At 41.9% G+C, this 72089-nt stretch overlaps 4 protein-coding genes across 4 annotated transcripts in view; 3 read left to right on the forward strand and 1 right to left on the reverse strand.

The window, feature by feature from the left end:
- Positions 1-2651: 2651 nt before the first annotated feature.
- LOC308301008 (homeobox protein Nkx-2.4-like) lies at positions 2652-8295 on the forward strand (the record flags this gene model as incomplete). The annotated part of the gene is made up of 5 exons (XM_080744904.1): positions 2652-2783; positions 3244-3633; positions 5983-6195; positions 6848-7126; positions 7931-8295. Exons 1-5 carry the CDS (start codon positions 2690-2692, stop codon positions 8293-8295), a joined length of 1341 nt encoding a protein of 446 aa, XP_080601030.1. The 5' UTR covers positions 2652-2689.
- Positions 8296-10200: 1905 nt separating this feature from the next.
- On the reverse strand, positions 10201-47971 carry xrn2 (5'-3' exoribonuclease 2). The gene is made up of 31 exons (XM_080744905.1): positions 47760-47971; positions 46777-46904; positions 46516-46627; positions 46053-46164; positions 45725-45783; positions 45389-45478; positions 44972-45044; positions 44619-44669; positions 44369-44526; positions 43758-43832; positions 42990-43123; positions 42415-42472; positions 41978-42085; positions 41391-41435; positions 40646-40789; positions 39758-39802; positions 37354-37427; positions 36127-36262; positions 30747-30854; positions 30350-30439; positions 29961-30033; positions 27639-27722; positions 26711-26811; positions 26435-26514; positions 25802-25858; positions 25482-25550; positions 24580-24720; positions 23084-23220; positions 15259-15337; positions 12341-12578; positions 10201-10846 (listed from the first exon to the last, which is right to left on the reverse strand). The coding sequence occupies exons 1-31, from the start codon at positions 47832-47834 to the stop codon at positions 10784-10786; spliced, it is 2997 nt and encodes a 998-aa protein (XP_080601031.1). The 5' UTR covers positions 47835-47971; the 3' UTR covers positions 10201-10783.
- Positions 47972-49689: 1718 nt separating this feature from the next.
- LOC308301010 (disintegrin and metalloproteinase domain-containing protein 10-like) lies at positions 49690-51897 on the forward strand (the record flags this gene model as incomplete). Its single annotated transcript, XM_080744906.1, has 1 exon — positions 49690-51897. One exon carries the CDS (start codon positions 49690-49692, stop codon positions 51895-51897), a length of 2208 nt encoding a protein of 735 aa, XP_080601032.1.
- A 12111-nt stretch (positions 51898-64008) lies between these two features.
- Positions 64009-72089, forward strand: part of LOC308301011 (paired box protein Pax-1-like) — a gene marked incomplete at both ends in the record, with an annotated part of 8942 nt that continues 861 nt past the window's right edge. The window contains 3 exons of the mRNA XM_080744907.1: positions 64009-64687; positions 66382-66509; positions 71446-71659. Coding sequence (XP_080601033.1) covers positions 64009-64687; positions 66382-66509; positions 71446-71659 — 1021 coding nt within the window. The remainder of the gene's footprint in view (positions 64688-66381; positions 66510-71445; positions 71660-72089) is intronic.

The raw sequence follows: 72089 nt of genomic DNA on the forward strand, positions 1-72089 counted from the left end.
GCGGAAAATCTATCATGGCGCAAATGGGCGTGGCCTATATGGGGAGATGCGTCATGACCCAAGGAATCCAGGGAAAAAATATTTTTAATTTTCCGACCTACGGTTCAAGAGTTACAGGCCAAAACGTAAAGTGGGGTGTTATGGCGCCACCATGCGGCCAAATGACACAATTATTTTTTATTTAATCCTTGAAATCATTATGAACCTCCTCTCCAAGTCTTGAAACTCTAGCCCCTATGGTTTGCGAGAGACAAATAATTGAATGTGAGTTTTTGCGATTCCCATTATAAGTCAATGGGGAAAATTAATTCACTAATAAATTAATATCAATTAAACTATTGAACCTTTCTCTTAGCAAGTTACTAGCCCACGATTCCCGAGTAAGCCGGTCGATTTGACATATGGCGCGAGTGTGTGGTGGCAAAACTGTGGGACTAGTAGCGTGCCGAAGTTTAGGAAGTTCAGGCTACATACACACACACAGACACACAGACAGACAGACAGACAGACAGACAGACACACAGACCCACACAGCCACGTATAGGGAGCCTGTGCTTCACACAGCTCCAAAAAATGAACATAACCAGGCAGCAGCAACAGAAACGTCTTCATCAGCTCTGACCAGGCTATTGTTGCAGACATGGTCCATATTTATGTTGTGCGTTAAAGCTGGATGCTGCTTCTCCATGTGTAGGCCTAATTCTGATTCTGGACTCAGATCCAGACCAAGAGGTCTGGATAGTTATCGACATCAGAAAGGTAGCCTATCATTTAGGCCTTAATCTTTCAGTGCTTTATAAACCAAGCTAATATAGCCTAGTTTGAAATTAATTCTTTGAGAGCCTAAAGATTAGGGAGATGGTTCTCAAACTTTTCCATGCATGTCAAGGACCCTCAATTAAATGATATTAATATGGCACCCCAGCTCAAAAAGATTTTGCGCAATATATATATTGTTTTCCATCCCATGTAGACGTAGCTCTACAAATAGAAAATAGCTATCCGTTTTCCATTATTAGGATATTTAAAAACACACACATTTGCAATTATTATACGATTACATATAAATAGATATTATTTATTTTAAAAATATAAAATAACTACAGTATTTTCTGGACTATAAGGCGCACCTGACTATAAGGCGCACTGTCAATGAATGGTCTATTTTCAAACTGTTTTCATATAAGGCGCACCTGACTATAAGGCGCACATAATAGACGCCGTTGCGTTATGCATCGAACAGATGGAGCTGTGCTAAAGGGAATGTCAATGTCAATGAATGATCCATATATAAGGCGCACTGGACTATAAGGCGCACTGTAGTTTTTTGAGAAAATTAAAGGCTTTTAAGTGCGCCTTATAGTCCGGAAAATACGGTATATGAACGACCCAAACCACAGGGCGAAATACCAGTGTTAATTTATCAGTTTGTAACTCTGAGGGGCAAATGTTAAATTATAATTACATTATTATAACACTTTTACTATATGTGATTTACTCGGACAGTGGCGTCAGGTATGGCAACATGACTGGTGTCTTGCACGTGCGCATGATGAATTTATTTTAACAAGTAGGCTACATTTAATTCCCCCCCCCCCCCCCCCCCCCCTGTAGTCAAGGTATGGCAGCTGCCATAATTGGCATACCCAATTGACGCCTCTGGCCAGGACTCCAAGGGGTCTGTCCGCAACAACCTGGTGAAACGGAAACCATCTGATATGCTCTCAATTCAAAACGCCATCTATTCCATCTCTCTTTTCTCCTAAAAGGGAGACATGTTCTCCTGGAATGTAGGCCTGAATCGTTATCATTGTTGAGGGGCGGAGGGGGGGGGGGGGGGTCTCTCGCCGTTGCTCCGCCCACCCGGTGAGTGTCGCAAACCAGCTGTCGAGCAGCGAAGAAAGAAGATTTGGACGTTTCAAACTCCATCTCTCCGGCTTCTCAGTCCCCCCCAAAAAGCCGATCAATTTGGAATGGATTTTATGGATACCTCTTCTTCTCCTCGCAACAAGTACCGACTCTCACCCTCTGAACGTCTAACCTAGAAATGAATGAAAACAAGCAAAAACAAACAAATGTCCGCAGACTCCGCACGGTATAGGCTATAGGAAAAGACCTTTGACTCTTTGGAGCTATTTATGTGGACCAGATACATCAGACAATACCTTCACATTTGAGGACATTTTAACATTGCAACAAAATCCTGGCTTTTGGAAAAAGTTCCAGTGGGACTTACTTAGGTAATGTATATTTTTAAAATGTTAAAGTGTTTTATTAAGTGCTGTTTATTTAAATCTATTTTTTCGTTGCTGCCATATGCAGACAGAAAACTCAACTCAGAAACCGTTTCTTTTCCTGGAAAGTTAGGGGGAAAAAATAGCATTCGTTCCCAATTGACCAATAGTAGTTATTATTTAGTCACAAGCTCCTTTTAATACTTTTATTGGTCAAATAATTACAAAACCCACAAACTAACCATTTTTAGTTTTAGTTAAAAATTGCAACAAATATCTGATCTAAATGAAGCTCGCATGCGCTGTGAGTTTCTATATCAGATATGTAGGCCTATATGTATGACGAATTACATAATTATTATGGAGATATGAGGTTTCTTGCCCGACAGTGATTATTTGTTATAATAAGTAGGCCTAGTTATTATTGGTATTGCTTTTGAAATAAACCAAAGTAAATGAAACTCCGTTGTGTTCCGTGCAGAGTGGGTGTTTGTGGCGGTGTCAGCATGTCTCTGAGCCCGAAGCACTCCACTCCCTTCTCCGTTCAAGGTTAGTTAGGCCCTGTTTATTACTTTACTGACTTTTGCTATTTGCTTTATTCATTTTAAATCATTTTTTCGTTTCGACTTGTGTTTTCAATGTCAGTTTAGTTTTCATTATCCCCCTCCCCTTAAAATTATAAAAAAAATAGGTGTGCTATATTCTTTCTTTCTTGTTTTTTATCACTTATAGTTTTAGTTTATGTATTTAACTAGGGGGGTTGTCAGGGCGAGATCCAAAAACTTCAGAGTAATTGCAAACATTTTTGCATTTTTGACAAAGAAAACTAAGGCCATTTCTCTATATGATTTAAATTTATTTTAGTTCGTTTTGTAAACACACAAAGCAGTTTCAGTCAGTTACCTAGTTTTTTTAAAAGCCTAAATGATTTGATTTCTGATTTCTGTTACACTAAAGTGTGCTTACATGCTTATAATAAACCATAATAATAACCCGGTCTTCTTTGCAGACATCCTGAGTCCCATAGAGGAGAGCTACAACAGGATCAAGTTCGGAGGAGGATCGATGGACGGCGGCGGCGGGTCGACCCCGGTGGTCTACCGGCAGAGCCAGGGCTCTCCGCCGGCCATGCAGCAGCAGCACGGCCTGCCGCCGGGGCCGGGCTCCTCTGGCTCTTACCACCACCATCACCACCATCACCATCAGTTCTCCTCCGCCGCGGGGACCATGGGTGGCCCCTACTGTAACGGAGGGGTCAGTAACTGTAACGGAGGCATAAGCAGCTGTAACGGAGGGATCGGTAACATAGGCGAGCTGCCGTCGTACCAGGAGACGGTGAGAACGGGAGGAGGCCCGGCCGCCGCCTGGTACAGCAACCCAGAACCCCGCTATCCCACAAGTAAGCTCTAGTCTAGACTGTTCACCATTCACCAATTAAGTCAAGGCCTATAAAATAGTGTTTCTCAAACATGTAGGCCTACAAATGGACCCATATTAGTTTGCATGTGTACACTGTCAGACACAGTCAGAGTTACACAGACCTGTATTGGTCATTTTAGACTAGAGAGTCCCTGGAATACACTTTGCGAACAATGTTGTAAAAAGTCTTCTATTAAATTCCTAATTGTTTTCGAGGGAAATGTTGCTAAATATCAGTGGTTGTTAAACTTTTTTTATGTCAAGGTCCGTCAAAATTATACGTAGCCTATTTGGCCGGCTGTTTTGAAGTTACCTTTGCTTTGGGACACATATTATTCATTATTCTATTATTAATGTCATGTCATTCAAACCTTACTTTTCACAGGAAATGGGGAAAATAACCCGTTTTTACTATGTTTTTATTATTTACTTTTGTTAATATAGGCTATTCTTTTCATTGGTTCAATATTTTTAAAAGCATTCACTTTCAGACTGTACGTTTCAGTTATTTCCTTTCATCAAAAATTGCAAAATAATTGCAGATCTACAAGCTCACCTTGAGCTATAAGATCTGCAATTTTTGCTCTACTTTTGTGACACTGTAGTATAAAGTAGGGCTGTAGGGCATTCATTTATAGATGATAGTGATAGCAACATATTAGGCTATTATTTATGTCATAATAATAGACTATTGTGATCAGTTCAAAAACCAAATTTATCTGAAATTAAAATCCTTTACGTTAACGGTGGATTGATAAAGAAAAATAATAATCTTACATGTACAGAATGAGAGATACATATAGCTAATAATTATTAAACAACTATCTTAAAAAAATCAATTAAATATCACAGGCCTACCCAAGGACGACTTGAGACCAATTCCAATCTAAAGTGCTAAAAGGTGTGCACCTGTCCCACCAGCGATTTTATTTATACACAGCCTAAAGGCCCATTCCCACTGGGCCAGATAACAGATATCTGGAGATATTTCTCCAGATATTTTTCCATTCAAAGTGGATGGTAGATACAGATAAAAAATATATATACCACAGATATTTGCCACAGATACTTTTATCTGTGGCAAAACATTTTTTATCTGTATCTACCATCCACTTTGCATGGAGAAATATCTGGATAAATATCTCCAGATATCTGTTATCTGGCCCAGTGGGAATGGGCCTTTACTCACTATTATTTAACAATTAGCATTTTTAATTGTTTTCAACGAAATTATGAGAATGGGATGAGCCACTTTTTTTACATTTGCATTATCACAGCCAGAAAAATGCAACATTCTCTACAATGATGAAACACTGAAGAATAAATAAATGATGAAAATATGAATAATAATAATAATTTAGCACAACCAGTTGATTAGGCTATGCAAAGAAATCCCATCATACTCACAATTTATAATGAGACTAACATTTTTCTCTATTTTGATAAACTATTTGTATTATTATTAAGAATGCCATGACTGTGTTGTGCATTAAGAAATACAGTGCACAATCCTCATTGATCTAGGCTTTTTTCTTTCTTTCTTTTTTTCAGTTTGTGGCAAAAGATTAAGTTGCCACTATAACAAAAATAAATGTATTGGAGTAGGCCTAGGCCTATATAGAGTTGTTTTGATTGATTATTGAATACTTTATTAACAGTTTGAAAATCGTCAACTTGTCGGGTGGAAACCTTGCATGTCGTTTTGTATTTATCATTTAAAAAGGATTTAAACTATAGCAGATCTATCCTCGCATGGCGGTTGTGTGCTTGTAGATCTATATTGTTTTGTACGACAGTCTTGTTACTGCATTGTATGATGATAAAAAAATACAAATTTTAAACTCTGCGATGTTTCTGTCCGACAGTCGCGAAATGGTTGTAGCCTACGAGTGCTTATTATGTTAAATAACTACAAATGCAACATTTTACAAAAAGCACTTTAACAAGGTATTATAATAATATTCTCCACACTTTTATTCTCCCCATCTTGGTATATTCCCAGGACAGCTGCACAGGTGCAATGCATTATTGTTAATTGTGGCACGTAACGTTTACTAACATTCCAAGTTTAGCTGCACCATATCCAGCCCAATAAACCGTAGAAACGGGGGGAAACATAGAATGTACTTCTTAAAATAAATGTATTATGCCTGTTGCTAAAGGTATGGCAACATGACTGGTGTCTTGCACGCGCGCCAAGACCAGTCATGTTGCCATATGTTAGCCTTTTCTGAACTTACGCCACTGACACCAACGCCTTGTTTTGTTTCCACTGGTCCTGTGTGCATTCAATTCAATTCAATTCATGGTGTGTGTGTTCTCGGTAAAGTTTCCAGGTTCATGGGGGCGTCGGGCGGCATGAACATGAACATGAACATGGCCAGCATGTCGGCGCTGGCGGCGGGCATGGACCACCACGCCAAGTCCATGGTGTGCGCGTCCACGCTGCACCACGCGAACCCGTGCCGGAGGAAGCGCCGCGTGCTCTTCTCCCAGGCGCAGGTGTTCGAGCTGGAGCGCCGCTTCAAGCAGCAGAAGTACCGTAAGTATTGTAGAGCATGCGCGCCAGGGGGTCCTCAGAGTTACTATACAGGGGGGGGCGCCGGCAAATCTTTGTGCGATAGGATTGTTATTATTATTTTACATGAATCACTTGCACCCTAGCATCCCTATACGTATAGGGGAATAGCTGAAAATAGCAGATCTACAAGCTCACAACGCCTTGCAGTGCAAGGCGTTCTGAGCTTGTAGATCCCTGCCTGTAGATCCCTGCTGCTTCATCTCTCTCTCATCTATTGGGGTCCTTGGCCTGAAAAACGTTGAAGACCCCTGTTGTAGAGCAATGCACTTGAACTGTGTAGGGCAGGCTAAGCAGACATTCCTCCATTTATTACATGCACCAGCAGAGCGCGCAATTACTGCATTTGTCTTAGTATGTAGTAGTATAGCTGTGTGTTTAAGCCCGTAGCGCAATGGGACCAGCATTTCTGGCATGTCATCATTAACAGCCAATGAGGGACCAGCATTCCTGGTGATGCCAGTGGTGATGTCACTGGCATCGCCAGTGCACACCTCGTGGCGCACTCTGCTGGCGCACAGGTTGTGCACAAGGCACAAGTTGGCACCTCAACAGAGTGCAGTTCTAGTTATTATTATTCAATCCTTTAAAAAAAACAATATCAATATATTTGCAGTGTCTGCGCCAGAGCGAGAGCACCTGGCCGGCATGATCCACCTGACCCCCACGCAGGTGAAGATCTGGTTCCAGAACCACCGCTACAAGATGAAGCGGCAGCTAAAGGACAAGGCGGCCCAGCAGCAGCTACAGGACACCGCAGGAGGAGGATCCTCGTCCTCGTGCGTTGGCCGCGGCTCTCCCAACCCGCTGGTGGTGAAGGGCGACCCGGGCAGCAGCTTACCACCCGGCCCCGGGTCGCCCTTCACCACTACCAGCAGCAGACCCGGCGACGGCGGTAATAAGAACTGCAGTGGTGGAAAAAGTAGGCCTACTCACATTTTTTACGTTTTTTAAGTTGAAGTATCAATACTGCAGTGTAGAAGTAGGCCTCTGTTAACAAGCCAAAGTCTGGAATTTAGAATGTACTTGAGTAAAAGTACAAAAGTATTGGCATAAAAACGTACTTAAAGTACCAAAAGTAAAAGTACTCATTAGGCATGTCACATTTCAAGTTTTCAAATGTATACATTTATGCAAATATCTTTTGAAAATAGCAGATCTACAAGCTCACAAAGTGGTTAATTTTGGTATATTTTGTAATAATAATCAAAATCTACAAAGTAACTAGTAACCGAAGTTTTCAAATAAATGTAGTGGAGTAAAAGTAGGCCTACAATATTTGGATCTAGCTCTGCAGCATTGTTTGTAGGAGTTAAGGAGAACTCCTACTAACACTATGAGATGTAGATGTAGTGGAGTAGAAGTAAAAGCATTGGAAATGGGAACAAATACCTCAAAATTGTACTCACTTAAAGGTATGGATTACTCACCCCAGTGAAAACTTGAATTCATGGATATCTTTTAGTTTTTGTCGCATTCCTAAGCCAACAATTTGATGACCAGCAGTGGTTCCCTATATGGAGACACAAAGAGCCTGCTTTGTTCCCTATGGCGACACAAAGAGTCTCCTCAAATTACTGGGTTAGGAATGTGACAAAAACGAAAAACTATCCATGAATTCAAGACTCCATGGGGTGAGTAAAAAGGCATTTTGGGGCTGAACTATTCCTTTAAGTAAATGTGCTTTGTTACTTTACAGCACTGAAGAACTGTCAGCAGAACCCACAGCCACCAGCGGACATCACGTCGCATTCCACCGCTCACCATCCACGGCAGAACAGCACAGTTGGCCAACCGCAGCATCAGCACCAGCACCAGAACCACCACCACATGCTGCACGTTGTCAACACAGTGTCTTTGACAGCCGCAGCCAACACCGAGGAGCTCGAGGGGGAGGAGGAGGAGGGCATCATGTCTGTGTCCCCGAGCCCGCCACGGCAAATCCCCTCCATGGGGGGGCTGTCACTGCACGCGCAGATAAACGCCAGCCACAACACGGACGTGGGGCTGATTGATCATTACAGCATGATCAATACCAACTTACTGTACGGACGGACCTGGTAGCACCACGTGACGAAAAGGACACCCCCATCCCATGTGACATTAAATTAAACTTTTTATTCTTTGCTCCTGGACGCAATTGTCAAGTTGGATCTGTACTTGAGAACGTTGAGGGAATCAATTAAAAACTGATTCTCAACTTTTTTCCCACAGTTTGATATGCATTAGTAGGCCATGGACTTGATTTGATGCCATTTTGTATTTTCATTTCACTCTGAGTGTACAAATGGACCAATTTTGTACACTCCCAAGTTACAGACGTCGAAGGGTCCATTTGGATCCATCGGGGGTTCCCGGAACCAATGATGAGAACCAGTTAATTAAAATACATTTAAAGGCACTGGAAAACATACTCTGAGAAAATGGATTCATGCAACCATTTCAAATGACCTTCCACTCTTCATTCAAAACAAAGCTGGGGTTCGGGTTGTTCTGAGAAAGATCATTAAAAATGGATTCTGCCAATATGTTTACTGTAGAGCAACGAACTTGAACTGTACATTGCAGACATTCCATGGTGACTGTATTTTCTATGTTCTAAAACATACATTTGCAGTTTCTTTTGTTAAAGGACATTGTGATTGCTGCTGCATTTAAAACCACAAAGACAAATCAACAAGGTTGAGTCTAGGACGGTTATGGACAGCTACAGCACTTATCGCAGCTTTATGTGAATTAAACCGGAGGTGCACAAAGTCTCTATTAATTTGATTGTGTGGATAAAGCGCAAAGAAAGTAACAACCCTAGTAATTTCAATGTAAAGCATGGATTAAAGTTCTTAGTCGCCAGTCGACTGATTAGTCATTTTCACAAGATTAAAGAATAATAGAGGGTCAAACTATACAGAATACATGTTCAGAAGAATTTTCTGTAAACATTAATGGTCTGGGATATTTCATAAGGTTTAAGCCTCAATCTGCTATGTCTTCAGCTGGTTGGCTGCATGTACTGTATGTGCAACAGCAAGAACCCAGTTTTAGAATGATAAAGATCACACTACTACATATTGTGCTAAATATTTAGGAAACAAACGGCACGTGTGGAGGACTCCTTTCAAACCACCTTCACAAATCACTGGGTCTTGGCCTATATTTAAAGTACACATTTTCAGTCGTGAGACTTTTTTCTTTAATCCCTGATAAAGTCCAGAGTGGAACATAACTTAAGGACACCTCAAACCAGGACAAAAATATGATTTCCTTCCCTCACTGAATTAAAAATGAACGAACGCTGTATTTTGGACAGAGCAGTGGTTCTCACACTCACAATCAATGGAGGTAAATTTACTCGAATCAAATTTTTGTCTTAGCAATGTGACAAAAACCAAAAAATATTATTGAACTCTATACTCTCCATGGCATGAGTAATCAATAGAAAAAAAGTCATTTTGGGGGTGAACTACTCCTTTAAAACTTTCCAAACATTTGATATTTCTTAAAATAAATAGCACATGTACAAGCTCATAGATCTTCTATTTTGAATAGCCAACGCATAAATGGATAAAAACAAATGATTGCGATGCTATATTAGCTACCTTTTCTGGGGCCCTCCTGGCTGGAACCCTCTCAAGGACCCGTGGGGGTCCCAGGACCCCACTTTGAGAAACAATGATTTGGAGTAACTGGAGTAAAATGTGTCACATGTCAAAATAAGTGTTTTCTATGACCCAGCATATTATCTGCATTACATAGGTTGGAAGAGTGATTTTATGCTTGGAAAATGCAACACAATGGTTGATTTCACTTTATTGTTCAGTAGGTAAACATTGATAGTAAATTAGACTGGTCAAGTGGTCAATACAGGACGAGAGAATGCAACAAAACGGCCATAGGATTAACTCTTCCTGCTGACAAAATGTGACAAATCACAAATAATATCAACATTAACGTAAAGCAGTCTTTAAAATGCTTACATTAAACAAATAGGCTACTGCAAACTGATATGATTTTGAAACCCCAAACAGACATTGCAACTGTTGAACTTCAGAATTATTAGTTTATGTATTGGACTTGTATTGGATTTTTATCGATTTATAGCTGCAGTAAAATACCAAATATTTCAAATAAATATGAGAAATCAATTCAGAATTTTGTGAGAATAAAATAAAATAAAAGTAATAAAAAATTAATCACTTTGATTTGGAAGAGAATGACCAATCACAAGTTAAGATTTTAAACTCATGTTTATTACATGATGTAACAAATTTAAAACATCGTGTTTGGAGAAATCTCTCAAAATCTCAAAGGAAGGGGGAAAAAAACTAAACAAAACAATTGTCAAAAACTGTCAATAACAGTTGTCGTCAATAACTAGAACTTGTAGCCCATTTCACATGACGTCCATAAAGTAAACGAAAAAATACATTTTTACTTTTAGCACTGAGCGAGCAAAAAAACAAATGTTTCACAAATAAGCAATGAGGGAAAAACAGACAGACATGAAAGAGCTTCATGTACAAAATCCTGGCCACACGAGTCCATTTGTATCATTTTAGTTCCAGTTGTATCTCCTAGAAGGTGGAGGGGCGGCATAGCCTCCCCTGGAGCCATAACCCTGCAAAACAAAAACATTGATACGTCATGTAACACAGTGGGTCCTCAAAACCTTTAATTTCAAGAACCCCCATAACTCAAAATGCAATTTGAGGTCACAATGTACGCCTGTATGTATGCTTTAGTTTTCTGTGTAAAGGTTTGTGTATGCCTGTGTGGTTGGTGTGTGTGTGTCTGTGAGAGTGATGGGTTGCAGGCCCGTCTGGCTGATTGAAAGAGTTACAGACTTGGTTAAGTCCATTCAATGAAAAGGGTAATTGAAAAATCACGGCCCCCCTCACACATTACAATGTCCTTTTAATGCGTGAAATATCCCTTTATTAACACATTCATTTACAGAATGGTTTCTTTAGCAGAACAAAAAAAAAGGGAATTGACCAACATCTACACAGTGATATTGATCTGGCCATGCCACACTATGGGTTCTTTGGTTCAGGACTAATCTAAAGCAGTGATTTTAATTTCAAGGACCCCCAGTTTTATTATGCATGAGGCCAGAGCAGACCCCTGCCAAAATCTCTTTATCTCTGAAACCCCAGTCTGTACACTGTAAAATCCTCAATATTTATGCAACTCTACAAGGAGCCATTGAGGCCTTCTATAACTCAAGTGGATGACGAGGTCAGACCACAGATATAATGACTTTTCATTTCAAGGACCCCAGTTTGATATGCATTATTAGACCACAGACCCCCATTTGATACGATATGTTTTCATCTCTACACTGCAAAATCCTTCGTGTTAACTCATACCCTGCCAAAAAAGACGTTTTCTATAATAAAAACGTCTTTTTAACTATGGACCTCCCTGCCAGACGTCTTCTGGACGTCTTTTAAAAAAAATAAAAAAATAAATAAAGATTTGGACCTCCAACAGTGTACTAGCCATGATCGCGATCGCGAAATTGCATGTTTAACCCCCATACCAACCCCATCTTTCAAACATGGCAGCCATGTTTGTTTACATTTGAAGAAAACATAAGGGCTGCCTTCTCCTGAATGCCTGAACGGATTTCCAAGCGGATTTTTTTGTTTGAAAGCTGTGAAAAGCATGCACATGCATAGTGCATGATCTGTGCACGAATGTGTGCACCAGCGTGCACACTATTTTTTAAACCCTTTGTTGGCGAACTGGCAATATAAGAGGTCCCACATTAAATATGGCACTGAAGAAGTTAATGTAGGTGTGGCTTCTAGGGGTCCCCAGCAATAGAAAAGTTAAATATAACATCACAATAGTTTTAAATCACTTTAACCATATATATGTTGGCTATTCAAAAATAGCAGATAACATCTGCTATGTTTTAAATTATTTGAAAAATATCGAAAATGTTCGGAAAATGTTTTGCCCAAGGGTCCCTGGCACAAAACATTTTTCAGAAGGGGGTCCGGTCAAATACATATACATTTGGGTGGTCCTTGGCACAAAAAAGGTTTGAGAACCACTGCCTTTTAAAGTGACAATGTGGTGACACAGCATCAGGACTGTGTCTCACCTGCTGCTGCTGCTGCTGCTGGTGTCCTCCCCCTCGGTCGTCTCTGCGTTGGTGCTGCTGCTGCTGGTCATAGCGCTGGTGGTAGTTCCCTGCTCCACCTCCTCCACCTCCTCCACGGGACTGGTTCTGGTTGTAGGCTCCCTGCTGGGACTGCATGGCCCGGTCCCAGCCTCCGTGACCCCCACCTCCTCCACCTCCTCCTCCTCCTCCTCCTCCTCCACCTCCTCCGTACGGTGGTCTGTGAGGGGTTGCAATACAATAACAGTGGTTGTCAAAACTTTGAATGCTTTTTATGTCCTATGTATTTGTATTTAGGTTCATAAAGTTAACATGAGTATATAACTGAATGCGTTTGAAATTAAATCAAAATGTTACATTTCAGGATTCCAATACAAAAAAATACCGTCAGGCAATATTCCAACTTTCTTTTGTAAACCAATGCCCTACTGAATAATACTACAGCGTCACACAAAAGCATCAGAAGTAGCAGACCCACAAGCTCGAAACGCGGCAAGAAGCAGGGCGTTTAGGATCTCTTGTAGTTCTACTTTTGAATACTGAAAAGTTAACGGTTTTGGACATATGAGGTTTCCACGCGACTGAGACGATTTAAAGAACAAGTTGTGAAAATAGAGGGTTCTGCAGGCTTGCTATTGAAAGTACAGCTGAAAAAAGCCAACTTGTTAAAAAATAACATTGTGCGAGGCTGGTAGATTTAGCTTAACTAATAATTCTTGCAGGCAGCTGCAGTAAACACCAGAAAAAGTGATTCAGTATTTAAATATGACAGCAGTCTGTCTGAATCCAATGAAGAGGAGTCCCAAATATGGGTCTGATGACGGTAGTTGTTTGTTGTTTACGCGCCATGAAATGTATACTTATTTACCTACAAAGTATTTATTCAAAATTAGATTCCTTCATCGTCTAAATAGAGGAAAGCGTTGGTAAAGACAACTTCTACTGTCCCCATTAGTTTACTTGTTTTTTGTGGTTAAGTGATTAAGTCTGTCTGTTGCTTCTATGATAGAACCAATGAAAAGTATTAACGAGTTCTTGTGAAAACATTTACTGAAAAATAACAGTTTTGGTCATACAAGGTTCCACCCCACAGCAACAATATATAACATGTTTTTGTTTTTGTACGTGCACCCCTCCCCCCAAGTTACCCAGTTCATCCCAACTTCTATAAAATATCCTCCATTTTCACTCCGTTACTGAATTTTGGTTATATTAGTCCTGGTTAAGTCCGTGCAGGGTGAAGGGGGATTCCATTCAATCATGGTCAAGTATGGCTGATGGCCACTGATCAAAAGGAGCGAAAGACCTTTTGAAATTTCTATCGTTTCAACTTTGAGGTGACCTCAGCGAGACCCCCCGCTGACTGCCATTTACCCCGCGATCCAGGCCTCAAAGGGATCTAACAGCCACTCGTACGGGACGACTTAGAGCTTCCTAGATCCATGAAAGAACCAAAGAGTATGAAATGAAACATATCGCGGTAGCGGCCGGCGTGGAAACCTATGTCCAAAAGTGTTACAGTAACTTCTCAGGAAATGGGGAAAAAGAACCAGTGAAAGAATCCCACCTTAAAAGTTACGTTAAAGTTAAAAAACACATCCAAATTTGATATTCAATTTATATACTATATAGGGTTTTCAATGTACTCAAAAAATAACAAACCTGCGAATAGCAAACACGGCATGAAGTGACCCGTTTCGATCTTGTGGATCTGCTACATTTCATGCTTTCGTGTATGATCAAGTAGGGCGTTAATTTTACGGAAAAACACCAAAAAAGTTAATAAGGAGATAAGAGGTTTCTGCCCGACAGCGACGATCCGTTCTCCCCCCACCGACAGGTTTCTGTCCTCTCTACGCTTACAATGAGTCCACCACATTGCTCCGTTGACATCGGCACGCAGCCAAGGCTCTCCAATCACACAGACGGCCGACACAATGTGTCGATCCGTAAGCAAACCCTGACCATATTAAAAGTCTAAACTCATTCACCGCAATGAAGGATGAGAAAGGAAAGGCAAAGGAAAGGAGGCTGGAATAAAAAATAAATAAAGCCAAACTCAGCAGTTCCCATCCCTGATTACCAAACCAGGTCACATCCTTGCCCAACGGCAAGCTTAAGCACAGCGCTGGAATCCATAATCCCTCTCTTTTTGCCACCCTCACAAAAAAAAAAGTTCACTAATGCATTTCATTTCATTTCAGGATCCGCTTTCTTAACGTAGCTAAAGAAACTGTTTTCAGTGCGTCAGGGTAATAACTAAGTGACCCGAGGTTGACACAAAGCCACAATGGAACCCGTTCTTGGAGAGAGAATCAATAGAAGGGTAGCAGAGATGATACAACCTCAACAGCATTAGTGATGGCTCATTAAGTTACACAAACCTCCTCCAGAGAAATCTGTCTTAGCGCACCAGAAAAGAAGCTTCACGTTAAAAAAGAAAAAAAAAGACCAACTCCCACCCTCCACGGAGGCTGCAGGTGGATTCCTATGGGGATGAGCAACCAGTTTCAGACGCCAGAATGTTTAAATTACAGTTAATTCTAGGGGTGGGAGGGTATACCACTTTATTTACTCACCGACACAGGGAAGCTTGCACAGAGGAATCTCGGATTAAACTTCATACAGGGTGTAAATTTGAGTTACATCAGTGTTTGACAGAGAGACAAACTGCTGACTTATCACACCTTCTACACAGCTTCTTCCAAAGCGACAGATATAGTCAAAATTATGATCTTTTGACTGTTGGCTCGAGACCATATCTTTAATGAAAAGCCAAACTGACTATAGGAGACGTCAACAACAAAGCGTGTACTTGACTAGAGGAGAAGTTAATAGAAAAGTCTACGTGGCTACAGGAGAAGTTAACAGAAAAGCCTACACGGCTATCGTTCTCTCACCTTGGGAACGACTGCTGTTGATTGAAGAGTGGAGGAACGCCCAGCAAGCTGCTACCCTGCTGCTGCTGCTGCCTGGAATCTGGACAAACCAAAGACAGTTTTCATGAGGTTAGGTTGTGTTGATGAGTTAAGGACCCATTGCTACAGAGAGTGGCATTAAAAACATACAGTAGGACCTTTTATTTAAACATGGACCACAAAGAAACTTTAAAAATAGGAACTAGAGATGGGACAATATGCGATATTATCATTTATCGTGATGAAAAACACTCACGATAATCGTATAGTGGAGATTTAATTTATTGTGATATCGCCCTCAGTCATGCACTGGGATCAATTCACCTTTTATTTGCCGAGCTGCATATCCGGTACCACTTAAACCCTCTACAATTGGTAAAGGGTACTTATAATATACGTACTTGATAGTCTTTTTTTCACTCTCTATCAAATGTCTTCGCCAAAAAATAGCCGATCTACAAGCTCTGCTATTTTTTGGCAAATGTTCCACCCCAGGATAATGGATTTTAATTCTCGCGATAATATCGTAAATCTTGACTTTTGGCACAATAATCGTGATATGAAATTTATTTTCATACCGTCCCATCCCTAATAGGAACTGTGTTGCGTTGAATCCATGACAAAAGGGCTTTCAATAAATGGTTCTACTGAGCGACGTTGTCAAGTCTTCATGAATTAAACACACAAACAAACTCCACGCAGCCATTTGATTTACTTTTGAATGTCTGAGGCAGAAATCTAAACGGCACCAAAACGCAGACAAACATTTCATATTCCATATCACTTTTCTCCCTTTACACATCGTTTTCGCAACAATGAATCATGAGGACGTCCTCTGGTGGGGGGGCTTTTGTTTGGCCAGAATTGTTTAGAATCAATTCGCCGACGTGCAACAAAAAGAAGAGACGCTACTAGGGTTAATGTGGTTATGACCCGATTCATCTCAGCCTTAACCCAGATATCTATAAACCCACCATTTTAAATCTTTTATGGGCGATAATACAGAACCAATCAGTCGCTGCGGTAATAATAATAGAGATAAATAAATAAATAGGTAAGCTCTATTCAGTGTGGCAAATCACAGTGGAGGGGTGTGGGGGTGTGTACGGAGGCGGGGAGCGAGAGAGAGGGACAGAGCGATGAGAGCAAGAGAGAGCAACATGGAGCCAGCGTGCACGCACACACACACACACACCATTTGCATTTTGTCTTGTTGAGAAAATGAAATAAGCATTCAGCCCATGGCATTGTGGGTAAACTCAAGTACCCCTGGTTCCATCACAGCGAGCTCCTTTACAAAGACACTTAAAAAAGGAAAAGAGAGACAGAGAGACGTAGGTTGGGGTGGGGGGTGGAGGGGGCAAAAAAAAAAAGTAGCAAATCGCTTCATTCGTGTTCCACCGTTGCCAGGGCGATGACCAGCTGCAAAACTCAGCACTTGTTTGTATATAGCGGTGGTTCTCAAAGTGCGGTCTGGGGGTTCCAGGGGGGGTCCCCAGGTAAATTATGATTAAAAAACTCCCATCCCACAAAGGGGTTCCAAATTCAGGCCGCTCTGGTGCATCTCAGGAGCGGAACTGGTGAGTATGAACAAGTCAGGCACTGGAGCAATTAAAGCCTTTTTTAATAACAGGGTGCAGGCAAATAACGTGACAACGTTTCGATGTCAATACATCTGACCTGAAGATGTATTGACATCGAAAGAAACGTTGCGTTATTTGCCTGCACAATGTTATTTATAAAAATAATGAATTAATTGTCCGAGTCTGCGCCAGTGCCTTCCTTCTTCATATCTGCAAATAAAGTCATCTTTAGCTGCAGGCCCTAAAGAAAACAGATATTAAAGACCCTGCAGTATTTTTCTCCATAAAAGTGTACATTTTCCAATACACAATTGTCTCAATAATCCATACATTTACAATACACAATTAGCAGCAAGCAGGCGAGCAGCTCTTCTTACATGGTCATAACCCATTATCACTCAGTTGTCCTGTTTGGTTATCTGCTCCACAAACACCACTTCAAACAGACCACCCAGCCGGACCCCAATTAGAACTCCACTACATCCTCCTGAACTGGGCTTCCCCCCCCCCCCCTGCCCCCACAAGGGGTACCTCCCAAAGTTAAAAGCTTACCTTTCAAACAGCCCTCGTCTGTTTGGGAGGTTCTCTCACATTTTACACATGAAAGTCTCATGACTTGCATTTTTTTGGGGGGGAATCTTTAAAAAATTGTGAAACTAGCATTTTTTTGGGGGGGGGGAATCTTTAAAAGTGAAAAATTGTGAAACTATCAGATCTGCAAGCTCGCGACAATGCGACACGTTGCAAACGTGTAAATCTGATAAGTTTCAATATCTGTTGTATGAAACATTAAAGTGCTTAAGTGGTTAACATGTTTGTAAAAAAAAACACACAAGATTGTGTTTGTTCATGTGTACATTTGTGCATGCCTGCACACCATGTGGGAGTTACTTAGCTTGTTTTGTCAGATGTGAAAAGCATGTAATAAATACCATAAGACTCCCTAATCGGGAGATAAGCGATCGTCAGGTCGCATACACAAACTTATAGAAGGCAATCTTAGCCAATCAGGAGGGAATATGGGAAATGGGACAGATCCATGTTGATGACATGACTTTAGAGATGTGTACAGCTTTGCGTGATTTTAGGCTAAAATCTGTAGGAGCAGTGTCCAAAAATGTGTTTTGCAAAAGTTGGCCTGATTTATATATATACCTATTAGAACGCTGGTGTTGCATGCAGTACATGGCCGTGGCAGAGCTTGTAAATCTGCCATTTACTGAGCAGGACAGCAGTAACTGAGTCTTTTACACAGCAGACCTGTCAATCTATTGAATCAATGATCTGAAAAGGCTTGTGGGCAGCCGCTCCGCTTGAGACAAAAGGCAACAAAGGATTACGCCTGAAATCCCTAAAACACACTGCCGTCACTGTATTATTAACGCCCGGGATTACAAGCCTGCCACAAACAACTGCACGTCTCGCTCCCAAGCCTTTTTCAAATTAGGCCCAGCGACAACACCAGCACTCCAGTTCGTCCATCTAAGGAGTCTGGGGGGGTTTGCAAGAACCAAGGCCAGGAAAGTAACAGTAAAAAACAAACACGTATATGTATTTTGCTCGATAAATTGGCCTAGAATTATTGAATGCTTTAACCAGTGAAAAATAGCAGATATACAAGCTCACAGCGCGGCACCGAGTGTCGCGCTGCAAGCTTGTAGATCTGTTATTTTTGAAAAAGTCGTGAAAATGTGTGCAAATCTTTGAATACATGCATTTTCAAAGCAAACGTTTGTAACTCAAATTTTGCTTCTGGGTGGTCCCTGGAACTAAATATTTTGAGATGGGGGGTCCGTGGCCAAATACATATCATTTTGGGGGTCCTTCACATGAAAAGGTTTGAGAACCACTGACAGCAGTCTCTCAAGAACAAACTAACTGAGCTCCAGTTAAGTGAAAAGGACCTTTTCTTTGACAATGGCTAGCCAAATTGCTGACATAGAAACATAGGTTTTTCAAAAAATCTTAGGATACAAAAGACACTTATAGAATCGGGTCAAAAGTCTAATTTTCAAGATTTTTCTAAAATAGCAGATCTACATCTTTTTTTAGATGGGTCTGCGGACAAATACATATAGTTCTAGGGGTTCATGACATGAAAACGTTTGAGCACCTCCACTATAGAAACATGTTTTTCTAGAAACATACATTTTTCAGAAAAGAATCAGAAAAGATTTAGAAGATTTTTTTAGAATAGGTCTAAATGGGTATAACAGTAAAAAAGTACTTCTTCCACGGACTGATAGCGTGAATCATTCACACTTTCTCCTCCTCCACTGCGGTTGGTCGGTTAGGTTGGGATGATAAAATGTAACTTTTCCGTGGCCCCTGATTAAAACCTGGTGTCAGTGCTGTTGTTTAGGACGACAATGGTCCCCAGTGGAGGCTGCTTTTGGTGGGTTATTAGCTTCCAGCTGGTGGGACGCGGGCGGACAAAGACCCCCGGCATGTTTCAGTGTCTCTGTGTTGACACGTCGCCGCGGGAGGCAGCCCCGCCGCCACAAGTGGCAGGTTAACTTTGAGCTTCATCCCTCTATTCATCAGGATCCTCCCCGGACGCTTTTATCATGGTGGAGAGACGGTCTGTGTGTGTGTGTGTGTGTATGTATACACACTCTTTTATGTTGTTGCTGTCGGGCAGAAACCTCTTATCTCAATATTTTTACTTTCGAGTTTTTGTTTTTAGTTTTTTCGTAGAATTAACACCCCACTTCAACATGGGGTCCCCCTAGGGGGTCCTCAATTTTGCTACAGGGGGGGCCACCAAATCTTTGTGATAGGATCATTCTTTTAAATTAACAAACTGAACCCTCGCATCCCAATTCTGAGAAGAAATTTAGACAAAAATCTAGATCGGCTATTTTCGGCAAATAGGTTTGGTGTAGAGGTAAAAAAGAGCAGACCAAGTATAGTGTAAGATCAAGTTAACTAAAAACATAAATCCAACATACCTGATGACAGTGCTGTCAAACAAGTCTATCAAGCTATCTATGATGAAATCGGCATCACGCATTTATAAAATATGTAAAGGGGGTCCCTGCTTCATCTCTCTATCAGCTGCTAAGGGGTCCTTCTTCTGAAAACGTTGAAGACCCCTGCCCTACTTGATCATACTACAGCGTCACACAAAAGCGTCAAAAGTAGCAGATCCACAAGCTCGAAACGAGGCGTGAAGCGACGTGTTCTGGCCTTTCAGATCTGCAACTTTTGCAATTTTTATCTATTTGCATCCTGAAAAGTAACAGTTTTGGACATATGATGTTTCCACCGGACAAAGACCATATTACTATCATTTATGAGGGCCAAATGTCCATACACTCCTCACAAGTTGAAGTATATGGTAGAATTTGAGAAATAGACATTGTGAGGACAATGTTCCTGGTTCCTCAGTCAGAATGGTTGTTTTATGGTTAAAGTGTTTGAGTTAGGTTTACAATTAGGGAAGAGATTTAGGTTGGGGGGTTTGGATTAGGGCATTTAGAAGTTTTGGTTTAGCCATTATGGTGTGAGTTATGCCTGATTTACACTCATATCAAGTTGCACACCGAAACACTGCCTGATTTACACTCATATCAAGTTGCACACCGAAAAACTGCTCATCTACAAGCTCACAATATGTCGCAGGCAGCGTTCGGGCTATAATTGACATGGAAGGAGAATTACAATTATAAATTAAAATTGCTATCCCATTCCCTATCGATGTCCTCACAAGCATGGTAATACAAACGTGTGTGTGTGTGTGTGTGTGTGTGTGTGTGTGTGTGTGTGTGTGTGTGTGTGTGTGTGTGTGGGCATCCAGCCCACTCGTCCACTCGACAATCTCATTAGCAAACCCTGTTCTCGCAGACCGCTAATCAGCAAACAGGGGGACCCCCGGACCCCCAGCATCACAAAAGCCCAGCGGACCAAAAGCCTCCAGGACTGATTACTGGGCCAGCCTGGCCATTGGTCCAGAGGAGAAGTGCTATCTGGACAAAAGCAGGGCTCGTCAGGGCCCTGAATAAGGCCTACTTGTCTGGGCTAATCCCATTCCTGGGATTGGTAATATTATGGAAGGAAAAAGTTTTACAATTTGTTTTAGACAGACCTCTGCGACAGGAGAATCAATCAATCCCATCTATTAAATTGAAGATATTATATGCAACTGGTCCTTATGCTAGTTAGGATTACTAGTGAGATAATAGCCCATTTCCCCCCTAGGGGATCAAAACAGTTTAACTTCACCTACAAAGCAATGAGATAAGCTATCAAACCTCTAAGAAATCAAGTGAAAACTGTGGGTGATCAAAAAAAAAGAAGAGGAAAAAAAGGCTATTTTTGCTCTCTTTTCTTTCTTTTTTTTAACTTTGAAAAACATTTCCTCAGAGGCAAGCTGTCTAGAAGAGGGTCTTCTGTGTGTCTGAAGCCAATCTCCCAAAACCATGGACCAGTGCCAAATATACAGTATGTGCACCGTCCGCAGGCCACTGTAACACTTCCACTAATGAGTGTTGCAACAAAGCTCACAACGTTTTTCTATCTGTCATAAGACTAAAGTATATCGTCTCTGTCGGTTGGAACCAAACGGTTTTGAGCTTGTGGATTCCTGCTACTTTTGAGGCTTTTGTGCGTACGGCATTGATTTACAAAAATGATGATTAGACTAAACATAACACTTATGCATCCACCCCAGGAAAATCAAGTCTTACTTGCATTGACATTTTGTAATGTTAATAAATCAGTCAAATTGGAATGAATAAGAAAGATTATTGCCAACAGCACAACAACTCCACATTTCTGATAAGTGAATCTTATATGAAATTAAACCAGCCGATCACAGAAACAAAACATACATATGTATTTTTTAAATTGCCCGACAATTACAGACGGCCCACGCCCACTTTCCACCATGATCGCCTTTTATCAAAATGACTCTTTTCAGGCCACAAAGCCGCTCTGCTAGAGCTTTGCACTAATTGGCAAGTTTAAGACCCAGAGTGGACAATCACAGTCCCGGAGGAGCCGACATACTGATTTGCATCAAGGGCCTCCGGGATAGCGCGGAGTTGCCCCTGTTGGGACGCGAGCACCGCGTTCAGAAGGACATTGATTGATTGTACGTCACCTTCAAAGTCAGACAGGAGGACAAAGAGTCTCTCTACCATAGGGATGGGACGATACGCGATATTATCGTTTATCGTGATAAAAAACACTCACAATAATCGCATCGTGGAGATTTAATTTATTGTGATATCGTCCTCCGTCATGCACTGGCATCAATTCACCTTTTATTTGCAGAACTGCATATCCGGTACCACTTAAGCCCTCTATAATTGGTAAAAGGTACTAATAATATACAGACTTTTCTTTTCACTCCATCAAATGTCTTTGCCAAAAGATAGCCGATCTACAAGCTCACAACGCGTCACATTGCGACGCGTTGTGAGCTTGTAGATCTGCTATTTTTTGGCAAATGTTCCGCCCAGGATAATTGGATTTTGATTATCACGATAATATCGTAAATCACAAATTATTTTGTCACAATAATCGTGATATGACATTTTCATATCGTCCCATACCTACTCTACCATTCTTTCTCTCGACCTCTTACACGTGCGTGCGATTAGCCATTGACCATCCCCTCCCCGGAATAGCATTTTAATTACCTTAATTCTGATGTCATCATCTCCCAGGACGAGTGGTAGAGTTATTTATCTATTCATGTCGAGTTCACCGGAGCTACGATGTGCAGTGGTTACAATGCTAAAACGCTTATTTGTTATACTTTACCACTTGTCCAGGGATGTGATATCAGATCACGGTAATAGAAACACTAGTCTGGAATTCTCTTTTAAGTCAACTCTATACAATGTAAAAAATGTAACCAAATGGGAGCTGTGCGTTTGTAGATGGGCTGTTTTTGCTACTCCTGTGTTGACACTGGTACGTCATTCATTTACAAAACTGGTACTTTTCAGGGTTCAAATAATAAAAAAAAAATAGCAGATCAACAAGCTCAAAAGAAGTCGCTTAAATAGCAGATCAACAAGCTCAAAAGAAGTCGCTTCGTGCCACGTTTCCAGCTTGCATATCTGCTACTTTTGTGTGAGATACAAGATTTCTGCCCAAAAGCAACGTTATCCAAGTCTGGGAGCATGCCTTTTGTGTGTGTGTGTGTGTGTGTGTGTGTGTGTGTGTGTGTGTGTGTGTGTGTGTGTGTGTGTGTGTGTGGGGGGGGTCCTTACGTTGCTGTTGTCCATGTTGGCGGTGACCACCTCCTCCTCCTCCTCGGTAGTTTCCTTGGTTTCCATAGTTGCCAGGGGGCGGGGCATTGCTGTATTGCCCTACACCGGGTGGCCCGCCTCCTCTGTTCAGGCTGTGACTGTAAATGACAACGCAGAGCGTCTAAGTGTTATGACACATTATGTGTGAGAACACAATGTTAAAATGATCACGTTGTTTTGTTAACATTAGAATGGGCAGACAGTAGGCAAGCTGAAAGGGAGACAGTGACAAATATTAGGAAAGCTGAGGGGGAGACAGTGACGGAGACACATAGTAGGAAAGCTGAGAGGGACAGTGTAGGCGAGAGACTGTGAAGGCGAGACTGACAGTAGGAAAGCTGAGAGGGAAACGGCATAGGAGATTTCTTTGGCAGCGACTCTACCCAAGTAACTGGCTGAAATCTCTCCGTTAAAGACTGGTTTGAAGGAAAGAAAACAGAAGAGGAATGAATACATTTTGTTTCCTTCCATAATCGATCCTCCAACACGCGATAGTGGGACAGGGCCAGATGTTCCATCGTGCCCGTTTCTTATCAGAATATCAGCATTTTGGACTAAAGAGCTTAAGACCATGACCATGACAGCTCAGCGGAAATGAGACATTAACACACTTACAACAGCTCCTATCATTTTAAAAAGCACACTTCACTTCAAGCCACTTTTTCCGACATTGACAATTTTGCGCTTGGTTTTATGCTTGTGACAACAGCCTAAACCGTAACGCACAACAATGTTATTTTACGTTCATAAACAATTTCAGGGTTGGCGCAGTCAGTGTTTTTTTTAGTGCATCTCTATTCATAGATGTGCTTTCCATATGTTTTCCCACACAATGCAGTGAAACCTGGTGTGAGTGCATTAGAGAGTGTTTTGGTGCATTCCAACACGGCAGCATCAAACAGATTTGTCACGTTTTACAAATCAATTATTTCCACACTTGACGCAAGTTAATTTCAGTGGCAGTTAATTTAAAAAAGGACTCCGTCATGTGGTATAGTTAAGGTAGATTAAGTTGGCTGGTTGTCAGAGGCCAATATTATTTTGGGTAATAGCTGCTTATTGCCATTTACTCTTTTATGAGGTGCACTGTATAATTAACTGTTACACACTGAATCACCAGACCAAGAAAGAACCAATGGTTCTCAACCTTTTCAGGCCGCGACCCCCATAATAACGCCTCGCAATGCGAGGCGTTGCAAATGTTCAATTTGTCATTTTAGGGGTATTAAGTCCTTAAATTGTCACTTTAGAAATGTTCAGATACCCTCTATACTTTGTTGGTTTATTTACTGTTGAGTGAGAAAACAATGTTAACATTTACCTAACATCTGGGGACCCCCCCCCCCCCCCCCCCCCCCAAAAAAAAAAAAATTATAATTTGGGGACCCCCCTGGGGGTCCCGACCCACAGGTTGAGAACCACTGGTCTAACTGATCCATGAAATGTGGGTAACTTACCCGAGAGCCCTGAAACCTGATTGGTCGAGGTGGACTTGCTTCCTGTTGGGATTGAACCCTAGCCGGGGTTGCCAGCCTCCTCTGTTGCCTCCTTGGTTCCCTCTCTCCCAGTCACCAGGTTTCAACGACTTTTCAGGCATCCTGAACAAGAGTAAAACAACAACAACAACAACAATAATTCAACACCTGCTTTTCCTTTTTCTTCTCATATTGTTTATAACAACACTGGAATGTCATTAAAAACATGAACTTTGATTCTAAAAAAAGGGATAGTTTCCAGAGCTGGATTCTGACTGACTGATTTACATTGTAAAATATTTGATAAACACACCTAGGGTGGCATGTATCGCTCTCTACTACCGTCTTTGTGGATTGAAGGAAAATAAAATGACTGGAAAACTGTTTGACAAAGTCCTAATGTGCCATTTGTGGGAAAAGTGGGAAAGGAGCACCCCACACTGGTGCAATAAACAAAATATTTAAAATGATGATGTTTTAGTAATATTTGTTCTTGCTGTTCTACCTGCTGCCAATCAGGCGACAAAATCACAGATTTGAGTCTTTAACTTTTGCTTTTATGAAATATCTGAAACCATTAAGATTTTATAGAAGATGTTTCAGAACATATTGCTACTTTGACCACTTCAAATGCTCTGATCTTAAAATAACAGAAAATAGCCCATCTACGGTACCAGCTCTCGATGCCTCTGCGACGCATTGTGCACCTGAACTAGGCAGATAAAATATCGTTGCCGTCAGGCAGAAAACTCCAACCTCCATAATTTAACCTTGCATATTTTTTTTTTAGCTTGAAGCGTCACGTTTTGCGCTTGCAGATCTGCTACTTTTGCCATTTTTGAATTTGAATCCTGAATAGGTACATGACATTTACAATGACTCACTTGGCTCCAGGGAGGACGATAGCTTTGAACACATGTCCAAGAGCAAACTGAGGGTCTTGGTACCGAATCCTGGAGAAAACACACAACAAATAAACGTTACAGTGTCGGTAAATTCTTCATCTGGAAAAAGATTACTTTCGTTTTTTACTTATATTTTCAGTATACATTCTTTGTCTCCTGCCTTATGCATGTCATGCAAACATCTGTATTGTTTTCTCCATTTTTAGAACTCCATCTTTCACATTCTCTCTCCCTCCACCCACACACACCCACACACACGTGCGCATGCGTAGTTCTGAGATATAAATCAAAGTGTTTACCCGATGGCGGTGTTGTGTGTGATGTCACGCAGCGTGGGTATAGGAGACTCCACCGGCCTGAAAGAAGATTTAAACAAAAACTCAGTCATCAGTCCCAGTGTCTGGACCAGGACAAGGTACATGTGCTGTAGGACAGTGGTTCTCAACATGGGGGTGGGGGTCCCACAATCACAGTCAAGTGACTATTTAAGGACTTTTAAGACCCTTTTATTGCCTCAAAAGAAAGAGGGGGAAAAAAAGACCTCCACTGAATAAAAAGTAACAAATTATACTATAAAAACAGGTCAAACATTGGCCAGATTGTCGAATAATGTAAGGAAGAGGAGAATATTTGTCAGTGAAAACGAGTCAAAACTAAATGTACACCTCAACTCCTACAATTCCAAGTGCTTGTCAACTGCCTGTTGAGAACCACTGCTGTGAGACAGTCATGGCATTTTTCTTTAAAACCAAACTGCATTGGTTTCATTGATCCAAGCCGGAACACAATTGATTGAATGATTATTACAATAGAAATGCTCTGAAAATGCACACAGCCAAGTGAGCCAACTTTCAAGTGGGCCTTGGTCCAGAAAAGGTTGAGAACCACTGCTGTAGGACAAAAAATATAACTGAAGTGGGCGTATTCCTTACTTATCTGGTAGGATGGGGTCTTTGTCCAGGTTTAATAAGCCTTGGATTCCATGACACAGCTCAGGTGACATCTCTATTGACTGGATGAGATAAAAAACCATACACGTCTGTGAGCTTGTAGACTGGCTATTTTCGCTACTTTGAAGGGGGGTTAATGGGGAAACATTTCAAATGTTTTCCACCAAAATCACTTTAATTTTAAGTTGATCGATAGTTTCTTGATTACTCATTTTGATCGACTAAAGGAGTGCATTGTGTGTGCTTGTTGTCATGTACCTGGACAGATGACTCGGAGCGGTACAGCTCGTGGATGAAGTCACACAGCGGGTGGTTCTTCCCTACAAACAGCATATCACTGCCCAGGCTGTTCCTCCTCACTGCAACACAAAACAAACACACCCTCTGTCGCTGAGTCACAGCAACACAAAACAAACTCACCCTCTGTCACTGAGTCACAGCAACACAAAACAAACTCACCCTCTGTTGCAGAGTCACAGCAAAACCAAGTATTCATGCCACATTTACATTTACGGTAAGGATCAGAACAGAAAATGACAAAGTGCTCTTGCGTTCTCACTTTTTATTCTGCGTTTACACAGAGATGGCAAAGTGTACTGTGCATGCCAGGTGGCTAGGTCGCGGTGTAACGTGCTGCCAGATAGACCCGTCACGCAAACACGTAGAACCACTTCCGTTGTACTTCCCATCACAGCCGTTTGTTTACACCGACGTAATAGCGCCATATGTGGTGTAAGCCAGCGTTGAGTTATGATGTCACCCGTTTTGTCATTTCCCCCATTTTCAAAGATTTCCACTCTGGAAGAGGGCTTCACTTGCAAAAATGCTGTTGCAGTCTAAACCAGGGGTCTTCAATGTTTTCAGGCCAAGGACCCCTTAGTTGAGAGAGAGATGAAGCAAGGACCCCCACTACCTTATCAGATAATTTATGATTTCAGATATTTAACCACTTGAATCGTCAATACTTTAAAAACGTAACCTTCCACTCTGTACTTAGTCTGCTCTTTTCCCCCTCTAGACCAAAGCTGTTGAAGACAAAACCCCCTGTTGAAGACCCCTGGTCTAAACGGAAGGCGCGTCTGATATTTTATTTTGCTGTTTTCTCTAGAAACCGTTGTCGTCCAAACAGGGCCTTAGAGCTAGAATTAGAGCTAGAGGGACATGTCACCCTCTTATGTGTACTCACCCTCTTCAGAGGTAAGGTCTGGGTAGACTTCTGCCAAGGCCGCTCTTAGCCTGCGTTCGTCCACAAATGGCAACAACGCCACACCTTCAAACAACAGAAAATGCATTTAATAACCCACACTTTGTTCAAAGGAAGGACAAATAAGGCCATTTCCGTTGTCTTGCTAAAGCAACGTGTCTAATGTGTTAGTCATAGGACTGTAGCTGAACCTTGTTCAAGCAACGTGTCTGAGTTAGTCATAGGACTGTAGCTGAACCTTGTTCAGTGCATAACACTCATATTTTGCCTCTACAGTAACTTTACGCTTCATTGTACAATGGTGCTTTACTGAAGTACCGTAGTTAAAATATCAGAAAAATAGCCTATGACAACATGCCCAAAATAGGGCTGCTAGGTTTGTGGTTAACAGATATTTACATGCAATTGGGCTTGCAAAGCTGGTGTCATACTGGGATGCCCCTCCCCCGGCAGCCATTTTGGGAGGGTCGGGGGATATATACTAGCTATAGTAGCAGGGCTTGACATTAACTTTTTGAGGCACAGTGTCATCTGGACAAGTACATTTCCCATTCACTTGTCCAGGCACAAAAGTAACTGGTCAATTTGCCATTTCAGTCTTATTTATTCTTTTTTTTTCTCTCTTTTTTCTTTTTTGGACAAATAAATAAGACCTCCTTGGTCCATAGTCTGCATACAGCACAAAGCTGCTAGGAGCATCACAGAAAAAGTGAAACCAAAAGCAACAAGTATATTTAATTATTTTTCCTTAAATCTTTATCCCACGATTTTGTAACCCATTTTTCACGGTCAAGTACATTTTTAATTAACTTGTTCATAAGGATTTATAGTTGTCCCGGACAACAGGACAAGCCAAATGTCTATGAGCCTTTCTGCAGCGCAAAAAAAAATCAAATAAAAAATAAAGTTGAGCCTCAATGCATGCATGCAGCGTACTAGCTCTAAGGAACATTTTTAAATGTACTTGTGGCTTTTGGTTTAACTTTTTCTGTGACGCTCCTAGCAGCTTTGTGCTGGATAGACTATGGACTGTGGAGTGGAGGGGGCCAAGCGGGTCTTATTTATTTGTCCAAAGAAATAAAAAAAGACTTTGAGATGGCAAATTAACAAAGTGACTTTTGTGCCTGGACAAGTGAAAGGGAAATGTACTTGTCCAGAGGACACTCTACCTCAAAAAGTTAATGTCAAGCCCTGCTACTATAGCTGTGGCTTTTGGTTTCACTTTTTCTGTGATGCTCCTAGCAGCTTTGTGCTGTATGCAGACTATGGACTATGGAGTGGAGGGGGCCAAGGGGGTCTTATTTATTTGTCCAAAAAAAAGAGGAGAAAATGAATAAAAAGACTGTCCAGATGACACTGCGCCTCAAAAAGTTAAAGGGATATTCCACTTTCAACAGGGAAACACCTTATGGGCTTTTCTCCACATACACACCCATTGTAACTTCTAACTCCATTTTAACCATGATAGATTAATTTAAAAAACTCATTATTTTTCTGATGTCTCATATACTACACTCCTAATACGTGAGCAGGCTGTGTTTTTTCGATACTTTTTTCATTTATTTTTAATAATTATTTGGGGGAAATGGAAAAAATGAAATACTTATAAATAATTATCAAAAATAGATGAACAAAGTTCTCGAAAAAACACGGCCTGCTCACATATTAGGAGGGTAGTAGGAATCACCAGAAAAAATAATGGGTGTTTTTAATGAATCTATCATGGTTAAAAAGAAGTTTAAAGTTACAATGGGTGTGTGTGGGTAGAGGCCCTGGGCCTGGAGGGCCTGGCAACATTTACATCAAATATCTAAATATTGAATCAAGCAAATTAAAAACTGTTCAGGGTGTTCATAAAAGCCTGATTAGACGATAAAATTACCATAAGTTTTTTTGAAAGTGAAATATCCCTTTAATGTCAAGCCCTGCTACTATAGCTAGTATATATCCCCCGACCCTCTCAAAATGGCTGCCGGGGGAGGGGCATCCCAGTATGACACCAGCTTTGCAAGCCCAATTACATATACCCAGATAATATCAGTTTTTCATATATCTATATGGAAACAGCTGTACATGTAGCAGAATGTAATTGAAGAATCATGATTAGTGGAGGAAAGCGATAGTTGTACAAACATTCTAACATGGGCATTGTTTTTTGTTCACCTCCAGATTTGAATTTCCAGCATTTAAATCCAAATATTGCCCAGTCTTAAAGAAAAGTTACATATTCACACCCAAGGGCAGAAAACCAGTCTTTCACTGTAGTGCCGCTAGGGATGCACAGTAAAACAAGGAACAGCTTACCTTGCCAGGCGTATTTCTTGCCATTCAAATCGATGGCGAAGTCATCAGGGTAGAAGTCAATGATCGAGGACTCCTGGTTCGTACAAAGATTACAGGAAATATTTAATGCAAACGATTATACTTATGGATCTTAGGCCGGAATGATGCTGCGTCACACGGAGGTGTCGCATGCTGAGCATCTTCTCACTTCACTGTGTGAACCAGTGTACATTTTGACTGCAAATGTTGATTTAGTTTAGGCATAGTTCTTTGAATAAAATGTAATTTAGTTTGTCATAATATTTTAATCATCTGAAAAGTTTTAGTGGACTAAATGTACAGTTTATTTTGAGGACATCATCATTTGGTCATAGTTTTAGACAACTTAAACAACACTGGCATGAACTTACCGGACTGCTCATGAGATTCCTCCATGTATCTGGCAGGAAGTTGCCACTGGCCGCAGGAAACACTCCCATCAGCTGCTCCAGGGGTTTGAACTGAGAACATCAACAAGCACGCAGGAGATTAGAAACATGATCCATATCGTTGCTGTTGGGCAGGTGAGCCACGTCAATTTGGGGATTTGACAAAAATGTGAGAAACATTTACCAGCATTTTGGACCTTTGAGGTTTAGACTTGACTGTAGATTAAGGGGCCATGAAACCCTAGATTTAGGTGAGCCATTGACAATACTGCTGACTACCGTCTGCTGGCACATTGGCAGCCCATTTAACAGAACATGTACAAAAAACATTTACCTGCAGCAGCAAACTGTAAATGAAAGGGAAAAGTTGAATTCTCACCGGCTTGGTGTCCTTCTCGAACTCTGTGAACATTCCTTGGATGTCTTTGAAGTCGGAGGCGAACGGAGCGTAGTGGAACGGGAAGTACCACTTCCATGATGCACAGCCCTGTCAGGTGGCACACAAACACATGGTCTCAGATGCATGCTGGGATACGGTCTGACCGCATCCCTTAAGTCAGGGTTCTTCAACAGGGGGTCCGGGACCCCTAGGGGGTCCTCAGAGTTACTACAGGGGGTCCTCCAAATCTTTGTGTGATAGAAACCTTTTTTCTATTTTTTTATATTAACCACTTGAACCCTAGTGTCTATATTCTGAGAACTTTAGCCAAAAATAGCAGATCTACATGCTCACAACGCCTCGTGCTGTGAGTCGTTGTGAGCTTGTAGATCTGCTATTTTTGTCAAAGAGCTTTGGAGGGGGAAAAGAGCAGACCAAGTACAGTGAAAGGTCAAGTTTATTAAATATTGACCGTTCAAGTGGTTAAATATCTGAAAACACACATTAACATGAATCCAAAATACACTGATGATTGTGCTGTCAAAAGATGACACTATATGATGATTGTGCTGTCAAAAGATGAAACTATATCTATGAACAGATTTTGGGGGTCCCTGCTTCATCTCTCTCAACTAAGGGGTCCTTGGCCTGAAAATGTTGAAGACCCCTGCCTTAAGTGACTGGATCTTCATCCACTGCCTTTAAAAGTCAGTGGTTCTCAACCTTTTCAGGCCGTGACACCCAAAACATTTTAATCATCTTTGAACTGAGGACCTGAGTTTGGAGGGCATTACATTTTTATTTGATTGGGTTCCACAGATAAATAGTGAACATAGGAGATCTACAAGCTCACAACACCTCTCGTTGCGATGTTAGCTTGTAGAGTGGCTATTTTCACAAAGGTTGCCTCTTTCTTATATGCAAATGTTTGACGGGTTTTTATTTTATAGTTAGTTTTTTCTTTTCCCTTTTTCAAAACTATAAATCGAAGCTGATAAATGGGTACTCTCATCTGTAGGTTGTTGATGTTGAGGAGTTAAAAAAAAATCTACGTGGAATACAATATGATCCACATGGCTGATCACATTACTGGCGAGCAAACAGAAAGGATGGACAACCACCTCAGACAGAGCCTGTGTAAAACTCTTCTCTTTGCCCTTTATCAGACAAGTTCCTCTATACCATGAAGATTAAAATACAATCCCAGATCCCAGGTTGACTGCTGCAGCTGACATTTAAATATCTCCGCAGATTACTTCAGTCTTTCTAAAGGAATGAATTTTATTGGACAAAACATAGCTGCTTGGTAGGACTTGCATGCCCAAAATGATGCTTAAAGTTTATATTCTATGGCAGGGGTCTTCAACGTTTTCAGGCCAGGGACCCTTTAGTTGAGAGAGGGATGAAGCAGGGACCCCCACTACATATTGTATAGAAATGTGTTGCAGATTAAAAATGTTCATAGATTTCTTAGACTTGTTTGACAGCACTGTCATCATGTTGGAGTAATGTGTATTTTCAGACATTTAACCACTTTAACTGTCAAATACTTTAGTCTGCTCTTTTTTCCCCTATACAAATTTATTTGCCAAAAATAGCTGATCAACAAGCTTACAACGCCTCGCAGGGCGAGGTGTTGTAAGCTTGTAGATCTGCTATTCTTTGCTAATGTTCTACTCAGAATAGGGATGCTATAGGGTTCAAAGGGTTAAGGGGAAGACCACCCATTTTCAATATTGAACTATGTCAACTATGTTACAATACAAACCCCAAAATCAATCCTCCAGTTCTAGGCAAAACAGAAGGGGGGGAACTTTTTTTCTATTTCCACACAACTCCATATTAATGACATAGTTCAATATTGAAAATGGGTGGTCCTCCCCTTTAATGTAAAAAACATGATCCTATCACACAAAAAATTGTCGTAACTCTGAGGACCCCCTAGGGGTCCCGAACCCCCTGTTCAAAGGTTGGTGAAAAACGCTCAGAATCCTGGCAGTAAGTGTGTTAAACTGGGGGTCCTTATGATGGAAAAGGTTGAGAATCACTGCACTAGAGGGAAGGCCACGGGGGTCACCAAAATAAGTAGGGTTAATTGTTCCGGGAGCAACATCGTTCACAACGGATTCCGTGGCAATCCAGCAAACGGTTCTCAAGACTTCATTCCTGCTCCTCGGATAATGAACCCTAACCATTTGAGTGACCCAATGACCTTGCCTATAGCACCACCCGCAGGCCAAAATGTGAAGTCTGCACACAGACATTTCAGCCCTTTTCATCTCAAGGACCCACATCTCTGAAGACACAATCTACACTGTAAAATCCTCATCGTTCATGTTTTTGATGGTAATACTTTGACTTAAACCCATAAACACTGGGACAGCATCCGTGTCACTTTCTTTAGCAATCTTTGAATATATATTCTTTTAAAGCAAACATTTTTAATTCAAATCATTGCTTCTGTGGGGTGGGTCCCTGGAAGTTGGAACAAAATGAAAAAGTTTGATCACCACTGATATAGGAACATCTATTTTTCAGAAAACTGTTAGGATTATAGAACACATCTGTAGAATCGGCCTCAAGATTCTTATCATGTGAAACTTTTACTTCTTGTAACAAAGATTTTTTTTTATCCTGCGGTATTGCGACTTTTTACTCAAGTCCAAAATCAGAGAAATACTTCTCCCACCACTGTGTTGTTAGTTAGCGGTCATTGGTGGAACGCGCCAGCGCTTGCGTCTCCGTGAGCGATGTGGCTTTTAAAGCTCGGGCTCATCAGGGAAGCGTGAATGTGCGACAGAGGCGATCAGACACGTCTCCGCCTGTGTCCCCCCCCTCCCCCTCCCCAGAAGAGAAGGACCTCACGATGAGAATTAATCCACACAGAGACAGCCCCCTCCATCTCGAGGGACATCTCCTGCTCACTGCCGAGCATGTGGCTCCACACTGTCGCCATCGTTACGCACACAGCCCAATTACACCACGCAAATCCTCCAATGTCCACACACACACACACACACACACACACACACTGCATTGGGTTACTATACGTGTGGGGACGACACTTTAGCGCAAACCCATGTTGACCTGAGGCGGATTCGCAAAAAGGGTTTCTGAAAAACTATTAAAAAAGTGAATAATAATGTTGATATATACTGTATGGGAACGACTACACACAGAGGTGTTCCCGCATTGAAAGGCATAACAACGTGAAGGTGTTCCAGGTCAAAATGGGTTCAGATCCGAGGTCAGTTCTACAAATGCCAAAATTGCAGATGTACAAGCTAGCAGCGTGGCACGAAAAGTTTAGGTATAAGAGATAAGGACGAAAATAGAGCTTTAAATGTCTAATCCTAACCGTGACCCACAATTGAATCTTTTCCCAATTGTAAGACGTCTTTTCTTTTAAAATTAAAAATGAAAAAGATCATTTATCGTGTGGACCTGGAAAATTGTGCTCACGTCGTCTTATCTCTCAAATTCTACTATACTTGTGGGGACAATCGTAATAATGTATGGTAATAATACAAGTACACACACACTCATGCCTAATACATCAGGGTTCTGCTGGAGAGGACCCAGGGCTAATTATTCCATTTGGAGATAAAAGAGCTTTGTTTTACAACAATAAAATGATTTAGGCTGTAATGAAAAGGCAAACAATAACGTGGAGTTTTTTTTTGGGGGGCTGACACTGACAGACGGACCCCCCACTGGGGAACACTCCAAAAAGACAACACAGTGGCTCTGTGGGGAATCCCTCTGAGATTTTTTTTTGTCTAGTAAATCTTTTCACTGGCGTAAACTAAATAAAACCTAAGCTATGATGAAACTAAGATTAAAAATACTGACAATTGTGTCAACAAATAAAAACAAAACTAAAATGTTAGAAAAATTGTTTACTTGTGCTCGGGTGTTGTGCTTTGCGTTGCTATTCATTGTGAGCTAGCAGATAGGCTATTTTCAGCATGCAACCAAGGGTGAAATCAGCCATTACAAAGCCAACAAGGCCTGCCAAAAATCAAGATTTAGACTAAAATCGTATTACATTTGGTACTAAAACCAACATGTATTTTAGATGACTAAAACTTTTTTGCAAGCTTAAACATTTCACAGGGTTCTCACACATCTTTACCAATTAATTTCCAAAACTTTCCCAGAATATTTAACCCGATTTCCAGGACTATATAACAATAATTCAGCTCAATAACGAGTCACTTACTCCTATGCGCAATGCCCAAAGACAGGTAGTGTATGCCAGTGGTTTTCAACCTTTTCAGACCGTAATCATATTTGAACTGGGGACCCGGCACCCAGCGAGCACTAAGAATTTTATTGTGAAAATAGCTGATCTACATGCTCACAACGCCTCGCAAGCTATTTTCACAATTTCAGCCTCTAATATTTGACAATTTGGCCAATGTTTAATTTCAATAACCAAAGACAATGCATAGCTATTTCTTCCAGACCTTCCAGGACCCTTGATCAATTCCAAAACTTTTCCAGTACTGGAAAAATATTTTTCAAATTTCAAAATATTTCCAGGAATTTTATGACCGTGGGAACCCTGATTTCAGAAGCTTAAACATTTCAGATTCTCTTTTTTTTCACCCAGTGTCAATTGTCTACTGTAATCCTGGGCGCTACACTTCCTCTGCCAAACTTGGGAGACAACGGACTGACCTCATGCTTCCTTCAATGCATGAGGAGTCCAAGCTGCTTGTTTCTACCTGACGGGGGAGTTTCCCCGGTTGGACGTAGCGTGTGGAAGGAACATGTTATTCCAACCAGTTTCTTTCCCCTCCATCAGGTGCAGTATAGAGATCAGGATTACTGCACTCTAGGGGACACGGGGAGAACATGCAACTCCACACAGAAAGCCCCTTTTGCCAACCCCACCTAGGGTATGGGCACTGAAGACGCGGAGGAGGGAACGCGCCCCCCAGCTCCCGCAGTGGGAATCGAACCCAGGTCCTTCTATCTAGCTGGACCCCCTGGACTTAATGTTTTTTTTTTAACCCATTTAGACTCGGAATGCATCCGTGGAACTCTAGATTTTAACCATTATATTATGCTTCAATATTATACAAGCATATATACAAGCTCACAGTGTGGCACCGAGTGCCGCACTGCAAGCTTGTAGATCTGCTATTTTTGAAAAATCGTGAAAATGAGCAAATCGTAGCGAACCATTTCAACTCAAATCTTTCTTTCTTCCCTTGAACAACATATTTTGAGATGGGGGTCCACGGTTAAATACATATAATTCTAGGGGGTCCTTGACATTAAAAACTTTGAGCACCACAGAAAAATACATTTTTCAGAAAATCATTAGGATTTTAAAAAGATTTTAGGTCAGTTTTTTTTAATGTGAACAGACCTGGTAGTAGTACTGCAGCACCCAGCAGAGACCCTCCACGTATGACTTCACCACCTTCTTCTTGAACTCCTCGTCGGTGGCGTCCACGTCAAACTTGGTCTTATAATACCGCTGCTTCCAGCCCTCCTCCCATAACCTGCAAAACAACACACAACAAAAACATTATGTTCTCCCATCATTGGTATTACTTACTATTCTGTAGCCGCACAGTAGTAGCCATATCGAGGGGTGGGAAGGGGCCACTTCCATACTTCGTTCACAGGACGGTGATACATGGTTTAAGGTTGTATTCCAGCAAGCATAGTGAAATTGTAGATCAGCTATTACTATTTTGAAAGTATAAAGTTATTAAACCTGCCAAATTATTGAATTATACTTTTTTTTTAATGTCTCGACATTCAAAGTGAAAAAAAAAAAGACAATTAAAATACTTAACAATTATCAAGTGAAATTTCATGATCATGACAGCCCTATGAACACACACCATTGCTGTCGGTCAGAAACCTCTTATCTCCATATTCTTTTCATAAATTAATGCCCTACTTGATCATACTACAGCGTAACACAAAAGCATCAGCTCTACAAGCTCGAAACATGGCAAAATAAACAGTTTTGGACATATGAGGTTTCCAGCCGACAGGGACCATGATAATCAAGGAGCCCCCTGGCAGCATCTGTCTCGTCGGTGGTTGGGGCTGCGAGGCCCGCGGGGAGAGCCCGGCGACAGGCCGGAAAGCCTCCATGAATACCAATTTAGCCCCGCGGATTTAGGAGGCTTTAGCGAAACATGTCGCCGAGGAATTTGGACATAATATGACTGCTTTCCATGTTAATCACGTCCGGGGGAGGGTGTTGATGATTGGGGGGCACTAGAGGCATAAAAATGACTTGTACAAAGCAGCACAGAGACTCATTTTGGACATATTTATATTGTGTTGCCTTAGGGGGAGCAATGGTTAAAACAATTTAATTGTATCCATCTTTTTTTCTAAAATAGCAGAGCTTCAAACTTTTCTTCCAGGGAAATTCACACGGCGGAAGTTCCAACTTTCTAACCACTCTCTGGTTCTCATCTTCGCAGATGAGTAAGCCTGGCTACGCGAGGTCGTACCCAGGATTGTAAAACGAGACCCAATGCCTCCCTGCTTGGCACTCGATAACAAACTAATTGAACGTGAACAGGCACAAACCAGCCAAAAACACCTGAGAAGAAGTGTGTTGACGTACCTGACGTTGTCTTCAGGTTCAGGCTCACTGTCGCTGTCCTCCGCTTTCCTCTTCACTCCTCTGCCATCGTCACCCTGTGCCGAACAAAAACATACATTTTCAACAGCAGTAAATAGCATATGCACGCTCACGACATGTCACACGATATACGTAGTTAAATTCCTTCAAAAAGAAGAAAACATGAGAAAAGAAAATTAATCTTATTTTTGAGCGGTGGTAGACCGCTCCATAGAGTGGCTGTGTGTGTGTGTCTGTAGCCTGTACTCCTCAGCGTTTTGCCATAGCAATGTGTGTGTGTGTCTGTAGCCTGTACGTACATCCTAGACTTATATCCTAGTCTGAAGACGTTATGTAAGCACGACCACCGCTCACTTCACATTGGGTGTGATTTTTTAATTTAGAGTAGCCGATTATTTTTAACCCCCTTTTTCTCCCCAATTTATACGTATTCCTTCCACACACACATGTATGTGTCATCACTGCTGTTGTATCCTACTGACTCACGTAGCAGTGAGGAGCAACTCCTCCCACCCAACACTGCCTGCTGACAGGTGCAGCCCAAGCCCGTAGGAATACAATGTATTGGGGTCCTTGACATTAAAAACGTTGAGCACCACAGAGAAAAATACATTTTTCAGAAAATCATTAGGATTCTTTAAACCCCATTTAGAACGGGTACACATTATTGTGTATTATTTTATGCTTTAACTATTGAAAAATAGCAGATATACAAGCTCACAGCTTGTATATCTGTAACGCCCGGCTTCCCTCCCCTGAACCAATTGTGTTCGCGTAGACGCTCGACAAAGCCAGGTGCACCACGGTGGATTCGAACCAACAACCTCTGTGGTGGTGGCCAGCGACTTTACCACTGCGCCTTGGAAAGTACTTCTGTGCGTACATGTCATATGGGACTTTTTTCTTTTTTGCTGACCGTAGTAAACTGTAAAACGGCAACATCGCCCAAACGTATTTGTCGTAGTTTGAAAACGAAGCCATGTTAATATTCTTCTTTGTATTCTTATTCATGAATATTCCTATTGATGAATATGAACAGAAGTGAAGCTGAAGCATATGAAAGTGTTCGTACCATAGACTGTAAAAAGAATATGGACGAAGCGAAGCCATTGGTTTCTATGCTGCGAAAATGTCGCCATCATTGTTTGAATGGTACCCTAGGAATCATAAGGAATGCTATTGGTTGCCAACAGTCACGTGGAACCGCAGGGATACATGGGAGAATGTGGTCAGAGCCTCCCGAAATAAAGCACACGAAGAGGAACACAGCAGGCTAGTATCAGTTTAGTTGGCCACGCCCCCCGCAACTTTATCATCAATTTTAACATAAATGGGACCATATTTGCACAAAACGCATATCATGGTGATTGAAAGGGAGTTTTTCACTAGCGACAGGAACCATAAAGTATTTATGACAACGTTTATTAACTCACTGAACGCCATAAACGTCTTATACGTCTTTGGACCTCGGTGCCATAAACGTCTTTTACGTCTTTTTAATTAATCAAAAGTTTTATCATTTTTTCATAATTGTAATTTCAAAAAAATCGCTCTAGAAGTTGGCCATATGCCTCCGTGACCTGAGCGATACGGCCGATTTGACTGTAGCACCAGTGTAACACAGTCCGGCGGAAAATCGGTATAGCCGAAGATTGGTTCCGGCCGTTTAAATGTTATCTAAAACGTTCCCTGACGAACTATAAGTACTCAAAAAACGCAGAAAATTCTCAGGATTCCAGCGGTGCCATCCATTCTTCTCTACCTATCCTTGATCGCGATCGCCAGGGTTCCGAAGTGTGTTAGCATGCTAGCTAAAAGGCCTGGCCAAAATGTAAACAACAGGCCCAAACCAAAAAAAAGATGGACGTCTTCTTCCTTCTTCTGTTAGTTGATCAGATAGTAGGAGACCACCCTCTGGTGGTTTTCAAATGGTATTGCACTCCAGATTGCACACAGGGCCCATCACAGCACACACATATGATGATGATCAAGACATCTTACACATGTTCTATTGAAGCCCAAATCTAATGATAGGATATATATATATAAATATACATGTTTTCCTTTGTAAGAGGGGTAGTGTGGCTTTCGATAGAAGCATAGATTTATATATGTAATTTAAGTACAAAATATGATTTTGGCCCCCATAAAAAGGCAAAATTAAGCAAAATGGCTGGCACCAGTTTTGTAGATTTTGAATAAAGGGTGGCATTCACTGAGTTAAGGTTAGAAAATCAAACGGGAAAACTAATGGGGTCCAATGTAGTCAAATTATTTTTGGTACCTCGCAGGGGGAAAACAGCGCAACTAGCGGCCAAACATAGGAAGTTTTAGTTCCGTATTGGATTCGTTTTAAAATCGGCGGAACTATGCCCCTGGTTCGTACCTGTCCTCCGTTCTTTATCATGGCCTTCAGAGACTGGGCTGCATCCTGGACAACCAAGAACCACAGGATTATTATTTCACAATCATAATAAATACATTTATTTAAAGTATTATTCGTGTAAAGTATTTTTGAACGCGATCTGGGGCTTAATACATATGACTCTGGGTTGCCTTGACATGAAAAGTGTTTGAGAACGATTGTTGTGCTACAATAACAAATTTAGGTTCTGGTCAGCAAACCAAGTAAATAAGGCAAAAGGACCAATGAAAATTGCATCTCTCTAGTCTAAACAATATGCCATCGAAATCCCGAGTTCTGTACATTTGTGGAAAAACAAGTAAACCAGGAGTCTTCAACGTTTTCAGGCCAAGGACCCCTTAGTTGAGAGAGAGATGAAGCAGGCACCCCCACAACCTTTTCATAGATTCCATATCGTTTCATTGTTTTGACATTTGACATGAGTTTAACCGTTTGACAGCAGAATCTGTGTATTTTGGATTCATGTCAATTTGTGTTTTCAGATATTTAACCACTTGAACCGTCAATACATAATAAAGGTACACTCTGTACTTGGTGTGCTCTTTTTGTCCTCTCTACACCAAACCTCTTTGCCGAAAATAGCCGATCTACAAGCTCACAACGCCTCGCGCTGCAAGCTTGTAGATCTGCTATTTTTGGCTTACGTTCCTTCTCAGAATATGGACACTAAGTGGTTAATATAAAAAAAGGAGCAAAAAAGTTTCTATCACACAAAGAGTAGTAACTCTGAGGATCCCCCAAGTGGTTCCGGAACCCCTGTTGAAGACCCTTGGTCTAAAAAATATGCCATCTAAATCTCACATTCTGTACATTTGTGGAAAAACAAGTATACAATGCGAGTGTGTATACCCTGTTGTGCTGCTCGGAGGCCTGCATCCTCATGCCGGCGGCCTGGTGGCGGGCGTTGTGCACGGCCTGGGGTCTGTCTCTGCCACCCAGGGCCTGGGGGGCAAACTGACCCGAGGTCAGGTAGGCTGGAGCCTGATGCTCCGCCTGCACAGAAAGGAGAAACAACGAGTTATACAGGAACTGTTGAACATAGGAACAGTTATTCCAACTAACTGATATTTGATTAACAAGCTCAACTGTAATCAACTGTACAGTTCAGTCGTTTAGAACAGTGGTTCTCAACCTTTTCAGGCCGTGACCCCCAAAATAATCATATTTTAACTGGGGCCTCCCCACCCAACGAGCACTAAGAGTTGAGGCATTCCATTTTGTATAACACGATTCTATTGTGAAAATAGCAGATCTACATGCTCACAAGAGCATGTAGATCGGCTATTTTCACAATTTTTGCCTCTAATATTTGACAATTTGGCCAGTGTATCATTTGTCACTATAGAGGTATTAAAAAGTCCTTAAATTGTCACTTTAGAAATGTGCAGATGCCCTCTATACACTTAAAATGCATGTTGGTTTGTTTACTGTTGAGTGAGAAAACAATGTTGCACATTCAGTTAATCATAAAAATAATGTGGGGACCGCCCTGGGCGTCCCCACCCACAGGTTGAGAACTACTGGTTTAGAATTAATTCTTCAGTTAAAAAAATAATAATAAGTACTCATTCATACGTCTGTCTGTTACACTCACCTTCATTCTTTTCTTCTTATCTTTCATCCTTCTCTTGAAGCTTTCCTAAAAGATATGGAGAAGGTAGAGGAGTTCAAGAAGAGAAAAAAAACGGTAGGAGTTCAAGTTCACAGAGAGTTCTTTCACAGTGTTCAGAATGGGCTAGGTGATATGACCTCATATCAACATCACGATTATTTCAAAATTTTGCCTCGATTACGTGCATCGTGAAAATAGTCGTGAACTAGTTCTAAATATCTTGGACTTGGATATACATTTCCGTTAATTGTCCGGCCCTAGTTACAACATCTTGAAAACAGCAATGCTGGCCATTCTGTGTGTTCTCCTGGAAAACCTTCTTTAAACCCTATAAACCTCACTTTCAGGACTCTAGTCCCCCAGGGTTTATACTAGGCCCCATCCTTTTCCTCCCTCAACACCAGGACCCAAACTTACAAAAAAAAGTAGATCGAGAAAACAATAGAGAAAAACAGATATACAAACTCGAGACGCATTGTAGATCTTTCACAGAATGTTCAGCCCTCAATAGGCGACACACGCTATGGGTTCATATTAGACCACAGAAGCCACTTGGAAGTAGGTCTTACGTCATCCTGTTTGCGTTTCCTGAAGATTTGGTCTTCAGCCACACCAACCGCCTGCATGATCAGCTCAACTCTCTCCAGGTTGACAAAGCCGTTGTGCGTCAGGTATCCCTGAGGAGGCAAAGGCACACACACAGCTGGTCAGGACAAGTACAGATATACATTCATACAACGGAGCTGGATTGCATTTGTCAGTGAGTTAAGAAAGTCAGCCTTGCCGAGCCATGAGGCCCATAGATCAGGAGTCTAATCTAATGTTTCTGTATTGTGAGATAGCATCATGTACAAGTACTTCCCTTAACTTAACAAAATTACACGCAGATGCAAATAGAACTATTCTAAATCTTTATCAACAGACACTTAGGTTAAGGATAAAGAGCATTTGTTTTTATTACATTTAGATAGTTTCCGAATTTACAGATGATACAGATGATACTTACACCAGTTCTGTGTACCACGTCTTTGTAGATGCCCACCAGTCTGTCTATTGCACCCTCCCTGAAATAACACAACAGACCAACATTCTTATGTGACAGTTCTTCAAGCGATAACAAGAAACCTTCAATCGACAGAGAAACAAATGGGTCATTAGTAATGACTCATAACAGCAACAGAAAATAACATGTCGCATTGTGATCTGATACTTCCCATTATTTTTGTTTTAGGTTTTCACCTATGATGATATTCCCAAAATAGGGAGGGACACCAGGTTGAAAGTAACAGTAGACTGACACTGTACGTAATTTTGTTCCCTTTTCCAAAAGGTAGCATACCCATTTTCTCGAATGGGTCCGTTTCACATAGATTCATTAGATTGGCTCAGCAGCAGATGTGACCCGGAAACATGCACAACATTTTCAAATGCCGTTTCCACTTCAAATCTGCTACTGAGCCAATCAAATTCACCTATGGGAAACTTGACCCAGAAACAGAAAAATAGGTATCCCTCCTTCTGGGACACTGGGACTACATTTATCCGGTTATATACACATTTAAAAACTCTACTCCAACTCACCTGATCTCTAAGGACGGTAAGTGAGGGAGGAAGTCGTTGCCGACAAAGAAGCACATGAACACCCAGTCATCAACACTTCTCTCAAAGTCAAAGGGGAACGGCAGACTGGCCATGGTCAGCTCTTTCTCCAGATACTGCACAAGGATGAAGAATGAACATCAGTGATAGAATGAAAGTACTCAATACCACAATGTAGAAATACTCCGTTACAAGTAAAGGTCCTGTATTCAAACTGTATTATTTGAGTAAAAGTGCAAAAGCATTGACATTCAAAATTCAAAGTAGTCATCATACAGAATTTCCCACTTCACAACAGGGATGCTAGGGTTCAAGTGGCAGTGGTAGGGGTTAGCCTGTTACAATTATTAAATAATCGTTTATTACATAATCGTCTAATCACAATTATTTGACATAAATGTCATAATTGTTTATATGTTGAAAAATTATTGTCTATTCAAACATTTTCAAAAATAGTGGAAATAGCTGATCTACAAGCTCACAACGTGCTGTGACACGTTGTGAGCTTGTAGATCTGCTATTTCCACGATTAATGTTATTTTTTTTAAGTATGAAGTTGTCAAATTTCTTTGTATATCTAGGTTATGTGTCATATCTGCCACGGCAACTTCAAAGCATAAAAGCCAATAATTTTCAACGCCAAAAACACAAATAAATCGCTAATCTTAATTATTTGAGAAATAATTAATCGACATGTAAAATGTTATAACTGTGTGTGTGTGTGTGTGTGTGTGTGCGTCTCTTCCATACCTCGCGCAAAACACAGAGTCTGATGAAGATGAAATCCGTTTGAGCTACAGGCATCTTGTCTGCAAACTGGTCATGCTGGAATGATAAACGATAAAGGACAAGGTCAGAGAGAATCCACTGTGTCATGTTGTCTTACAACAACATGACACGTTCGTTTTCTGTTGCTTGTGGGAACTAAAGAAGAATGGTTTAATCAATGTACTGTATACCGGTATATATCCAAAACCAAATCGTAAATAGAATGTGTAAACTCTGGACTCTCGCTCTACAAGATCTACATCCAAGATCTGGAGGCAGCAGAAGTCCAAAAGGTTAGAGAAGCATGCTTGTGGACGAAAAGGTTCCCAGTTCGATTCCCTTGAGCAAGGCACTGAAACCCAGCCACCTGCTCCAGTGGATTGGCTCAGTGGCCAACAGCATAAGACTAGATACGTACCAATAAGAATTGTTCCTTCTCCATACCGATACCCATAACTTGTGTATGCGTCAATACCAAGTACTGACCCGATAACAGTGTGTAATAAAAAAAAATGTTAGGACATTGCTTCTCAATGTGGGGTCCAGCAAGGGCATTAATGTTGGATAAATAAAGGGTTAGAACAAATAATCACCTCTCCCTGTTTCTCCCGGGGCGCTCCCGAGCAGTCTTTGAGCTCGTGACCCATCTGGTTACACAGCGCACAGGGCCGAGGCTGGTTGGGCTTGAACTCCTCTCTGATGATGGTGAAGTTTGGCTCGTGAGTGGCCAGGCCCAGCATGATCAGATCAGCTGATCAGACCGCAAAGAAGATGATAACCATTAGAACCAAAGTGGGAGTGTGAACTCTGTCAGAGTGTGTGTGCGCAGTGGAGTTGGCTTACCGTCAGCTCCACACAGGCAGTGATGTGTGTTGGGGTCGTGGTTGGGCTGAGCTGTAGAAGTAAATACAAACGGCGAGTCACAAAACACATCTCAGACAGAGGTTTTTAGAATTTGGGTCATGTGTCCCGTGCCCACACTTGCAGTGACAAATTGAGATGCAATTCAATGGAAACCGTCAACATTAAGCTACAAACAGACACCTGACACTGGGACTCAACCATTTCCAGCTCTTTCCAGCTCTATCCACAACATCTTTATGCTTGTGATCAATTCTCTTCACTGTGGCACAAATATATTCAACCAAAGGTTACTCTGACACATCAGAGTAATCAGAATGTCTGTCCTACAGTACCTCTCTGTCTTCTGATGTAGTCCATAATTTTGTGTTCACCCTCTCCAGGAACACTGGCATCAGACAAGATCACCTGAAAAGACAAAACACCCACGAATGAAAGGCCTTCTTTAAGGAGGACTCGCTAGATTTTCTAGTGAAGGACGGTGAACCCCCATCTGAACAGATCTTGTGCCATAGGATGTTTAAAAAAAAAAAAAAAAAAAAAAAAGGGGGGGGGGGGGGGAGTATAAAATAGGGTTATAGAATCAAAGCTGATGCTATAAATTAATGAATTTTACAGGGGATCCTCCGGAACCACCTCAAGGACCCCTGGGGTTCCCCAGTGCTCACTTTGAGAACCCTAACCCTAGTAGTCACTAAAGCCTAATTCGAAAAACATTGTATAAATTCTGATTAATTCAGAGCTGGACTCACGGTGATGTTTTTCCATCCTGGGTCGTTGGTCAGTCTGTCTGCGCAGTAGTAGCGAAGACAATTGGCGAGGTTGTCCATAAATTCTGTTCCCTACACACACACAAAAATTTCAAGATTCTGATTACTCATTCACCTTCAACCGCTCTGTTGAATAGTTATAACCCACCGCTGTGCTAGGTTTTGATGGCGAATATTATGTTCATTTATGTCTTTACAAACATCAATCAATCAAAAATGTATAGCATTATACCATAGGGTTTAAGGAACCCAAACCAACAACTCCGGTAACCGTTGAGATAAATCACAATAGGGAATCAATGCATTTGTCCAACTTACTGGAGTGATGCAGTTGCTGTCAAACCGCTCCTTTATCTGCTCAGGTGGCAGGTATCCTCCTAAAGATGGTAGAAACAAGACGTAGAGTTAAGTGTAATTGGAGCATTTAGCAGACTGGGTGTCGAAGACAAGTGGTCAAATGTTCTCCTTGAGGAATTAACTAGTTCATTAGTTGCCACAGATCATTCGCCCCAGAATAGGGTTAAAGATGCATATAAAACAGAATATCTAGACTAAGATTGTAACTGGGATATGAGTCAATATTTCAGCTACTGATTAAATGTAGCCAATGACACCAATTTAGCCAATTTAATCAACACATGCGTGCCTTTCTGGATGATCTCTTCCCGCACTCGCTGTTTCTCATCCACTAGCTCCGCCCCCTCTTTGGAAGCACGGAATCTTCTCGAGCGCTGTTGGTTCATCTTGGCACGAGGAGCCTGGTCAGGGTTAAGGATGAAAGAAGCTTAATTTAGTACACATTCTGTGTCTATTTTGAACTCGGGTACATCGCCTATCTCAGCAGGTGCTACACTGCAGTTTGTACTAGTAATAGTAAATTATGTTCTCAGGAAAATCGCTGCTCATCAATAAATGGACGATGATTGATCAAAGGTGAATCAACTATCGATTAATGGATTAATCGAACATTTGCTTCCCCATAAACATATCTTTGGACCATACAAAATATAAACATTTGGGTTTAACAGGTGTTGGTCGATGACAGCTGAGTATACTGTAGTACTTCTAATCTAAACCTTTGAAGTCTGGTTTGTTGGTTCATTACTCACCACTCCATCTATAGCCATGTAAAGGACCCTCCTGGGTCGGACGATATTGAACAGGCGATCAATGTACTCAAAGATGAGAACCATCATCTCATCTTCATTTTTGGGTGCAGGCCTGAAAACAAGTTTTAAAACAGAACTCAGAACTGCATCCTTCTGCTGAGGGGCAACACCTTGTATCTCAATTTTTCCAATGTTCTTCTGGGTTAGGGAGCAGAGATGGAACGGTTAGGGAGCAGAGATGGAAGGGGAGCAGGGACTGACCTGTCTTCAGGGTGACTGCAGGGGTGGATGATCCCGTTCATGTCCAGGTACAAGTTGTCAAACTCCACCTCGTTGGGATTGGGCTTGCTGGTGTCCACCGGAACACGGACTCCATTGCACTCCTTCAACTGTGGAGAGGAGATAAATATATTTACACACACACTTTTTCTGGTTTACGTCTTTGAATTTCATGTACTTTTCGACACAACGCTACAAAACAACAAAGTGACAAAAAAAAGTTGAGAAAAACTGGTTTACAGTGCATTACTAGCAACTTGATAGTAACAGCCAACATATAAATGGATATAGTGGTTAAAAAGATTTTGATGCCAGGTCAACTACTTTTGCTGGGGACCCCCTGGGGACAGGTCAATCAGTTAACTGTACTGTCCCTGTAAATTCTCCTATGCAAACTTCTAATAAGGATAAAGTATTCAATCAGTCAATCAAACGCTAGAAGGAGCTTTAATTTAAGATTACTAATGAGTCGTCCACATTAGAGTTATATCTCTCACGGCTGTGCTCCATGTGTGTGAGGTTCCATGGTGTAATGGTTAGCACTCAGGACTCTGATTCCTGCGATCCGAGTTCAAATCTCGGTGGGACCTGCTTCTTTCTTGAACTTTCACCGGGATTGATTAGAACTATGATTGATTTGATCCCTCTGTTTGTTATAAAGCCCGTTTAGGACATAAAGCGAGTACTCCACACAAATAACACCATTTTCATGATGATGTTTCAAAAAATCGCTCAAGGGGCCTTTAAATTTCTCATGCCAAGCTAAGCTACTAACCAGCTATGGCTTTAGATCTAAGAGGCAGTTTAAGCAATGTGTGGCAATGTGCCAAGCCATGCCATGTATTTATTGCATTTATACCATCTCGACAACACAAGGAATCCATTCCAAGTAGTCCATACATTGTAATTCTAACAACAATAGACAGCGGCGTCATGTATTAGCATGATGCTAACAGCTAACCCACCTTCTCCTCCGTACAGTGCACAACGATGGACGAATACTTTCTGCTCAGCCAGCGGAAGAACGCCGGGACTCCCATCTGTTCTCCACGAAGAACAGAGCGATAACAAGCAGGAGAAACAACCTGGAACGACTAGGACACGTTTGAAATGTTTTTAAATCAGAAAAACAGCAGATGAGATGTCCATTAGCAGTGTGATAGCAACATGCTGGTTGTTTTTCACTGCAGCGGATGTGGTCCGTATTTGTAATGTGTTTCCGGATCACTGAGGCGTGATTATGGATCCAACTGGGAAAGATGGATGGAAACGGCATAGAGCGCTCGTTTTCACAGTTATTGTCCACGACACTGCAAGCGGCGCGAAGGCCAGCGGACCTTGGTCCTGCTCTTCGCCCCCGAGCGCCGCAGGCGCGAGTGGCCGCGAAGAGCGGGCCAGGGCCGCGCGGCCGGCGGAGCGCCGCGCGAGTTACGAAGCCGTGGTGAATGCAATCGTTATATTTATGCCCAGGCCGTAAGGCCTGTGCAAGCGCACGATAAACGCCATGATAATTCTAGTATACCTGATTGCAGACCGGAGCACGGGGCGGAGTGAACGCGGCAAGGGGAGTGAACGCGGCATGGGGAGTGAACGCAGCAAGGGGCGGAGTGAACGCGGCAAGGGGCGGAGTGAACGCTACCGTAAGTGAACGCGGCGGTGGGCGGAGGCGTTTGATTATTGTCCACGACATTGCAAGCGGCGCGAAGGCCAGCGGACCTTGGGCCGCGCGGCCGGCGGAGCGCCGCGCGAGTTACGAAGCCGTGGTGAATGCAATCGTTATATTTATGCCCAGGCCGTAAGGCCTGGGCAAGCCCACGATAAACATCAGCATTGATGGCTGAATGGATAGAGTCGCCGACTTGAGTGCCAGAGATCACTAGTTCGAATCTCACCGTTGCCTCACTGCACACGTCACCGAAGCCCACGATAACCGCCGCGTTCACTCCGCCCCTTGCCGCGGTCACTCCGCCCCGTGCCGTGGCCTGCAATCAGGTAAGGCTCTGATAATTGGGTACCGTGCACCTCGCGCGGTCCAAGTGACTACAACGGAGCGCTCCCTACGTCCGGTTCAGCCAATCACAAGCTTCAAAAATGAGTCCGGGGCGTGGTTATCCATCTTTCCCAGTTGGATCTATAATCACGCATCACTGAGCTGATCACTCCTGCGAAGGCAAGTCAGAGCGCCCCCCGCCGGCGAAGAGAGGTTGTGTGTGTGTGTGTGTGTGTGTGTGTGTGTGTGTGTGTGTGTGTGTGTGTGTGTGTGTGTGTGTGTGTGTGTGTGTGTGTGTGTGTGTGTGTGTGTGTGTGTGTGTGTGTGTGTGTGTGTGTGTGTAAACAGATGTCCAGCAGAGATGTCTGTCTGTCCAGTCAGATCATGAACCATTCGTGTCACAACCATAGGGTCACACTCACAACATGCATTCTTATGGCTCAGCAGCAATGAGTCAAGGCCTGAGCTCTCCTGCCCCCTGGTGGACTGTTAGCTACATGCTTCCCGTCCATAACCAACCGGAATGCCAATGGCACAGGCTGTAAAGCACACACACAGCCAAGTATCTCTGACTGCAACCCGCAGATCACACACACACACACACACACACACACACGATTGATTGATTGATTGATTGAATACTTTATTAGAAGTTTGCATAGGAATAGTACAGGACAGTACAGGTCACACACACACACACACACACACACACACACACACACACACACACACACATGCATATAATAATCACCTATACATGTGATTAATAATTTGACGTCACTATAACCACATCATCAGTACGTCACTGGCTGCTTGCTCAAAAGATGATGAATGTCAAATGGGATAGTTTTGGGTGGGCTTTGAGTCAATTTAGAAAAGCAATTCATTGCCATATTTAGCTAGAAATGAAAGCATCCAATGTGATACAGCTGTTGCTTTTGGTCTGCTGTCTACAGACTATTAGTGGTCAGTATGCTAATAATACTCTCAACAAATACATCCACCATCACGAGGGCCTGTCCTATGACACAGAAGCCTTGCACCAGCAGTCACTCGTCAAGGACAACAACACACTGCAGCTGGACTTCCACTCTCATGGAAGGCACTTTAACTTGCAGATGCAGAGGGACACCTCCACCTTTTCTCCAAATCTCACCATAACGGTATCAGGAGAGGATCTGCCCTTGGATATAAGCTATATCGACTTCATTTACACCGGAGAGACGTTTGGCGAGAATGGCACCTATACCTATACCCATGGGTCAGTGATTGATGGCCGCTTTGAGGGCTCCATCAAAACCCACAAAGGCACGTACTACGTAGAACCCTCCGAGAGGTACTTCAGCGAGAGGAATGTGTCCTATCACTCTGTCATCTATCATGAGGATGACATCAGTCATCCAAAGGGCGGCTGTGCTAACCACTCTGTATTCGACGGGATGCGGGAGTACCGGCCATCAGCATTGGAGGCGGAGGCCCCGGTTAACAAGCTGCTAGTGGAGAGAGGTCATAGTCCAGCTAACCAGCAGAGGAAGGACAAGACCACCTGTGAGCTCCTCATCCAGACGGACCACCTCTTCTACAACTACTACGGCACAAAGAGGAAGGTCATGGATGAGATCAACAGCCACGTGAAGACTCTCAACTCCATCTTTCAGAAGACAGATTTCAATGGCATCCGCAATGTCAACTTTGTGGTGAAAAGGATTATTATCAACACTACCAGCGCCATGAAGGACACGTCCAATCCTTTCCGCTTTCACGACATCGGCGGTACAAAGTTTTTGGAACTCTTCTCGCAGGAGAACCACGATAGTTACTGTCTGGCCTATGCCTTCACCTACAGGGACTTTGAGAAGGGGGTGACCGGCAAGGCTTGGAAACCCGAGGTGGAACCAAAACCACGGCCCGGGGGCATCTGCGAGAAGCATAGGTTCTTTGGTTATGATAATTCGTCGAAATCTCTGAACACGGGCGTCATTACTGTGAAGAACTACGACAGGCCTGTCCCTCCCAAGGCCTCACACATTGCTCTAGCCCATGAGGTCGGGCACAGCTTCGGCTCTCCTCACGACGATGCACCTGAATGCACCCCAGGAGGGCAGCAGGGGAACTACATCATGTTTCCCTACCAAATGGACATGTCGGGGGACAGGCCCAACCACCGGAGGTTCTCGCCGTGCAGCATCAACGCCATCAGCGAGGTCCTAAAGGAGAGGATGAAGATCTGCTTTGTCGAACCTGGCCAGCCAGTCTGTGGTAATGGGCTGATGGAGAAAGATGAAGAGTGTGACTGTGGCTACAGTGATCAGTGCGAAGAATCCTGCTGCTATAACGCTGATGAGGACGACGACAAGAGGTGCAAACTGAAACCCGGAAAAGGCTGCAGTCCCAGTCAGGGTTCTTGCTGTGACCCAGCGACGTGCGATTTAAAACCCAAAGGTGACGGGTGCAGACTGGAATCGGAGTGTGTCTATGAAAGCAGGTGTAACGGTACACATGTGAGCTGCCCTCCCTCACAATCCAAGGCCGACTTCAATACGTCCTGCAATGGAAACACACAAGTCTGCCTCGATGGGGTTTGCGCAGGTTCCACCTGTCAGAAATATGGTCTGGACGCGTGCACCTGTCCAAGCCCAGAAGGTGTGGATGAGAAAGCCGTGCAGTGCCATGTCTGCTGCATGGTGAAAATGGAGCCGGACACCTGCCAGAGCACGGGCTCTGAGAAATGGTCCGGTTTCTTCCAAAAGAAGCTCATAACTCTGCGGCCTGGATCGCCCTGCAATGACCACAAGGGCTACTGTGACATGTTCTCAAAGTGTCGCCCGGTGAACACAGACGGGCCTCTGTTAAAGCTGCTGAAGAGCCTTTTCAATCCGGAGCTGTACAAGACCATTGGTGAGTGGATGTTAGCTTACTGGTGGGCAGTGATATTTATTTGTATTGCTTTCTTTGAGTTGACGTCTGCCTTCATTAGGATCTGTAGCGTCCAGACTCCCAGCAGCGACCCTAATAAGCCGCCTCCAGCCCTGCCACTGCGAGTTACAAACGTTGAAGAGGAGAGCTCAGCCACAGTCCCGGGGTTGGATACAGATGGCTTATCTTTGCCTTGATTCTTCCTATTGCAGGGGTCTTCAACAGGGGGTCCGGGACCCCTAGGGGATCCTCAGAGTTACTACAGGGGGTCCTCCAAATCTTTGAAAAAAAAACTTGTTTTTTTCTCCCTTTTTTATATTAACCACTTGAACCCTAGCGTCCATATTCTGAGAACTTTAGCCAAAAATAGCAGATCTACAAGCTCACAACGCCTCATGCTGTGAGGCGTGGTGAGCTTGTAGATCGGCTATTTTTGGCAAAGCTTTGGAGTAGAGGGGAAAAAAAGAGTCGATTAATTACAGAGTGAAAGGTCAAGTTGATCAACTATTGACAGTTCAAGTCTGAAAACACAAATTGACATGAATCAAAAATATACAGATTACTGTGCTGTCAAACAATGACACTTTTTTTTTCACGCATGGCTCTGTAGGAGAGGCTAGCCGTCTACAATGTTGAATTCCACAGCATAATCCCTATTTGGCACGTCGCGTCATTAACCGCATTTTGGTCTACTAAAGCGCGGTGCCAGTACTGTCAGAGTACAGTGGAAACACAGATGGAAACTACGTGGGTAGAGAAGAGCTGGGTAAAAAAGAACATGAGCCAATAGATAAAAAGCTCCCTCACACCTCCTCCCTCTGCTGTCTTTTTTGCACCTAGATTCCTGCATACTGTAAACACATAGAATGTACTGTGGCAGGCAGTCACTAATAAATACTGAAGGTATATATAATATGCCAGGCTTGTATGTACATTATCCATTTGTATTATCCCATCTATCTATCTATAAATTAGGGAAATCTACGTCTGTGTGTCTGAGCTGGCGTCATCCAATGGGAAAACCCTTGAAATAAAAAACATGGTGACATGATCCAATGGGAAACGTCTGTGTTTAAGCCCATAGCCAATCATGGGCCACAAGCCATGTATGCCCCTCATAAAGGGGCAAAGGATACATAATATCAAGGCATTTATAAGGCTACATATGGGCATTTACCCGAAATCGGACGGGTAACTAAGGATCCCTAAGGACGGTGTGGAGGGGAGTAAGGATCTAGTAGATTAAATGAAAGTAAAAAGTACAGCATCAGTATAATAGTCTGTTGTGTTAAATTGTTTATTCATAGCCTGAATCCCAAATAGTATAATAACCATAACCAATAGATGTGATCCATAACAACAAGACATCATCACAATATGGACATTTTGATGACAACACAGATCAGTGGCTCTCAACCTTCTTTGTTTCACAGCCCACCCACCTGACCCCTTAAAAGTGCTTATATGGGTGGGCCCTTTATTTGTTCCTATTTCCTATTTATTTATGGTGATAAAGAAAACAATATTGTCAAGGTTAATAAAACAAAACAAAGAAAAAAGGAAGATAATCACTGCTTTGGGAGAGTGGTTCTCAAAGTGGGGTCAGGGGACCCCCAAGGGTCCTTGGGGGGTTACAGGGGGTCCCCAGCAAAAAGCAGTTAATAATACAGCACCACACTCATATAAACCAAATTATGAACTTATATGTTGGATATTGAAAAAGATCACAACTTAAAATGTATTTTCTTCGAATCATTTAGATTTTTCTTTTTTCTTTTTAAACATAAATCTCTTCTAGAGGACGGGGGTCCCTGCCACCAAATAAATATACATTCAATTTGGGGGTCCTTGACATAAGGTTTGACGACCACTGCTTTAGGAAACAGTCATTGACCACAACACAATCATATATAGAGAGTAATAGAAGACTCTCAATGTCTCATCAGCATGTCTAACTGCATTGTTCCACAGTTACACTGATCTTCCCAGGTAACAGCTTCAGAGGGACCGTATCATCATGAGTGTAAAGGTATGGAAAGAGTGTGTCAGTGAAAGTGTCTGTGAAGGTCTATATGTGTGTGTTAGCATCAGGATCAGAGAATGACAGCGTTCCTTCATTCCAGTCCAGCTGGACTCTGATCCTCTGAGGTTTCTGCTTCAGTGAGAGAACAGTGTCAGATTCTGATGAGGAGTCAGTTACTGAGTATTCACCTTCATCTAACCTCATGCTCCACTCTTGACCCTCTAGGTCTCCCTTCCTCGGGTAAGACTCTGCTAACACACCCAGTATCCAGTCTGCATTGTCTCCAACCTCAACATCCCAGCTGTGTTTCCCTGAGTTAAAGCCCTCAGAACCCAGGACATAGTTATCGTCGTCAAACCTCTCTGGGTTGTCAGGAAGCTTCTGTCTTCCTCCACCTCTCAGACTGGTCAGATCATCAGACAGCGCGTATACTGGATGGGCAGTGTTGGGGTCCAGAATGACAGGAGTGTAGGAGACAATGTCCTTCATATTGTCCCAGACTCTGAAGGCCAGGTTGCTCAGGTGTTTGGTCACGTCCATCAGTGGTCCCGAGACCGGCTGTGGGTCCTGCAGTGTGAACTGGACTCTTTCCATTGTGGTCTTGTAGTTCTGCAGGAATGATAGGTGTTCAGCTCTAAGATCCTCCTCTGTGGCTCCGATTGTGTCTGAAAGGGTTAATATGTATCTGTTCAGACCCTCAATCTTCTCCTTTATCATCCGTTTCTTCTGCTGATATTCCTCCCACAGTGCATCGATGCTGGCCTCCTCTTCCTCTTGTAGAAACTGATGCATCTTCTTAAACTCGTCCCTAATCTGTGTCTCTGTGTGCTGGGCCTGGGCCTTAACGTGTTTCGCTGTTCGGTAACTTTTCTTTTTAGCTTTATTAAAGACCTTCAGTTTCTCCTGGAAAGGCTCCAGTAATTTCAGGACTTCCTCCTTGTGATCCAGAGCAGCTTCATCGATGGGTCTGAAACTGTGGTTTGTGTGTTTTTCAGAATCTCGACACACATCACACACCAGCTGTTGACATTCCAGACAGAACAGTTTGAGTTTCTCAGCATGCAGACTGCAGAGATCCTCCGTTCTCTTCCGTTTAGCTCTCTTGCTCTCCTGTATGAAGGACTCACACACGTTCTTCAGAGCCAGGTTACGGGGTAGATGATCTGTTGAATGTATTTCTTTACAAACTGGACATTGCTTTATTCCCTTCTGTCTCCACCATTGCTTCAGACAAGCATTACAGAAGCTCTGGCTACATGACAGTATAAAAGGATCTTTAAAGATGTCACGACACACAGGACAGGAATAATCCTCTACTGGAAGAGACGACGCGGAAGCCATTTTGTCACTGAGTGAAGCTACAAACACTCTGCTCAATACAGGAAGTCAGTCAGTGGTGGGAACACTTCCTCCCGAAGAATGTTGCCTGAAGTTTACTCTCACTGTGAATGGTGGTTGTTGTTAAAGTCCATTCAGCTGACAGAGTCAGCAGCAGGTTCCAGTGGTCTGGGACAGTATTCCCTCCTGTAGCCGTGGAAAGACAGTCTGTCCTCCTCACTGGAAGTTGTGTTCGATCTGAAGGTCAATCTTATCGTCTCAGATGAGTCTGGCAGGGGGCGGAGCTTTGAAACGCCACCTGTTGCACACATACAAAATGTATCTAATACACATCTAATACAAGTCTGCCTCAAACATATTGAACTGTTTTAATGAAACGTATCAAAGTCAGGAGAGTCCTTTATTTACTATATACGGTAATTAGTATAAACAGGAAACAATAGAGAAGGGAGGCAGAGGCTAGACATAATTAGATATAATTAGTATACTGTATAGTGTTCTTCAGAACACCATTACTGAGATAAAAAGGGGGAAAAAAGCCAATATCTGATTATACATTAAAGTTTTATTGATCACCAAGGGGGAAAATGTCCTTTGCATTAACCATTCTAACTATTTACTGTCCTGCATCAGGAATGGACACAGATGGTGTCAATCTAAGTGGACAATATTTCATTATCATGGTAAGGTGTTGTCAGCTTGTACATCTGGTGTGTATTTGTCAAGTGAGGAGTGTAAATACCAACCTGTGTGTTTACTGTGTCGTCTCAGGTAGAGATGTGGTCCTGGAAGATTTCCCTCAACGCTCTGATTCCTTATCGGTTCCTATATTTGAAAATAATAAATAAAACAGCCTTCATTAAAAAAAAATATATATATTTAAAAAATGCAATGATACATACAGTACTGCACACCGCTGCACAAAGCCACAATGCGGAAGCCACTGCAGGAGCATCTTAATGTAAGGCTAGTCCTTGAGTGGGTTCCAGGTTGTCCCCTAACTAAATGATGGCTGGTAACCATTACCAAATTGCTGATGATGAGCTAAATGATGGCTGGTAATCACTGTGATGATTCACTTGCCGTTCTCATTATGCAGAATGTCCCATTTCACAAATCCAAAAATAGAAAATCACCAAGCTCACAACTCCAAGAGACCCATTGTGAACTTGTAAATCGGCTTCTCTTTAATAAGAAGCCTTTTTATCCGATATTTTTCTGTTTTCCCCATTGAGTTGTTTTCCCATGTATTTCCGGACCCATTTTTGCAGGGCCACGCCAACATGGCACATCTTGGGCGCCGTACAGACATCTGCGTCACGCATCATCATCTTATCGTCTGAGAATGGCCACTGGGGGCGCCGTACTAATGCATTCTCAATGCAAGGTTGTTTGGTGTTTTGTCGTTGCCGTGTCTCTTCAAGAGCGTACAGGCTGCGGTTGAGCTAGAGACACGGCAACGACAAAAAACCAAACAACCTTCCATTGACAATGCATTAGTACGGCGCCCCCAGTGGCCATTCTCAGACGATAAGATGATGATGCGTGACGCACATGTGTGAGCGCGGCCTCAGTGTTCAATAGATGGGGTGGTGCCATAGGGGTGGTGCGCATGGGGAACACCAGGAAATACATGGGAAAACAGAAAAATATTGGATAAAAATCGTCTTCTTATTAAAGAACACGGAGGTTCCGGGTAATTATACAATGCCGTACGTACGTCATGTTATCAGCGACCGTCATGTTTGAGGCGCTGTACAGACATTTGCGTGAAACATCTTCTCCGTATCGCCTGAGAATGGCCACTGGGGGCGCCGTACTAATGCATTGTCAATGGCAGGTTGTTTGGTGTTTTGTCGTTGCCGTGTCTCTTGGCCAAAAGACAGGCTGCGGTTGAGCTAGCTCTGGTCCATCGCGTCACCTCCCGCATCGCTCCCGGTGACGCTCTGACAGACCCGTCGGGAAACGGCTGGACTCGAGATTGTCGGCCCCTCCGAGCGCTCAATACCAGTCAAAATAAACAAAACCGTTTCACTACTCACCAAACCAAAGGTCGTTTTGCGCTGTTGAAAGTCTATTCTCCGCGGTGGTGAACCCCTCAGCACCCCACCCACTCTGCAAAATACACTATTTTTGGCATGAAATAAAACGCATCCAACTCGACCGCCGCTTATTTCCGGGTTGTGAACCATTGTATCTGCAGTGGCCGCTAGGTGGCTCGAGGTGGGTGCGTTTTATTTCATGACAAAAATAGTGTATTTTGCAGAGTGGGTGGGGTGCTGAGGGGTTCACCACCGCGGAGAATAGACTTTCAACAGCGCAAAACTACCTTTGGTTTGGTGAGTAGTGAAACGGTTTTGTTTATTTTGACTGGTATTGAGCGCTCGGAGGGGCCGACAATCTCGAGTCCAGCCGTTTCCCGACGGGTCTGTCAGAGCGTCACCGGGAGCGATGCGGGAGGTGACGCGATGGACCAGAGCTACGGTTGAGCTAGAGACACGGCAACGACAAAAAAACCAAACAACCTTCCATTGACAATGCATTAGTACGGCGCCCCCAGTGGCCATTGTCAGGCGATACGGAGATGTTTCACGCAGCTGTGTGAGTCCAGCCCATGGTCCAGCCTCAGGGCTACTATTGGGGAGTTAAACCCAATAATCTCAAAGTCAAACTCGATAAAATACATACCGGTATGGGGAACGTGCGTATGACGTTTTGTAGGCCGATTTGGAGTTATCGGCCTACAAAACCAGCGCCATTGCTGAGGGGGACCAGTCCAAAAAAAAAAAGGGGGAAAAAAAAGCTGTAGTTGCTTCTTGTCGGTGAGGTGGTGTGTAGGCTGGCTGTGTACAAGATTTCCACAAGAGCTGAGTGTGTGTGGCTTAGATCACTCTTCTCCTATCTCTAACTTGGGTGTCTGTCACTCTAATTTAGTAATAGGCCGTGGACAGTGTTGCATTGTTCGTGCTTTAACAAGTGCACTGAAGCATTAATATGTTCTCATTTCCAACTTGAAGCAACAGTACTGAGAGATCAGATGTTGAAACATTTTCCATTGACTAAATATAAAATAGCCTACAATTAAAAAAAGTGTCCCCATTATACAAGTAAACAACATTCGATTGTGGTTTAATAAATAGGTTTAGGCCTAAAGAGATTATATTTTAATCGGCAATGCAACACAGGTCGCGTCTTACTCACAATACAAAGTTGAGCTCACTCGACCATTTCTCTCTCTCTCTTTCTAGCCTACAACTATTACAAACAAACGGAAAATGACTTACCTCTGTAGATAGAAAATAGCCTAAAAGCATTCCTTTCTCCCTGGCTTTTGTTTCAATGTTAATATTATAGATTCCTAGGCAACCAACCAGCAAAGCATTGGACAATAATAAGTCTACATTATTACATGATAAAGTTTACACCGCTCTGACTTCTGACAGTGCCTGTCAATCAGTTCACACAGCTGCAGACAGTATGTTAGATTGAGTAGACCTCACCACATGAAAGGCAGAGGCACGCATGGACTTTTAATAGCCTAATCATAAGCTAAATGCTCGGGTCTCTCTGAACCTCGGAAATAAACGGATTTCAGGACAATGTCACAGGTCTCAAAAAAAAAGGAATCAGAACGGGACGGAACTGGACAAGACAATTACGGGGCCACTCGGGTTTGGTTTTGTAATTTGGCATAACACATATATTTCTATTTAATATATTAGGTCTATATGCTTGAGCATTTCTCTCTCTCTCTCTCTCTCTTCTGTTGGATAATTAGAGAAAGCGCACCTCTCTCTCTCTCAATAAAAAGTGATCCTTGCTTGACCACAATGTTCTCTCTCAGATGATCTGCGTAAAGTGGCAGAGTTGACTGAAGTGTCTAGGCTAATACATATTACAGGAGGTTGAGGCCAGTAAATCTGTCATAAAAATATATCTATTGAATATATTATAGGATATAGCCTACAATGAAATTGAGCAAACAGTTTTGTTTAAAGACAAAATATGAACAAGGCTGTCTGTCAGACAGACCCATGATGTTTACCAACAAGAAATAACACTAGAAAAGTTGTTATTTTGAGAGAGAAATGTCCCGCACACTTTGATATGGTTTATTTTAATGATAACTGTTGTAGCCTACTACAATCTATCTCAATACATACAGTAATAGGATCGTCATGGAGGTTGTGTAAACGTTGTAGTGCACTTATTATTATTAGGTCTATAAGTGACGTCCCTCGAGGATGGCGACGGGAAATACGTCATCTGGAGCGAAACTCCTCCCTAACTCCGCCTTACGCTCGAATTAAGTATGACATCATTTTGTAGGCAGAGGAGCATTTCTGCCCCCAGTTTCCGTGAATCTTTTTACTATTTTTACTATTTACACATTTTTCTTCTCTTTGTTGTTGAAAGGAAAGTGTTAGAATTATACTTTAGTCGTTATTTTTGTCTCGGATCTGTTGAAAATAGCGAGGGACAGAAAATGCTCTGGGGGCAGATTCTCCTCTGCCTACAAAATGATGTCACGGCTTAAAAGCCCCATAGAGCATCGCAGCGGAAGTGGATTCCTGGGGTCACTTAATATTCCCCATTCATTTTCGCCATAGACTTTTACAAAAATATTTATAACAATTATGTTAAGCCTCGAACCAAGCCATCCAGGATGGAGGTGAATCATGACCATATAACCTTTTTTTCTATGAAAAGAACATTTTGAAAATCGCTAAACAAAGGGTAGTTATTAAATGTAGTATATCAAATAATGTAATATTAAAATATGTTTTCACATGGATGGCTTGGTTCGAGGCTTAACATAATTGTTATAAATATATTTGTAAAAGTCTATGGCGAAAATGAATGGGGAATATTAAGTGACCCCAGGAATCCACTTCCGCTGCGACGCTCTATATGATAGTCTTCACCGGCTACAAAAGTATAAACAAACTAACCGCTCACATGAACCATAAACAGATACAGAAACATAACGTAACGATAGTGTACAAACAAACTATTGTAATAATGATTGATGCTAAATACACTTCAAACAAACATAGCTCGAACTTAAGACACACAAACAAACCTCAGCTGTGCTCTCATTCCTTCATCTGTTAAGTTTATAGTGCAGCCACTAACAGTGTCCCCCTGGCTGCCCTGACACTATTAGTTCCGGCCAGAAAGGGCTTGGACAAAAAAAATAGAAAGAAAAAGAAAATCTAATGAATTAGAGGCTTTGTAAACAATTAATCGAATTGAATTACATATTTAATAACATTTAAATATTTGACTTGATCAAGCAAATGTATTTCAATTAAAACGCATTTTACTATTATGAGTGTTATTTATTATTATTTATTTTTTTAATCAAAATGTCCCATCCACTCCGAGCAAATAATCTCTGTCAACTCTGGGGTCACCTCACTTGCTGTCTACAGTAACATGTAAAAAGAAAGCTTCTTGAAGAAACATGACCAGGTAGGTAACAAGGTAACAAAGAACATTTACATTGAATGAACGTGATTAGTAATTTCCTTAAATTAACATTGTCAGGCGAACGTATGTTCAGCAACAATACCCTTCTTCACATGCTAAGATGATTCTGAAATGTGGCTCCCCTGAATCTTCAAACTGGCCAATAGAGGGAGCCTTTGTGTTATAAATAGGCCCAACGCCTTCAAATTCTCACCTGTAAAAATGGTTTCATTCTAAGGTTTCACATTCACTCTAACATTCACTCTAAGGTGGCTAAAAAAAAGGAACTAAACACTATCTTCTATTGGTAAGAATAATAATGGATAACAAAATAATAATGCAAATAGCAATAGACACGTTGTTTGAAGGTTGCAGGCTAATGAAGCTAGGCTATGCAGGGTGACCTTGGTCGTGATTTCAGTTCAATCCCTGCTAAATCCATGGGACTTAATTGTGGGTCGCGGACCATTTTTGAGCGGTGGTCCCGCCGCTCCTGTAATTCGCTTTCAAGATGTTACTGGCTGGCTGGCCGTGTATGTCTGTCGCCTGCCATACCTCTCCTGACCACACACACAGACCACACACACACACACACGTTAAAGGAGGGGCGCTATTGAGCAGGGCAGGCAGACAACACACTCTCTCTCTCTCTCTCTCTCTCACACACACACGCGCACACACACACACACACACACGGGTAGCAATGTTAAAATCCTATTCCGACAGACAGAAACACAGAAACACTATGGACGCGACGCCAGACGACAGCCACGACACATTTGGTCAAGTGAATGTGATGATACAGGCTCTTATTTGTGTCTGGGTGGGAGAAGAAAATATCCAGAAGGAGCTAGATTCAGCATCCGTTCTAAATGAAAGGATTTTCAAACAAATTCCGTTGCCGTCGTCTTTCTGAAATGGGCGTCGAGTCGACTCGAGTGCACAAGCAGACAGACACGGTGCCAAGCACAAATAAAGAAAATGTACGTCCGACAACAAACTAAACAGTGGAGATAAGCATTTCTACATTCGCCCGTGCATTGGTGACTCGAGTCAGACTCAGCACTCAGCAGCCGAGCCGTGCCGTGCGCTGTGTTCAGTTGTTTTGCTGTTGCGCAGCCTCCACGACCACCGCTCAGTTCACACGGGTGTGATTTTTTATTTTTGATAGGCCTATCCCTTTTTTTCCGTTTCCTATATTTCTTTAATTTCTTTAATTTTTCCCCAAATTATTTTAGTTAAACAAACCAAAAAACTGGACTTTTCATCAATTCAAAATAATTCCACATTTTTTGAAAAGTGTTTGATGAATAAAAATAAAGAAATAAAATAAATGCATTGCACGCTTGTAGATCGGCTATTTTCGGTTTGGGTCACGGGCTAAAAAGTTTGGGAAACACAAAGCTGGGAATCGGATAAAGGTAGGCCTATAGCCTAGTAGCCTATACTACTGTATATAAGGGGTCATGGTAAACAGGGATTATTAAGTTCCTTAGGTCGCAATTAAGAAAGTGATTAACCACTTAATACTGGGGCAGTGGCAGTGGGGCTAACATTCTGCGAAAATAGCCAATCTGCATGCCATATAGATGACGATATAGTAAAAAAAAACAGAGGTCGCTATTAAATAACTAATGACTTCTATAAGTACAACAATTTATTGTGAAAGGACTGATTCATATTTTATTATGCAAGTCAACCTAAAATTGACCTAAATTAGGCCAATATATATAGCCCAGGTTTTGACAAAATAATAAGACCACGCCTGAAATCGCACGCAGATAAAGCTGCTGCAAATGAACGGAAATGTGAAAGGTTTATTTCAAAAGTGCCGTTCAAAGTTCTTTGGGACCGAGCCATGCCCATACTTGTTCTCTCTTCTAAGTTCTCTGTAATAAAAATGCAAAAGTGGTGAGCTCACGTCAGGCCTGCTTTAGGGGGAAAATCTTTAAAAAATGATGCCTTGATGATCAAATGCAAATAGGGCCTATTACAGCAGGGCGTTTAATCAGAAACAAATAAACTGTTAGGCCAAGTGAAAAGATCATTTTAGCTCCATTTTAGGATTTTATAGCGTTAAAGTGTATTGAATATGAGACTTTGGAAAGACACCATGGGCAGAAGGCAGAATTAAAACTATAAACCAATGTAGAGATATCTGGATTCTGGACCGCAAAGAAGAAAAAGAAAGAAAGAAAGAAAAAAAAAACACTGAATTAGTTTTCAGTTTCTGAATATACTTTGCAGACCTGGGTAAATGCCATTTGTTTTTGAAGGCAATGCAGACTATATTGTTCACCTCCCATATAGACCCGCAGGCCGCAGTTTGACAAATTGTCGTCGTCAAACTCTCCAAAATGGTTAGAAGACTATAGCCTATAATACAAGCTCTGTCGTATAGCGACACCGCCGTACGACGATGTTTAAACATGTTTTAAGGGAGCAGCTCCAGGTTTCTTGGAAGTTCTTCTAACATCAATCCATGATGGAGAAGAAGGGTGGAGAGAGAGACTCAGTGACCAAACAGACCCTGGCTCATCCGAACGCCACTGACTGACGTAAAACTGAGGACGCCTCAAATGAAAATCCCCTCGCAGCCTCCAATAAGCTTCAGGATGGACATTCATCCATTCAGTCTCCATCCATGGCGAGCGAGGATCCTTTCAGTCCGTGTAAACGCGTCGAGTCGAATGGACTTTAATTTAAGCTACGTCTAAATGCTGAGACAAATGTTCCTCCACCACTGGTGACGGAAGCGGAGCCAATGGGTAAGTTAATTATAGATTTGCATAATTTAACCGCAAAACGATTGAAAATACAGGCTAGCCTCCTTTGCGCGACTCGAGGTATGTGGCTATAGGCGCTTATTCCTCACAACGGGGCGTTACGATAAACTATCAGACCCGTGGTTAATATTACAGGCTCCATACATCGTATTTTACGCATTAAAATCCAACTAATAATACGAGTTTTTTGCGTGCCACGTGTTGCGCACCAACGGTCTGTTGCAGACAGTTGCACTGAAAAAGAGCTGTTCTGCAAGCTCGCAATGCTTTGCAGAACGCATGCTCCATCCATAGCCGCCATATACGCCTGCACTATATGCAATATTATTGGCACACACAACCAAGACAGTAGTCTATTAATCAACTTCCTTCGAAGTCTGGTGTTTAATTTATTTATTCTTCTTATTTTTTAATGATGAACAAAAGTGGGCTGTTGCTTCGGATGAACAAAATAGCCAAAGGTTTTAACTAAACGTTTAATTAACGATTGGCCTTGTAAAGGCCACTGGACATTTCACAATAGAGCTGAATTGATATTTCGATGTGCGAAGGCTATTCTGTTATACAACTGAATTTATATATGCTATGCCTAAATTCAATAGAAAAACCGATATCCTAGGCTTTTCTCTATATTCTAAAGCTTAATTAATTATTCGTTGTTGTGTTGTGTTGTTATAATTCCATTCACCATGCACTCGGCGGTGCTCTTGGCAGACCAGTCCTACGGGGAGGTGAACCAGCTCGGCGGGGTGTTCGTCAACGGCCGGCCTCTGCCCAACGCCATCCGGATTCGCATCGTGGAGCTGGCGCAGCTGGGCATCCGGCCCTGCGACATCAGCCGCCAGCTGCGCGTCTCCCACGGCTGCGTGAGCAAGATCCTGGCGCGCTACAACGACACGGGCTCCATCCTGCCCGGCGCCATCGGCGGCAGCAAGCCGCGCGTCACGACGCCCAACGTGGTGAAGAGCATCCGCGACTACAAGCACGGCGACCCGGGGATCTTCGCGTGGGAGATCCGCGACCGGCTGCTGACGGACGCCGTGTGCGACAAGTACAACGTGCCGTCCGTGAGCTCCATCAGCCGCATCCTGAGGAACAAGATCGGGAGTCTCTCTCAGCCTCCCGGTCCTCAGTATGAGAACGGCGGTAAACAGACTCACGCTCCCCCGCCGATGCCCGGCTACAACCACATTTACCCGTATTCCTACCCGGGGGCCGTGTCGCCCAGCACGGCGGGGGGGAAGATCTCTGGCAGCGGCCCCGGAGGGCCTGTGGCGCCGGGACACGTCGGCCTCTCCCGGGCCTGTTGGCCCTCGGTGCACACGGTCAGCAACATCCTCGGGATCCGGGCGTTCATGGACCCTGCAGGTCTGTTGAATTCATATGGATTTATTTAATCGGCTATACCAGCAGTGTTTCTCAAACTTTTAAATGTCAAGGTCTCCCTTAACTCTGACGGTGTACAAATGGAACCAAATGAACCCGTCAGGGTCCATTTGTACACTGTCAGAGTTACAGACTTGTATGGGTCAATTTAGATCCCCCTATAACCCAAGAGTCCCTAGAATCCACTTTGAGAACCATTGAGCTATACAAATGTGAATGTATTTTACATTTTAAAACATTCACATTTGTATAACCAATTCCCATGAGATGATCGTGTTTTTGGTCACATCATTTCATTGTTTGATTGATTTTAAGTTGACGAACTTGTTCATTTCAAAAACCTGTTGTCAAAAATACTTATGAAGATAGGCCTATAAGCCTTTATAATTCGTTTCCCTGTGCTGCATGTATTAACATGATGATGACACAGGGATTACACGTTCAAATAAACCTGCAGAAGTTCTGCAGGGCACGGCATACATTTCTGCAGCATAAATGTATTAATTTAAATAAATCTTTATTTGCCTTGGTATATGGTCTATTTAAAATACAGCACTGAATAGAAACGTGCATCAAAACGTGTTTGCATGTTCAGGGTAATGCAATCAATGAATTAATTAAAATTATTTAGCCATGGTGAATGGGGACTGCAAAGGGGGTTTTAACTTTTTCGTTGTAATAATGATAATAATCTGAACTAAATAGGCCTAATAATTCTAATAACAACAACAACAATAAAAACAATTATTATGATTATGATGATTATTATTGTTGAGTAAGATTAGCATATATTCCCGTGGTCCTTATGAGACATTATGTATTTTTTTATGCTTAATCATTATAACTAATTCTGGCAAAGTTAAAACGTTTATATATATTTTTTTTCTTCTTTTTTTCTTTATCTTGTCTTTAATGTTCAGATTAATACAAAGGCCAGAGACACAGCACTTTTCTGAAATTATTTTAACCATAAATAAGCCAGTCAGTGGACAATTTGGATTCTCATGATTAAATATCTAAAAACGGACTAAACGCAATAAAATTCACATTGCAAGCATTCACAGACACGGGGATGAAAATAACATAACATAAAATAACAGCTTATAACTTATGACACATTCAGAATACATTTACCAAAGTTGTTTAGTATTTAATGTTTAAACATGTAGGCTACTCACACACTAAGAAATGATGCCAGTAGGCCCACTATAACTATAGGCTATATAAGAGACACTATACTTCAGGTATATGGGATTCTGTTCGATGGCTAAAGTTTAGCATGTTGTGTTGTTAACCTAGAATCTCCCCTGTAAATGCTTAAATAAAAACATCTGTTTGACATAAAACGCACTGCAGGCTGGCTGAGTCTGAGGAATTTTCAACCTCAAATGCATTCAAGTGGACCCAACGGGTCCAACAATAGAAGCACCATAGTTTCAAACATAATATATGACATACAGTAAGTTAGCCTACACTTCAGTGTAATATTTAGTAAACATGGAATAAACATTAAATCCACATTAACCATTTTGATTTTGATACAGGCCTATATGGCATGCAGTCTCAAGAGAGTATAGGCTAGAATGTTGCGTTAGGCCTATAAAGCCTGCAACTAGGCGAGGCTATATAAAAAAACAAATTTCACCATTAAAATGTCTGTGCATATTTTTCCACAGCCGTAGCTGGAGCCGAAGGATACTCGCCCAAAATGGAGGAGTGGGCCAACGTTAACCGAGCATCGTTTCCAACCGGTGTGAACGGAATAATAGACAAATCATCCACAGAGGACATAAAGTACTCTCAGGTAGGCCTTTATACATACATGAAGGGTGAAGAGTGGAATGTTTGTTCGATAATGAGACAATTAATGACAGCAGCAATAAGAACTTCACCACTATACCCTTTTGTTTTCTTTGGGGGGGCAAAGAGGTGGCTTAAAGCAGTGCTTCTCTCAACCTTTTCAGGCCGCGACCCCCAAAATAACCATATTTTAAATGGGGACCCCCCTACCCTGACGAGCACTAAGAGTTGAGGAATTTCATTTTGTATAACATGCATGTAGATTGGCTATTTTCAAAATTTCTGCCTCTAATATTTGACAATTTGGCCAATGTTTAATTTTTCATTTAGAGGTATTAAAAAGTCCTTAAATTGTTACTTTAGAAATGTGCATAAACCCTCTATACACTTGAACTTTATGTTGGTTTGTTTACTGTTGAGTGAGAAAACAACATTGCACATTAAGTTAATCATCTGGGGACCCCCCAAAATAATTTGGGGACCCCCCCTGGGGGTCCCGACCCACAGGTTGAGAACCACTGGCTTAAAGGAGTAGTTCAATGCATTTGGGTCCCCATCCGGAATAAATGCTGGGGGTACATTTATTGTTATCAAATTGTTGTCTTAGGAATGCGATAAAAAACAAAAAATATAGTCTCCATGGTGTGAATAATCAATGTAAAAAAAAGTCATTTTGGGGTGAACTACTCCTTTAAATGTTTAGAAAAGTAAATGTTTAGAAAAGTAAAAGAGGGCTTCAGTTAAGATTATTATATTCAGTTGGAGCATTACATATGACACCTTGAATAGCCTATTATAGCCTACCCTGTAAAACAACGGTATCCTTTCAGGGGAAAAAAGAATTAAAAAAAAAAGAACCAGTGCGTTCCAATGCAGGGATTCAATGTAGTTATTATTGTGGGCTCGCCTATAGGCGAGCACACGTATGTTATCTTCATTATTTATCTATCAGTCAGTCAGTATCCTCAAAACTTTGGCGCGATTCATCTCTTAAACGCTTACACCTTTCAACACCATTCAAATTTTTATGTGTTCAGCTTACTGAGGACACGTGTGCTTGTATTTTTGGTTTTGAAATGTTTTGTAGTATAAATATAAAAAAATAAAAATGTTTAACTTTAAGCACCCAATGCATTTCCAATGGGTTTAGTGAGTGGAGAGAAGGATAATAGACCCATGTTTATGTTAAGGCGCTGTGGCTGCAGTGTTCACACTTCAGATATGCTATCTATATCATTGCGTTCACACAGGTCTGCTCTCTGATTTGATCCAAATATCTAAGCTTTGTGATGTATATATTCTGAGTTAAAACTACAAATATCTATAAATGTCCCTCTCCACTCTACTGATTGAGACAGCTGTGATTAAAGGCCTGTCTGTCATTGGCTGTTCTGTGGTGCTGCAAAGTAACTAAGTACATTTACTCAAGTATATACAAGTACTTGTACCTACAGTACAATTTTGAGGTACTTTTACTCTACTTTCCATTTTTGTTACATATACTCTACTATAAATACAGCATTTGACAGCCTCAGTTACTTGTTACTTTGCAGATTTTATTATTAATAAAAAACATAGATGGACCACTTAATACTGCTATGAAGTTGATCTACAATGTGCACACGCACGCACGCACGCACGCACGCACGCACGCACGCACGCACGCACGCACGCACGCACGCACGCACACACACACACACACACACACACACACACACACACACACACACACACACACACACACACACACACACACACACACAACAACTGTTACTGTGTTACTGTGAAGACGTTTGCTTGTATTTGTCTTTGAGACATGTTTTGTAGTGTTTTAGAAATTGTTCTTAAAAAGAATAAGGTTTTAGGATCCCGGGCAATGGGATTTACAGTATATATCCTAGAACCCGCAGGGACAATCAGCCGTATTAGTGGTTGTTGTTGGTTTTCAGGGAGATATCACAACCGATGCATTTTCAAATCAGATCCACAAACACAATAAAAGTCATGCTCCACTCCTCAGTCTGGAGTGGCCACATAGAAGAACGCCTTGGTTATAGACATAGTGGAGGACAGATGTGATCTGGGATTGTTAACCTACAGTATATGCACTCAATATACACCTCTAGAACACATAGAATATGTACAGTAAGGTTCAGTAGAGTACAGTAAAAGTACAGTTAGGTTCAGTAGAGTACAGTAAAGTACAGTAAGGTACAGTAAAGTACAATAAAGTACAGTAAAGTACAATAAAGTACAGTAAGGTACAGTGGAGTACAGTAGAGTAACGTAAATTACAGTAGAGTACAGTAAAGTACAGTATAGTAAGGTACAGTAGAGTACAGTACAGTAAGGTACAGTACGGTACAGTAGAGTACAGTATAGTATAGTACAGTAAGGTACACTACAGTAAGGTACAGTAGAGTACAGTAAAGTACAGTACAGTAAGGTACAGTACAGTAGGGTACAGTAGAGTACAGTAAAGTACAGTAAGGTACAGTACAGTAGAGTACAGTAAAGTACAGTAAGTTACAGTAGAGTACAGTAAAGTACAGTAAGGTACAGTAAAGTACAAAACAATACAGTAAGGTACAGTAGAGTACAGTAAAGTACAGTAGAGTACAGTAAAGTACAATAAAGTACAGTAAAGTAGAATAAAGTACAGTAAGGTACAGTGGAGTACAGTAAAGTACAGTAGAGTACAGTAAAGTACAGTAGAGTACAGTAAAGTACAGTATAGTAAGGTACAGTAGAGTACAGTACAGTAAGGTACAGTACGGTACAGTAGAGTACAGTATAGTATAGTACAGTACAGTAAGGTAGAGTACAGTACAGTAAGGTACAGTAAAGTACAGTAAGGTACAGTACAGTAGAGTACAGTACAGTACAGTACAGTACAGTAAGGTACAGTACAATACTGTAGGATACTGTACCTTACAGTACCTTAAAGTATCCTATTTGTTGGGTTGGAATCGAGCCCACACTGTTTCGAAGGAACAGTATTTCTAGTTTAGTTTCAATATTTACAAAAACCCAGAGATGGAATTAACCACTATAACATTAACTTTTCAAAATTCTTAAAATGACCTGATGATATGCATTTTTAGCTTGATCTGCTAATTTAGCTACTTTTGTGTTTAAAAAAATATATATATATATAGCATAGGCTAATAAAGGGTTTCCATTTCCAGCTGTGGTGGGTCCTTTGCCCTTTGGTGCAGCAGGTATAAAGAAAAAAGAAAGAAATATCTCAATGGATGAAAATGAAAGACAAGTAAAAGTGAGAGATCCTCAAATCAAAAATCAGCAATAGTTTTGCCTATAAATATAAATATAGGGACGCCAGGTTGAAAGTGGTTGAAGGTAAGTGATAACATGTTTTTGTTAAAAAGTTATAGCTCTAACAGTAGGCTAATCACCGCTATAGTGTTTGTTAAGTATAACGTTCTCACCGTCTCTCCTTAGCCTCCTGCAAAACCCCCATAAAAGAGCACCTGTCTGCAATTTGTAACCTAGTGTTTATTATGCCTTGTTTATTATTGTGTATTATTGTATGCCTTTAAAATGACTTAATGACCACAATGGAAACAAGCCCCTAGGGACTTTTGTGTTGTCTTTTAAACAATAATTGTAAAACGTATACCTCTGTACACATTGCAAACTGTCACATAAACGGATTATAAAAAAAAAAAAATCAATCAATCAATCATTTAATTAATCAATATCAATCTCTTTAATAAACATATTTTTATGTATTTATTTATTATTACAATCAGGGGGGAGTATCAGCTCCCATTTGGTACAGGGGCGTCAATTGGGTATGGCAGGGGTATGCAGCTGCCATACCCTGGGTCCAGGGGGGAAAATAAAAGTTAACTTAAATATAAATCCATTAATGTCTCTTTGTCTATCTGTATTATGTTGTTAAATTACAGTAAAATAACTACAAAATTTAACAAAATGGTCACTTTAACAAGGTATTGTGGCAAGTTTAGCTGCACTTGAACAACCATTTCAGGCTGCCTTATCCAGCCCAAGAAACCGTAGAAACGAGGGGGAAATAGAATGTACTTCTTAAGGTATGGCAACATGACTGGTGTCTTGCGCGCGCGCGTGCAAGACACCAGTCATGTTGCCATACCTTAGCTTTTTCTGAACTGACGCTATACTGATTTGGTATTTTGTGCGTTTCATCACTTCCATTTTCACACTTGTTTCCCTGCATGCTATGAGTTGTCTCTCCTGATTGGATAAAATTGGCATCCCGACCTGAAAATTTTGTTTTCTGTTTACTAAAGAGATGGAAGGCCACTGTTACTGAACAAACACTATAGTCAGAGTTCCCACGGTCATGAAATTCCTGGAAATATTTTGAAATTAGAAAAATATTTTTCCAGTATTGGAAAAGTTTTGGAATTTATCAAGGGTCCTTGAAGGTTCTGGAAAAATAGCTATGCATTGTCTTTGGTTATTGATTTTGTTAATACCTCTGAAATGATAAATTAAACATTGGCCAAATTGTCAAATATTAGAGGCAGAAATTGTGAAAATAGCAGATCTACATGCTCACAACGCTTCGCAACGTGAGGCGTTGTGAGCATGTAGATCGGCTATTTTCACCATGAAACCGTGTTATACAAAATTCCTCACCTCTTAGTGCTCGTCAGGGTGCCGGGGTCCCCAGTTAAAATATGATTATTTCGGGGGTCACGGCCTGAAAAGTTTGAGAACCACTGTCTTTGGGCGTTGCGCATAGGAGTAAGCGACTCGTTATTGAGCTGAATTATTGTTATATAGTCCTGGAAATCTGGTTAAATATTCTGGAAAAGTTTTGGAAATTAATTGGTAAAAATGTGTGGGAACCCTGTATAGTCTATATAGCGATTATACAGCTATATTTAACATAAAGGTAAATCCATTCCTCCGCTGTTCTTGTGTCTCAGTCTTCATCCAACCTTGGCGGTTACGTCCCAGCGTGTGCTTACGCCTCACCGTCCCAGTACGGGGTGTATGGGGCCTCGACCGGGGCCTACTGGACCTCCCCCCAGCCCCAGAACCAGGGGTTGAGCCACCACCCCGCTGCTGCTGCTGCTGCTGCTGCTGCAGGAGACGTCCTCACATCACCTCACATGACTTTTAAACATTCTGCCAGAGAGGGTAAGTCTGGATTTATACTTTTTATATCGTTGCAGTCGGGTGGAAACCTTGCATGTCCAAAACCGTTCGTTTTGTATTTATCATTTTAAAAACGATTTAAACTAGTGAAAATAGCCAATCTACAAGCACACAACGCCTCGTGGTGCGAGGCGTTGTGTGCTTGTAGATCGGCTATTTTCACTAGTCTTGTGCGACAGTCTTTTATGATGAAGCAGGGCTTTGCTTTACGAAAAAAACATACACATTTGAAACTTGGAGATACGAGGTTTCAGATACGAGGTTTCCGCCCAACATGATATGATATGCAGCTGCTTCTCATTCACTTTGTTTGTTTTAAAATTATTATGACAATCTCTGTAAATACCACATGCAAAAAGTTTTTGCTTTATTCGTAGCCTATAATATAGGAGGATATTAGAGAATGGAACTG

This window comes from Nannobrachium achirus (assembly GCF_963921795.1).
Source record: "Nannobrachium achirus genome assembly, chromosome: 16".
Classification (NCBI taxonomy): domain Eukaryota; kingdom Metazoa; phylum Chordata; class Actinopteri; order Myctophiformes; family Myctophidae; genus Nannobrachium; species Nannobrachium achirus.

Bases quoted from the DNA above. Each gene is read 5' to 3' on its own strand.
- xrn2 (XM_080744905.1), bottom strand. From the start codon at position 47,834: ATGGGAGTCCCGGCGTTCTTCCGCTGGCTGAGCAGAAAGTATTCGTCC. The intron at 30,034-30,349 runs GTAAGTTCATGC...TGTACGAACCAG, and splicing joins GGAATCTCATGAGCAGTCCG to GAGTCCTCGATCATTGACTT. The intron at 27,723-29,960 runs GTAAGCTGTTCC...TGTTGTTTGAAG, and splicing joins CAAGAAATACGCCTGGCAAG to GTGTGGCGTTGTTGCCATTT.